The sequence below is a fragment of the Ursus arctos genome, unplaced genomic scaffold (genome assembly GCF_023065955.2).
Source record: "Ursus arctos isolate Adak ecotype North America unplaced genomic scaffold, UrsArc2.0 scaffold_23, whole genome shotgun sequence".
Classification (NCBI taxonomy): domain Eukaryota; kingdom Metazoa; phylum Chordata; class Mammalia; order Carnivora; family Ursidae; genus Ursus; species Ursus arctos.
Genome location: NW_026622908.1, coordinates 33056475 through 33107345, shown reverse-complemented (window position 1 = coordinate 33107345; position 50871 = coordinate 33056475). Strand labels below are relative to the sequence as shown.

General features: G+C 38.0%; 2 protein-coding genes and 1 pseudogene across 2 annotated transcripts; all 3 read left to right on the top strand.

Annotated features, from left to right (window-relative positions):
* The first annotated feature begins 16430 nt into the window (after window positions 1–16430).
* LOC113249258 (olfactory receptor 4C45-like) lies at window positions 16431–17354 on the top strand. Its single transcript, XM_026490769.3, has one exon. The coding sequence runs from the start codon at window positions 16434–16436 to the stop codon at window positions 17352–17354; it is 921 nt and encodes a 306-aa protein (XP_026346554.3). The 5' UTR covers window positions 16431–16433.
* A 12985-nt stretch (window positions 17355–30339) lies between these two features.
* LOC125282458 (olfactory receptor 4C45-like) lies at window positions 30340–31269 on the top strand. Its single transcript, XM_048217288.1, has one exon. The coding sequence runs from the start codon at window positions 30340–30342 to the stop codon at window positions 31267–31269; it is 930 nt and encodes a 309-aa protein (XP_048073245.1).
* A 5669-nt stretch (window positions 31270–36938) lies between these two features.
* LOC113249260 (olfactory receptor 4C5-like) lies at window positions 36939–44900 on the top strand (annotated as a pseudogene).
* Window positions 44901–50871: the final 5971 nt, after the last annotated feature.

Below are 50871 nucleotides of genomic sequence, written 5' to 3'. Positions count from 1 at the left end.
TTAAACCTAGGATGTCTGTCTCTAGCTCTTTATCACTAAGTGCCTCTCCAGTACAGATCTGGTTTACCTCTGGGAATCAGCCAATGCCAGAGTTTGGACAAGTGGGTTGGTACCTAAAGCCACCACCTGTGGCCATATAAAATCCATGGCAGTTCTTTCGCTAAGCTATGAAACATAGAGTCAGATGTTCATGAGTTCAAAGGTCCACTGAACACTAAAATTGTTGTACATTAAAAATGCTCTAGTTCCTTACATTTTAAACATATATGCTCTTTTAAGATGAGGACACTGAGGCCCAGAGAGATAAAGTCCAAGAAAACACAGCTAATTGTTCAGTATCAGACCAGAGGAAAAAGTCTTCTAATGCCCAAAGCAGTGATTTTTTCTTTCCACCATCACAGCTCTTCTTCCTTAAGATGAATGTTTACAAGGAAAATCACCCTAAGGTGACAAAGAGAATTAACTTTCATCTCTTATCTTTAGCAATACCTGTCTTGAACCTCTAAGAAAAAGGGCTAAGTATGAGTTAAGGATGCAAAAATCCCATCATATTCTTGGGACTACATCCATTATAGCAGAAATAAGGTCTTACCTAAGTTAGAATAAAGTCCAAGAAAGTTTAACAGAGTCAGAATAACAAGTGCCCCTCAGTCTGGAGTTTAGTATAGTTTCCCAACCAGCAGGAGGTACATTCTTTCTTCCAGATCTTATATATTAATGCATCCTTCTTATGGTTCTCAGTTTTAGGGCTTAAGATTTCCTTTAAGAAACAGAATCCAAACGTTGTCCTTCTCCTCTCTCCCATGCTGACCTATCTTGACCACAGTGAAAGTCACACAGCCTGTCTTGGCTTCACCTCAAATTTCCCTTTCTTTCTTTTCAGTTGCCTCTCATATCTGCTCCTATCACTAGAAGAGATTTTTCCCCCTCTTTCATCCCTAGAAATTATCAAATTCAGAGCACTCCTTCAAGGAAATGAGTGACCACACATAAGCCAATCTCTGGCTAGCCAAACTACCACCCTATATGCCCTAGCCCTGAAGTGAACCCTTCAGTGACCATCCAGCTCCAATCTGCTGCCCTACTGAACTGTCTCCACATACAAAAACCTAGCAATTGACTCAGGAATCCATAAAATGTAAAATCATTCCTGATATATTATGGTTATATCCATATAGAGTGAGGAGAACAAATATTTCTGCAAAATATCCTATAACATCTCAAAGTGGTCCCCCATAAAATATCACGGAAAAAAAAGAAAGCAATACTTCAGTGATTTTAGTTTTAAACCCCTTGATGGAAAAGGGAAATGTAAGAAACTGGATTAAAAATCAGCAATTGCAGTTAACTTACTGTGGTTGCCTCTGTTGTTAAGGAGAATGTCTAATGTATTCAGGAAAAAGAAATGATCATTATATGTAGCTGTTCAAACACCATGCCATGTACATGTATTTAGCAAGTCCCCACTGACTGGGTGATGGCATTTTCAAAGCTCCAATGTCTTGGAAATTCAAGTCAAAGGAAAAGAAAATGTTATCTTGAATGTGGAATTCAAAGTCCTTAAGTACAAGGAGACTCTTCTGATTTTCAGCACCTAGCTCTATGGCTATAGAAAAATAGACACCAATATTTCTATCACTTAATACCTCCCTCTTATTCTGCCCTTAAAAAAAGAAAGCAGCTTCTTCTTGAATCATATTTAGAGATGATACTGAGAACATCAAGGCTTTCTATCTAAGGCTTTGCTCTCTCAGGAATTAATTATCTCTGTTTTTTAAAGATTTTGCCTTAGAAATAAATATTTGAGAGAATTCATCTGTGAACACACATCTTCACCTTAATGGCTCTTTTCCTTGCACTTTAAGCCTATGTAGTAACAGACTACATTCTTGGTCTATAAATTATGTGGTAAAGCACTCCTCCTCCCAGCCCTTGGGTATCACAAAATGGAGCATGAAGGATGCTAAAGGCTGTGAAAACAACATAGGGTTTCACTGAGATTGCATATCCCTGAGGAAATACCCTCCCTGGCTGAGGGCACCATTCAAGGTTGAGATACTAAGTCAACCTCTTGACTGTACTATAAACAAACACATAAGAATGTTTGGACTTGATATATTTTCAGGCAGAGTGAGATCTAGAGTTGGAAACCAAATGGAGGTTAAAAATCCTTGTCCAACTTGTCTGTTGTATAAATCTAAAAAAATAGATTTGTATGCCTTTTCAATGACTTTTTTTAGAAGTCTAGGTGTTCCACTGGCCACCTGACAATAGAAGCGTTACCTAGGCAAACAGATTTCTTCAAATTTTCTTCACACAAAGTATTCTCAGGATAGTGGAGATCAGAACAGTGAAGTATGTTCCATGATCTAGCAAACACATACCGTAGCAAGTACACTGCAGCCTGAAGGAAAAGGTATTATTAAAATCACATATCATGAGAATTGAAGAGCTGCTATATTTAAATGTATGGCTAGGCAGTAGATGGAAGACTGGGAAAAATGCAATAGCAGCTATCCTTACTAAGTACTTTTCCTTCTTCCCTTACTTTGTGGTGTAGTACATTGATTGATTTTCATATATTGAACCAAACTTGCATTCCTGGGATAAATCCCACTTGCTCTTGGTATATAATTCTTTTTATAGACTACTGAATTCAGTTTAGTAGTATTTTATTGAGGATTTTTATGTCTTTACATAAGAGATATTGGTTATCGTTTTCTACTGATATCATTGTCTAGTTTTGAAATTAGGGCAATACTGGTCTTATAGAATGTGCTCGCTCCTCTCTTATTTTTTGGAAGAGTTTGTGAAGGACTGGTGTTGATTCTGCCCTAAACATTTGATAAAATTCACTTCAAAGTGAAGCCATCTTGGCCTGAGTTTTTCTTTGTGGCAAGTTTTTTTTTTTTATTACTAATCCAATCTCTTTACTTGTTATAAGTATATTCAGATTATCTATTTCACTTGAGTAAGTAGTTTAAGAGTTTACTCTTACTAAGAGTTTGTTCATTTCATCTAAATTTTATAAATTGTTGGCATACAACTGTTCATAGGATCCCCTTATAATATTCTTTATTTTTGTAAGGTTGATAATAAGGTCCCCACTTTTATTCCTGATTTTAGCTGTTTGAGTCTTCTCTCCTTTTTTAATTTTTTTTGGTCAATGTAGCTAAAGGTTTGTCATTTTGGTGATCTTTTCTAAGAACCCCCTTTTGGTTTAATTGTTTTTCTATTCTTTATTCTTTTCTCTACTTCATTTGTTTCTGATCTAATCTTTGTTATTTTCTTCCTTCTCTTTGCTTTGGGTTTAATTTGCCCTTCGTTTTTCAAGTGCCTCAAGGGGGAAGGTTAGATTATTTGAAGCCTTTCTTCTTTTTTTAAGATAGGTATATGCAGGTATAAATTTCCCACTAATCACTGATTTAGATGCATTCCACAGGCTGCAGTACGTAGTGTTTTCATTTTCATTCCTCTCAAAGTATTTTCTAATTTTCCTCATGATTTCCTCTTGGACCCACTGGTCATTTAGAAATATGTTGTTTAATTTCCACACATTGGTTAAGTTCCCAAATTTCTTCTTATTATGATTTTCAATTTCATTATACTGTGGTCAGAGAACATACTTTGTAGGACCAATACTTTTAAATTTATTGAGTCTTATTTTATGTCTTCATATATGGTCCAGCCTAAATAATGTTCCAAGTGAGGTTGAGAAGAATTTACAGTCTGCCATTGTTGAAGTGCTCTATTAGTAATCTGTTAGGTACAGTCAGTTTATAGTATTGTCTCCTGTTCTCTTGTTGAACTTCTGGTGAGCTGTCTATACATTATTGAAGTCTCCAACTATTATTGTTGAATTGTCTATGTATTCTTTCTATTGTGTCAGTATTACACATGTGTTCATGAATTCTGGGGCTCTATTAGCTGCATATAAATCTATAATTATTATATCTTGATTAATTGACTATTTCATCATTATAAAGTATCTTTTTGGTCTCTAGTAATAATTTACATCTCAAAGTCTATTCCATCTTATGTTAATATAAGATGAACTATAACCATTTCAGCTCTCATTTGATTACCATTTGCATGGCATACATTTTCCATACTTTCACTTCCTATTTATTTGTGTCGATGACTCTAAATTACGTCTCTTATAGACAAAATATACAGTTAACACTTGAAAAAAGTGGGGGTTTAGGGACCCTGACACCACACACAGTCAAATATCCATGTATAATTTTTGACTCCCCAAAATCTTAACTACCAATAGCCTATTGTTGACTGAAAGCCTCATCAACAACAGAGTCAATTAACACATATTTTTGTATGTTATATATTGTACTATTACCATAAGGTAAGCTAGAGAAAAGAAAAATGTTAATAAAATCATAAGGATGAGAAAAGTACTGTATTTATTGGGAAAAAAACCTGCCTGTACATAGTTTAAACCCATGCTGTTCAAGGGCACTAGGTGTTACATGTAAGTGATGAATCCCTAAATTCTACTCCTGACATCATTACACTATATGTTAACTAACTAGAATTTAAATAAAAACTTGAAACAAAAAAAAAAGAGAAGAAAAAGAACAACAAAAAAGGGTCAGCTGTATTTGGATCATAGTTTTGCATCCACTCTGTGAAACTCTGCCTTTTAAATGGAGTTCTAAAATGTATATTTTATGTAATTACTGATAAGACAGTTTTACATCTATTTTGCTATTTGTTTTCTACTGCCTTCTCTTTTTTATGTCTTTATTCCTCCCTACTGCCTTTTTTGAGGGGCTAAATAGATATTTCATAGTGTTCTATTTTAATTCTCTTATTGCTTCTTTTACTGCTTTTTTATTTTTTTAATTGAACTATTTTTATAACTAAGTTATTTTGGTTTTTCTGGGGAGTATAGTTAACATCTTAAGCAATACAACTCAGTTTAATACTAGAGTAATCACAATACTGCATAAGAACTTTACTTCTGTATAGCTCTAGTCCCTCTCTCCTCTTTTGTGTTGTTATTCCCATACAAAGTGAATCTTCATACATTGTAAGCCCAATGGCACAGATTTGTAATTGCTGCTTTATGCAGATCCCTTTTATATCAGATAGAAGGAAAACGGAGTTACAAACTAAAATACACAAATGTTGTCTTTTCTATTATCTACGTAGTTACCTTTACCAGAGCTCTTGATTTCTTCATGTGGATTCAAGTTACTACCTAATGTCAACCTCATTTCAGCCTGAAGGACTCCATTTAGTATTTCTTAGAAAGTCTGCTAGTCATGAAACCTTTCTGGTTTTGTTTATCTGGAAATTTCTTAATCTCTCCTTCATTTTAGAAGGATACTTATATTAAATATAGAATTCTTAGTTGACAACACTTTGCATATATCATCCCATCGCCTTCTGACCCCACCATTTCTGATGAGCAGTCAGCTGTTTGTCTCAGTGAGAATCCCTTGTACATGGTGAGTTGTCTCCCTCTTGCTGCTTTCAAGATTCTCTCATTATCTTTGGCCTTCTGGTCATTTGATTGTGATCTCGTATCTCTTATCTATTGAGTGAGTGAGTTTGTTGTTGGATTGTGGATTAATGTTCTTAGAAGATATAAGCCACTATCTCCTCAACTATTCCTTCTGCTTCTTTCTCTTCTCTCCTTCTGGAACTCCCATTATGTACCTGTTGGTACTCTTGCTGGTGTTCCACAGGTATCTGAGGCTCTGCTCATTTTTTTTCTTCATTCATTTTTTCTTTCTGCCCAAGTACTACCATTTGGAGGATTTATAATTTCTGGTACTAGGTATTTGCTGAGGATACTAATCTAAAATAATCATTAATTTTATCACATTTTTTCCACATCTATTGAGATGATTCTACAGATCTTCTCACTTATTCTACTAAGGTGATAAACTATATCGATTAAACTTTAAAACTAAAACAATTTTGCATTCTTGGAACAAACACAATTTGATCATGATGTATTACTCTTTTGTATGTTACTAGATTAAATTTACTAATATTTTGTTTAGGATTTTTACATCAAAATCATCCTGTAATTCTCTCTTGTAAAATCTTTGTCAGGTTTTAGCATCGTGGTTATGCATCCCTAACCTTTTCTTTTCTCTTGAAAAATTTTCCTTAAGTATTTTGTAAATTCACCAGGGAAGCCATCAAGCCTAAATTTTTTTGAGGTAAGGTTTTAATTACAGAATTAAGTTAATATAGAGAGAAATGTCCCAAATTTTTTTTCTTCCTTTATAGGTTTTGAAAAGATCTTTAATTTTTTATTTCACCTAAAATTGCACTTTTATTGTCATAAAGCTTTTATAAAAGCCTCTTATTTTACTTTCAATTTAAAAATTACAGTAATTTTCTCATTTCTCATTTAGGTCATTGTTTTTGCTCTCTCCTTCTCTCTCTTTCCCCTTTTTGGTTCTTGACTAGTCTTGTTCATAATTCTTCAATTTTTAAGTCTTTTCAAAGGATAAACATCTGGCTTTATTGATTGAGAAAACACTAAGACTGCAAGGTCAGATTTACAAAAATTAAAGATCTTATCTGGTATCAAGTTTCAATAATAATTGAAAAGATTCAAGTAATTGTGAGACACGGTAAAAACTGAAAAAGTCCAGGACTATCAGTACCACTCTCTAGGCCCTTTCTTACTGCATCCAAGTGCTCTCTGGTTGATGCATAACATATGATTTCTGTAAGTAATGCGTTCAGCCACCACTTACATAAAAGGAAATTATTTTGGTCATGACACTTTATATTCTAATAGCCACACAGCTTATGTAAGATTTTCCAGAAAGCAGGGCACCTGGGTGGCTCAGTGGCTTAAGTGTTTGCCTTCAGCTCAGGTCATAATCCCAGAGTCCTGGGATTGAGCCCTGCATCAAGCTCCCTAGGCAGGGAGCCTGCTTCTCCTTCTCCCTCTGCCGTTCCCCCCATTTGTGCTCTCTGGTTCTATCTCTCTGTCATATAAATAAATGAAATCTTTACACAAATAAAAATAAATTAAAAAAAAAAGATTTTCCAGAAAGCCATGGCCCATAAACCCACAGAATTCTAGGTTTGCTTTCCATTAGTGATCCTAGGCAGAAGAGATGCATCCTGCTTCAAGCATTCCATAGCATTCTGCTTCAAGGATTCTCCCCCTGGTAAATACCAACAGTGTGTTTCCCAAGAGTTCATTAACGTGTTTCTAAAGTTTTTAAACTTAATCAATTTACCCTCTTGCCTGAGGTATCCCTAGGTAAAGAGGGAAAATGTGTTCCTAACATGCTTCTAACTCTTTGCTTCCCAGTTCATCCTCTGAACTCAATCAATATCTCCTTTGTACATATTCTCAATCATCTTTTAAAAGTTAGCTCAAAACACTTTCAACAATAAGTTATATAGAAGAATAAGCCTATCAATACTTCAATGACCACCAGGAGTGGCCCCATTCAATAGGAAGTATGAATTCTGTAAGCAAAGCGTACCACTAGTGATCATATCCCTACAAAAATCTTTGAATATTTTTTTGCAGCTCAGTTAGGCTTTTCTTGCATTATCTAGTTATTTAAAATGTTTTTACTTATTAATGGAGCCATTTCACACAGTTTTAATCTCTCTAAAACCAAACTCACCTTTTTTTTTTTCTCAATCCAATTCCATAGGTATTATAACCATCGTGGGCATGAAATCAACATTCCAAAATATGTTTTCATCAATGAACTCACAAATCCTCTCTTCCACCAGAGCCCTGTTAGGAAGATTAGTGTTCCACATATCATAAAACTAATGAACTTACAGGATCATTCTCTTTTCCTTCCCAACAAATTTTCCCATGCACCACAAACACTATCCATCTGCCACTCGATCCCTAATAGGATCAACACAGTCTTTTTCCTTTATCCGTTCAATCCTAACCAGTTGAACCACAGGGAAGATAAAATTCACAGAAATATCTGTAGTATCAGGCCATCATAAAACAATAAAGGCCACATTGTGAAATAACATCCTGTCATAAATTAAGCTTACCATAATGTTCCTATAAAAACTTCTTCTTGGCCTTGGGCCTCTAGCACTCTGGGCCATTAGACTTTACAGACATTGGATTACATAATGATAAAAATAGCCAATATGCTTTCCTGCATAAGGGGCAGGTCTTCTCCCATCAACAGTGATAGATATGGTATTCCATTATAGCAATTACCCACTTTCTCCACTCACTATACCTTCCTTATTCCAAGTCAATTTCTAGCCACAATCTATCTCCTGCAAACAGAGATCCCTCTGGTGGCCCCGTTTTGGGGGGAGCAAATCTTTTTCATCATGATAAGCCTCTATGAACATCATTTTGGATAGATTCAGTACCCCCAAAACCAGTAACTAAAATCCTTGCAGAATACAAAGCAAGGTGGAAATTACATAATGGTGCTAATGAAATCACCAGGTCTTTTTTGCCATTGGACATTGATGGACTTGTGCAGTTTGGTGAAAAGGTTTTACCAAAAAATATTGCATGGCCCTATGAGATTATCAAATGGGTATGTTCTATGACAAATACTGCTCCATCTGGTGTGGAAGTGTGTAGCACTTCCTAGGAATGTCCTGTACATACCTCCAGAGGAAAAAAGTCAGAAACACTGGGCCATTAAAGCAAACCCAAGATGGCCTCCCTCAAGTCTTTCTGGGTTTTATTTCTGCTTGCCTTAAACAGTCATTCCACTTCCACATTTGGTATATTCATAGGAGCAAATGAAGCTCTGAAAGCTCTGGAAGTAAGTAAGAATCTACCATTCTATCAGTCAGATTAACAACTTATCATATCCACTTGTGGCCACATGGAATGTCTATTATGCAACATTCTATCTCCTGTATGATTTATTGGTAGTGTTCCTCAGGTCATCTGAAAAATGACCACACGGTAAATACATCCTATAAACCCCATGCCAAACTATAGCCGCAGTCATCTATCCATGAATGGAGTTGTCAATGTGTAACCTCATTTCTTTTCTCCAAATTATCCAGTTGGGAAATTTTAGGTACATCCTGAAAATCAATGCAGGGAAGTAATCTGAGATACAGACACAGTGCTATTCTAAGAGAAAGAACCCAAATAAAAGGAGATCCAGATTTGACCCAGGGCAAAAGTTCTGCAAAAGAAAGAGAGACAATGATAAACGCATATCAATGCCAAAAGACCAACAAAATACTAAAGAACACAGTGCAAAAGGAAAAGAAGGACGGAAGAGTTACAAGACACACAGAAAATAAAATGACAAGACTAAGGCCTTACCTACAAATATTTAATTTATATGTAAATGGGTTAAACTCCCCAATCAAAAGATATAGAATAACTAAATGGATTTTTTTTAAATCACACTATATGCTGTCTACAAGAGACTCTTTTAAGATTTAAGGATACATACTCTTTCAACTAAAGTGATGAGGAAAAGATATTCCATGCAAAAAGCAACTGAAAGAGGGCAGGAACTATACTTATGTCAGACAAAATAGACTCTAAAATAAAAACTGTCACTAATAAGGACTTTATATAATGATAAAAGGGTCAGTTTACCAGGAAGATATAACAATTATAAATATTTATGTACCCACCATCAGAAGACCTAAATATATCAAGCAATATTAACAGATATAAAGCCAGAAGTACACAACAACACAATAATAGTAACAGACTTCAGTGCTCCACTTTCAATGATGGATAGACATATAGACAGAAAATCAGTAAGAACACAATGGACTTGAACAAAACTGTTGCAAAATGGAACTTGTAGACATATGTAGCATAGTCCATCCAACAGCAGTGGGAAATACATTCTTCTCAAGTGCACATGGAAGATTATGAAAGATAGATCATATGTCACATCACAAAATAAATCTTAAAAAACTTAAGAACACTGAAATCATACAAAGTATCTTTCTGAACACAGTGAGGTGAAACAAAATCAACAGAAGGAAAACTAAAAAATTCACAAATACATGGAAATTAAATAAATTAAATAACACATTACTGTGCAACCTATTGGTCAAAGAAGAAATCGAAAGGGGAATTAGAAACATGTCAAAGCAAACAAAATTTAAAACTACACACCAAGGCCTGTGGGATACAGCAAAATCAATGCTACGAGGGAAATTTATAGCAATGAAAACCTACATTTAAAAAGATCAAGTAAACTAACAGTATACCTCAAGAAAAGGGAAAAAGAACTAAGTCCAAAGTTAGCAAGGAAGGAATAATTAAGATTACAGCAGAAATAAATGAAAAAGAGACCAGGAAAACTATAAAAAATATCTACGAAACTAAGAGTTGTTTTCTAAAGGAAAACAAAACTTATACATTTTAGCTAGACTGAGAGAAGATCACACATGAAAGAGGGGACATTAAAACTCATACCACAGAAATAAAAGGATTGTAAGAAACTACTACAAATACACACTAAAAAATTGGATAGCACGGAAGAAATAGATAAATTCCTAGGAACATACGATCTATCAAATCAGATGCATGAGGAAATAGATAATCTGGACAGAACAATAATGAGCAAGGAAATTAAATCCATAAGGAGAAACCTCCCAAGAAAGAAAAGCCCAAGACCAGAGGGCTTCACTGGTGAAATCTACAATACAGTGTTTAAAAAGGAATAAATGCCAATCCTTCTCAAACACTTCTAAAAATTTAAAAACTAAAAAACACATCTGAACTCACTTTATATGGCCAGAATTACTGTTACCAAAAAAAAGAATGAAATACTTAGACATTAACTGAACTAAAAAGTTTAAGGATTTGTAAACTGAAAAAGACAAAACATTTATGAATGAAAGTAAAAACAAAAACAGCAAATGAATGAAAGACATCCTGTGTTCATGGATTGTAAGATTCAACATTGTCAAAATGTCCATACTATCCAAAGTGATCTAGAGTCAGTACAATCCCTATCAAAATCCCAATGGAATTTTTCACAGAAATGAAAAAACAATCCTAGGGCACCTGGGTGGCTCAGTAGTTGAGCATCCAACTCTTGGTTTCAGCTCAGGTCATGATCTCAGGGTCATGAGATCAAGCCCCTAGTCAGGTTCCATCTCAGTGGGGAGTCTCCTTGGGATCTCTCCCTCTCCCTCTGCTGCTCCCCCCACTAGCTCACACTCACACTCTGTCTAAAATAAATAAATAAATCCTTAAAAAAAGAAAAACACAGTCCTAAAATTCATATGGAATCACAATAGAACCCAAATAGCCAGAACAATCTTAAGAAAGAAGAACAAAGCTGAAAACATCACACTTCCTGATTTTAAACTATGTTGCAAAGCTATAATAAGTAAAATAGAATGCTATCGGCATACAGACAGACATAGAGAACAATGCAACAGAATAGAGAACCCACAAATAAACCCATGCATATATATATGCTCAACTACGTTTGACAAGGGTGCCAAGAATATACACTGGAAAAAGAAAAATTTCTTCAGTAAATTGTGCTGGAAAAACTGGATATCCACATACAAAAGAATGAAATTGAACTCTTATCTTATACCTTCACAAAAATCAACTAAAAATGGGGGTGCCTGGGTGGCTCCGTCCTTAAGCGTCTGCCTTCAGCTCAGGGAGTGATCCTGGCATTATGGGATCGAGCCCCACATCAGCCTTCTCCGCTGGGAGCCTGCTTCTTCCTCTCCCACTCCCCCTGCTTGTGTTCCCGCTTTCTCTGGCTGTCTATCTCTGTCGAATAAATAAATAAATAAATAAATAAATAAATAAATAAATAAATAAATAAATCTTTTTAAAAAATCAACTAAAAATGGACTTAAAATGGAAGGCCTGAAACTGTAAAACTCTTGAAAGAAAACATAGCAGAAAATCTTCATCACATTGGAATGGGTTATGATTTCTTGGACATGACACCAAAAGAACAGACAACAAGAGCAAAAGTAATGGGAGTAAATCAGACTAAAAACTATCTGTACAAAAGAGGAACAATTAACAGTGAAAAGGAAACCTACGGAATGGGGAAAAAATATTTGCAAACCATGTATTTAGTAAGGGGTTAGTATCCAAAATAGACAAAGAACTCACACAACTCAGTAGCAAAGATAGCCCAATTTAAAAATAGGCAAAAGACTCAAATAGATATTACCACAAAGAAAATAAACAAATGGCCAACAAGTAAATGAAAAGGTGCTCAACTTTACTAGTGACAGGGAAGTACAAATCAAAACCTCAGTGATATATCATTTCACATCTGTTAAAATGGCCAGTAAAAAACAGAGAAGACGTAAGAAGTATTAGTAAGGATGTGGAGAAAGGGATCCCTTGTTCACTGAGGGTAAGAATATAAATTCATACAGTCACTACAGAAAACAGGATAGAGGTTCCTCAAAAATTTTAAATAGAATACTATATGGTCCAACAATCCCACATCTGGGTATTTATCCAAAACTACTGAAATCAGGATCTCAAGGAATTCTTGGCCCTCCTATGCTCATTTCAGCATTATTCCCAATAGCTAAGATGGGGCAACAGCCTCAACGTCCATCAACAGATGCTTATCTTTAAAATAAGAAATGCAGTATATAAAGACATAAAACCCTCTTAGCCTTAAAAAGGAAGGAAATCCTGTCATTTGTGACAACATGGATGAAACTTGAGAGCATTACTCTAAATAAAACAAGCAAATGTTAGAAGTAACACTGCATAATTCCACTTCCATGAAATATTGAAATAGTCCAACTCAAAGAAGCAGAAAGCAAACAGTGTTTTCCAGAAGCTGGGGGAAGGAGGAAATGGCAGGGGTTGCTTGAAGGATATGGATTTTATGTATGGAAAGATGAAAAAGTTCTGGAGATGGTTGGTGATGATGGTTGCACAGCAATGTGAATGTACCTAAAACCACTGAACTGTACATGTGGAAATGGTTAAAACGGCAAATTTTATATTATGTGTATTTTACCACAATTAAAAAAAAAAAACATGGGAAAGGGACAGAATGTGAGTGAGCAAAATTGTTAAAAGTTAAGGACAGGGCGAAGGTACTACTTCCATTTCTGGTTTGGGATTTCAGCAGTGTAGCAGTTTCCTTAAAGGTAAAGGTTGATTTTTCCAAGGTGATTCTGTGCAGGTTTTCAACCAGCTCCTCAACACCTCAGAGGCTGAGGGAGAAAAGATTGTAGTGGAGCCTCCTTTCTCTAGTGTTTCCATCCTCTACCTCTGAATGTCTTTACATATAATATTTGTTTCAGTGTGATTTTCTCAACGCCTACCATGTGCAAGCACTGCTCTCTACTCTAAATCTCCACAATTCCTTCTATGTGTGATAAAGAGAAAAGCTATATTCCCATAAACACATCACGATAATCTTTCGTCTAGATACACACACCAAAGGAACTTGATGGATCTATGACTCATAAATTATCCAATCTTTGGCAGCTGAGAATTCTGCCAACGGAGTCTCCTTTGTTACCCACTAATAAAAATGTCAGTCTCCCAGACTAACATGGCACATAACCTTGAAATCTGGCATTTCCATTCTCAGGACAACTATATACTTAGAACAATCACATTTGCAGAGAGAAATCCATTCTCTGAACTCTGACCTATGTGTAAAACCACCTCCTATCCTGTGCCAGGCTCAACAATGTCAAAATGGACAACACAGCTCTATGATGAAGCTTTCCAACTTAACTGATCAAAATCTCACCCTAAACTATACCCAAAGCTCAACTGCATTACTAAAACTGACCTCTAAAGATGGTTGTGGGTGCCAAGTGGGAGTAAGCAAGAGATGGTGGCTGAGGCTTCCAGCAAAGATTCCAACAGGACCAATTACTAATCCTCTGAGGACTTGAGAGGTCAATGCATTAGACAATTCTGCACTTTGTAAATGGCTATTTAAATATTTCTCTAGAGTCTATGAAGAAAGAATTACAGGACATTTAACTAAATGACAGAGGCAGAGCATATACCAACAAGCTTAAGATTCATACAGGAGACACTGCTCCCAAGTTCAGTGGGTTAAAAGCAGGAATGAAAGAATCTCTCCACACTGCTCATGGACTTCTTGGGAAACATAAATTTGGCAGAATCTGAAAAAAGATGTATCCAATCAAGTGGATTCGATGCACTTCTACATGCTATAGTTCCATATAATAACTTTTTCTGATTGAAGTTTTTTTCCCATTATTTTTACTTCAGATTAAATATAGTTCTGAGATTTGAATAATATATGTATTTTGAAGATGTGTCTATACTGTCATAGGAGGCCAAGAAAGTGAGGAGAAATTAAATCCTAGAGTATTGAAGTTTCCCAACTAAAACAACTCATTTTCTGGGTAAGTTCAGACTGATAATGGGAACAAAAATAAACTAAAATGACCAAAACTGGGAGAGCTGTCTGAGGAAGGACTGCAGTGTCCCACTTGTTAGCTTAGAGAGTGCATTTGCAGCTGTGGCGCCATGCTCCCAGGGGAAGAAAACAATGACTGGGTGCAATCTAGAAACAGTGGAATCCATAATCAACTAGATCCAGGTCAGTAATTACTAAATCTTTTTCCCCAAATTTTAAATAGATTGACTTAATTTACCTTGACTTAATTGACTTAATTCACTGAATAGTTTTTATAGCTAGATTCTGTGAATTCAAGGTAATCTTCTTCTTTAAATATGAATTTGAACAGGAGGACATGAAAAGACCAGTAGAAATCATGATCTATAAGGTTGCCACAGAAGATGCTGTTGAGAACTACTAAGGTCACTTTTAAAAAATTGTGGTTCACATTTCTATGTGATTATTTGAAATTACTCCCCCTTTTCATGACTTCCATATTGCCACACTGAAGTTAGAATTTGTGGATTAAATCTAAAGGATAGTGAAGCACATAGTTGCCACCTATAGCAGCCATGGATAGAGAAGAAACTAAAGAGACTGAGCTTTCTGGAAAACAAAAGATATCGTTCCTAACTTTCATTTAAGCTGAAAGGTCAAGATGCGGACTTCTGTGTCCAGAAAGTTTTGAGGAAAAGTGTGTTGTTATATTTTTTAGCAGGGATAGAGAAAGGAGAAAAAGAGGGGGAGAAGGAATAAGAAGTCCTATGATCACGTGGAACATGTACTCACTATTGAAAATCCATGTACAGGTCATTCAAAAAAAGAATATATTCTTGTATTTTTTCCATTTTTCCACCAATTAGCAATGAAAACTTGAAGTTCATCCTAAATGATTAAACTTAGTGTCAAAAGAAAAACTTGTATTATATTAGATAACATTTCTGTGTCAACAAAAGGAAATGCAGGAAAACTTAATAACTCATTTAATTCCATTGGTAAAATGTGCCTAGGATTTTTCATTTATTTCAGAGGTGGGATATGGGTGACATTCATACAGGAAAATCCCAACTGTCTTAATGTTAATGCCTTGCTAAAGGGAAAAACAATATTAACTTGAAAAAGGCAAGATTTCCAGCATCCTGTGAGTCTTTAACATACGAAAATCCTTTGAAATCTCCCTTTTCTTTACCTCCCCCAACTCCCAAGTATATAATTAGCCACCCCTCACAACTCAGGCGCACTAGCTCTTTCAGGACAGAGGTCATGTCTCAATTCTTTTATAAAACCACCTTTTTTGCACCTGACCATTATTTTATATGTGCTGAAAGAGCAATTGCACAGAAAATTCATTTAAGAAATATTGAGCACTTTTCAGGGAATTTTGTACCACTCCCATATCTGCATCCAAAGATGTGAGAAGAGTGTGTATTAGTCTTGTTGAGTCAGATACACCAGCCAGGGCTATTCAGAGAATGCGGCTCAAAGAGCTGTTATAAAGATAGTTCCTTGGCATTCTGAAGGGGAAAGATTCCACCTGTAGCTCAGTATATCAGTGTGCATGTGCATTCATTTGACAGAAAGGAATCCCAGCTCAAAGAGCACTGTTGGTATAGATACAGTAAGAATGGTACCTTCCTATCCAATATACACTTAACATTTTAAGCAATAATGTGTTCCTATACATATTATTCATGCCAATAGGCAAATATAACTTCAAAATAATTGTTATTGATGAAATTTGTCCCAAAAACAGTGAATGAAAGCCATCTGTAAGGTTTTAGAGCCAGGGTTTGGAAGTCAATCATAAGTCAACAGTCCTAATACCACCTTGCTTTTATTCTGATCTTTGTAGCATATTGTCACTATTCAACTTAGATGAATAAGAGAAATTTAACATCTTTCTATTCTTTTTTAAAACTGTCTCCAAAGTGGTTGAGGTGAGTAGAAGGTGTGGCTCCAACAATCCCAGAGGCCAGGACTAAAGAGGTGATGGAAGATTTCAGTGTTAAATTAAAAACACTACTCAGAAATCCTGTAGTCTTTCCAGATGGACCATGTGGTCTTTCCCTAAAGAACATAACCCAAGCTGACTCCAGGGAAAGGATGAGCAACGTCACAGAATTCATTCTGCTGGGCCTGACCCAGAATCCAGAACTGCAGAAATTCTTATCTGCTGTGTTTCTAATCACCTACTTGATCACACTGGCCGGTAACCTACTCATCTCTGTCACCGTCTTCATCAGCCCAGCCCTGGGTTCTCCCATGTACTTTTTTCTGTCCTACTTGTCCATTATAGATGCTTTCTACTCTTCTTCCATAGCACCCAAAATGATCTTTGACTTGATCTCTGACAAGAACACCATATCCTTCAATGGCTGCATGACTCAGCTCTTTGCTGAACATTTCTTTGCTGGAGCTGAGATCATCTTATTAATTGCCATGGCCTATGACCGCTATGTAGCCATCTGTAAGCCCTTGCATTACATGACCATCATGAGCAGACCTGTCTGTGCTTTCTTGGTGGGAATGGCTGTGATTTTAGGCTTTATTCACGGAGGGATCCAGGTTTTGTTCATGGTCCACTTGCCATTCTGTGGTCCCAACGTCATTGACCATTTTATGTGTGATTTAATACCTCTCCTGGAACTAGCCTGTACAGACACTCACACTTTGGGGCCCCTGATTGCTGCCAACAGCGGATCGCTTTGTTTGCTCATTTTTTCTATGCTGGTTGCTTCTTACATTGTCATCCTGTGCTCTCTGAGGACCCATAGCTCCGAAGGGCGTCGCAAAGCCCTGTCTACCTGTGCTTCTCATGTCACTGTTGTCATCTTATTCTTTGTACCTTGTTCATTCCTGTACCTGAGACCCCTGACTTCTTTCCCTGCTGACAAAGCTGTGACTGTGTTTTGTACCCTAGTAACTCCCATGTTGAACCCTTTAATCTACACCCTCAGAAATGCAGAAGTGAAAAATGTCATGAAGAAACTTTGGGGGAAAATAATGAAAACTGGTGATAAATGAATCTTGGGATTAGAGTATTTACACAAAAATATCTAGTGATACTCTAGAGAGATTTATTCCCCTTCTTAGTTGATTAAACTTGGGACAGTCAATTATCCTGTCTGGATCACTTTTCTTCAGCAGCATATATATTTTGGGCAGGTACAACATACCCATTAAGGGACAGTAGGCACAGTGCCTAGAGCCTGCAATAATACTAGGAGCCCTTGAAATGGGTAATTTATTTTAAAAAAAGAAGAAAAATGAATATAATATAAATCCAACTTGGAGTACAGTCATGATTATAACAATGCATTCATAAAATATAATCTTTAATATTTTTTATGGAGAAGGACTCATGAGAGCAAAGTAGCAATGGGCCACAAAAGTCACGCTGTTGCTCTGATTGTGGGTATGAAACAGATTAGCAGCAATATTTTCAACACACTTTACACCCTGCACTACAGCTAGAATGAAGTTTTATTTTAAAAGAAGAAAAGTATTAAATATGCAAAGAAGTACAGAAAACCAGGAAGTCATCAAGAAATACTTTCATCCAAATATACTTTTTATTATCTTCCCAAATTTGAGAGGTTAATATATGTTCCCACACCACAGGGAAAAAAAAAAAAAAAAAAAAAAAAAACGAAACAAAAAGCCTCTTTACTTGTCACAATCCCAAGAAGAGAACACTTGCACATTTGATGCTTGTTAAAAATGACATCACCATGATTCCCTGTAGTATAAAATTGTCTACAGAAAGAATTTGAGGCAGAATTGGCTGATACAAAAGAAATATAAGTGATCAAATCTGTAGAGTAAGGTAGAAAATATCTATATGTTAAAGTTGTATTTTAGATGTGGACAAAGGAAGAGTCTGAACAGCTGGGGCAGGAAATTACCAGTGATGTAGGAACAAGTCTGTGTCACAAAACTGAACAACATTGACCACAGATCTGGATTATAGAAAAGAATTCATAACATGTGCATAATGAAGTTGTGGGAGATTTTTATAGATAGTCAGATACTTTGAAGCCAGAGATTAAGACCTTTGGATCAAAGACACTTGATTTCTCATCTTGTGTCCTGCACTAATTAGCCTTGTCAATGTAAGCATTGCGCTTCATCTCTCTACTGATTTTTTTAAACTGTAAAATGGAAATAGCATTGCATACTCTCTTAAGTTGTAAGAATTAAATGATTTAGATTGAAAAAATTAATCAGCTAATAATTAGTAAAATTGCTCACACATGGTTACAGCCTTCAGAGATGTCACCAGCACAGAAAGTATGCCAGGAACAACAGTTATGGACAAGAGGAGCCCAAGAACGTCACTACGGACCATCATTCACTAACCATGACCACGGGAGGAAAAACATCTGTGCCAGCCTCACTTCACTTCAAAATAAGTGATAACTGGTATATGTTTATGAGTAGGGACGGCATAGTGGTGAGTTACTATTCAGAAAGGAAACTAATGGGACCTGTGAGCAGATTCTCTGGACACTAAAAGCTAGCCCACCACCAACTCTCTAGTCTGGGATACAAATGCCCTTCAGCATCTCTGCAGTAACACATGGGGGAGCCCATTGGAGCAACTGTGAGATGCCTGAGCAGAACTTATTTCAAAAGCTCTCACTAATGATGGATCCCATTCTGGTCCTCCAGAAGAAGGAGAAGGGAGAGCCCAGTGCCAGAGACCAATAGACCTATCTCTGTACAGAGCTTGGGATTCCTGAGGAAGAGCTCAGAAACTTGTCTTCAGAAGGTGCTTTCACAACCAGGGATTCAAATTTCCTGTGATGCTGACATTTCTCATGTTCTCAGGACTTTATATCAGGTTAGATCTCACTCTTTATGAAGATCTTTTAAAAATAAATCTTTTGCCAAAACAAACAAACAGACTCTTAACTAAGAGAACAAAGTGGTGGTTGCCAGAGGTAGTTGTGGGGAAAAGAGTAAAACAGGTAAAGGGGATTAAAGGTACAAACTTCGTTATAAAATGAGTCCAGGGGTTAAAAAAGTATAGCATAAGGAATATAATCGATAATATTGTAATACCGTTGTATGGTGACAGAGGGGTGGCTACACTTAACTTGGTGAGCAATAAATAATGTATACAACTGTTGAATCACTATGTTGTACACCTGAAACTAACATGAAATTGTATGTCAATTGCACTTCAATAAATTCTAAAAATAGATGTTTTCCTATAATTTCCTGAGTGACCATCTTCTAAATCTATACAAGCAATAGTATGTGTAAAATATCAAGCTTTCCTTTAAAGATCTAGCTATGGTTCCCAAGAAAGTTGGGATGAAATATGATACTGTAAAAATAAGGATGAAGATGCTCATGATGGTGATGATGACAGGAAATGTTTCTCGAGCACCTTTTGTGAAAAATGTCCTGACCTACTCACTCATTTGTACGTTTTGGAGGCAGTACATTTCCGTCCATATTACTTTCATTCATGTAAGTTCAAACCTGGGGAACTTACCTCGGTTTAAAACATTTTGGTATTTGGACATTATGGGAAAACTCCCAGTGGGATAGTGTGATAATCAATAAAAACAATGCTAGTATAAATAATTGTGACAGCTTTCTTTGAGTGTTTACAGGTGCAAAGTACTTTGTAGTCACAATTTTTTGTTATTCAATTCTTATTACAGCCCAATAACTCCAAGGATACTGATTTCCCCATTTCATGAATTAGGAAACAATGGGTTGGAGAGGTTAATTATATAACTCAAGATCAATTAGCTAAAATTTGCCTGAACGGAATTCAAATCTAAGCCTGTCTGACCCAAAGCCTTTGAGCATTAACAAACCCACTTTGTAGCTGCTTACTATAACCAGACAACAAACAAAAATTTTTACATTTCTCTCTAATCTTTGGAATTTTCTTCTTGAAACCCTTTCACCTTCATGGTTGTTGTTGTTTTTTTTTAATATTTTACTTATTTATTTGACAGAGAGAGAGGCAGAGAGAGAGGGAACACAAAAGGGGGAGTGAGAGAGGGAGAAGCAGGCTTCCTGCCAAACGGGGAGCCCAATGCGGGGCTCAATCCCAGAACACTGAGATCATGACCTGAGCCAAAGGCAGCTGCATAACGACTGAGCCACCCAGGCACCCCTCACCTTCATGGTTTGAACAAATGTGTAGCTAGACTTGCTTTCATAGAATGGCCAGGCTGAAAATGCACAAGTCTGCAAAGAAGCAGCAAGTGACTAGTCAGTAATTTGTAACTCCATGAATATTTTGATTCCCACATAACAGGAAATTTCTTTGAAATTATTTTCTCCTCCATTGGCAATAGTTTGGAAATAAAGTAAAGACCTGTGGCTTATATAAGAGTACTTTCTCCTGATAAATAAATAACAAATATTTTTGATATGATTATGTGCTCATCCTACGGTCGTCCATTAAAAAAGAAAAAAAACACTTCACTGGGGGAAGAAAGTTCAAGAGAGGTGAAAAACTATAAGTAACTTGCTAGTAGCCATGTCACAATAAGCTGTGGAATAAAATTCTCTAGTGCACTTCTGTTTTTACTACACAGCATGTTTTCAACAGTGCTTAAAATTTGGAAGCTTATACTATTTCCAGCCTTTCTTCTTCTGTTGCCTACTGGCAGGGAAGGGCACCAACATTCATCAGATGCCAACAACCTGTTAGAGGCTGTGCAATAGGCACAGGTCTGTCATAACTTCTGCTTCTCAGAACCAGGACTGATGTAGAAAATATGAACACTTAGCAAATCAATAAGATAAAAACAACCACATGAGATTGGAACAGCACTTCAGCAAAGAAGATACCCAATGGCCAGTAAATGTCTAAAGGAGTAGGGCTCCCCTGTTTTATCATCTGAAAATTGGATATAGAACCACAACAAAATACTACTGCAATGCTTCCCCTAAATTAAAAGGATGGACGATACCAAGTGTTTATTGTCGATTCTGAGGAATGGTATCTCTCATATGCTGCTGGTGCAAATGTATAAAGGTTTTCCAAATATACATTGGATATAAATAAATGTACCTATAACCTATAACCCAGAAACCCTATTCCTAGGTATAAACCCAAGGGAAATGTATGCAGCTGTGCATGGGAAGATACATCACCAAGACTCTTAACAGAGCTATATGTAATACCATAAAACTGATAATTTTAATGTCAATAATTAATAGAATGGGTAAAAAATGTTGGTATATTTATACAACAGACTAACAGAATGAAAATAAGTGAATGACAGATAGCACAAATAAGAATGAATCTCACAAATACAGTGGTGAGCCAAAGAACCCAGACACAATGACTGCATATATGACTGCATTATTTAAAATTTAAAAGAGGCCACCCTAGGGATGTGTACATAGGCGGTAAATGTATAAAAGTACAAAGAAAAGCAAAGATGTTTTACCACAAAAGTCACCTTAGGTTTCACCTACAAGGGAAGAGAAACAGGTATGATTGGAAAGAGATATAAGGCAGGGCTAGAAGAGATCCTGGGGGCCTAGAAATGTTCTACTTCTTGAACTGCTTTCTGGTTTTATAGATGTCCCACTTTATCAATCGAAGATTTCCTTTATCTTGCCTTTCTAATTTTCTGATTATGATGTGTCTCAGGTGGATTTAAGTTCATCCAGTTTGAGATTTGCTGAGCTTACTGAACATGTAAGTTTATATATTTCACCAAATTTGGGAAGTTTTCATCCATTAGGTTTTTAAAATTCCTTTCTGAGCTATATTCCTTCTCCTCTTTTTTCTGAGACTCTAATAACATGAATGTTAGATATTTTGACATTGTCCCACAAGTCCCTGAGACTCTGTCCAGTTTTTGTAAATCATTTTTTTCTCTATGGTTCAGACTGGATAAATTCTACTGATATATCTTCAATTTTATCTTTCTTTTATATTCCTACTGTACCACTGAGCTCAGCCAGTGAATTCTTTCTTTTGGCCACTGAAACTTTCAGTTCACAATTTTCAATTGCATTCTTTTCTATAATTTTTATTTCTTGGCTGACACTTTCTAACTTTCCATTTGTTTCGAGTGTGCTCGCTTTACTGATAGGATCATGATTATAATGGTTCCTTTATAGTCTTTGTCTGAAAATTCCAATATCTGTGTCATTGCATCTGCTCATCATTGTTTTTTCCTTCCAGGTTGAGATTTCCTGCTGCTCTGTATATTGAGTAATGTTGGATTGTATCCTGGATATTTTGAATATTAGGTAAGGATACCTGATATTTTTTAAATTGAGAATGTTGCACTTTTAATTTTAGTAGACAAGTAACCTTGCTAGTTTCAGGTTGCAATTTCCAACCCATCTTCTGTGGGCTGTGATTCCAGAGTCAGTTCATTTAGCACATCCTTTGCAGTGCTCTTCACCTCTTGCCCATGTGTATGCCACCCAGTGGCCAGTCTAGGACTTCAGTGGTGGTCTATCTTATAATCCCATTCTCAAAGACCTTGGTTGCTGTTTGAGCTCAGATTCACACATTCATAGCTCTGAGGCAGGGAGCCCTGGAATTCATACACAACTTAATGGGATGACTCTCTTGAGTGCCCTCCTCTCTTTGATCTCCCTGGTTCTTTTTGGGTCTGGAAACATGGCTTTAGTTTTCTTATTGTGCTGCACACTTCCCACAACTGAGTCTGTGTCACTGGCCAAGATTCAGGAGAACAAAGAATAAAAAGATTTGTCCCAGGCTCAGGAGATCACAGCTCTAATAGTCAAGATAAAAAAATCTCCCTCCCTGAAAGTTTAAGGTACCTGTCCCACCACCATTGTTGTCCTTGTCACTGCTTCTCTGTGACAAGACTGACTGGGGTCTAGGACAGGAGAAAGAAGAAAAAGAGGGAGGAAGGGTAGGGGGAAGGAGAGAGAGGAGGGGGAGGAGGAAGGGCAGGAGGAGGACAACTACGAGAAAGGAAGAAGAAGAAGACGATGACGATGGAGGAGGAGGGGAATGATAGGAAGAAGAAGAAGGAGGAGGAGGAGGAGGGGGGAGAAGAAAGGAGAAGAAGAAAGAAGGAGGAGGAGAAGGAAGAGGAGGGAGAGGAGGAGAAAAGGAAAAATGAAAGGCAGAGATTCACCCCTTCATTCTCTGGCCTACTTGTCAGACCAACACAAGAAATGTTCTCTTGGAGATCTTCCTCCATTACACAATACACATTTCCAGGTCTGGATGGCTTTTAAGTCCAGAACAAGTGATACAGAGGAGGAGGAGGAGGAGGAGGAGGAGGAGGAGGAGGAGGAGGAGGAGGAGAAGGAGAAGAAGGAGGAGGAGGAGGAGGAGGAGGAGGAGGAGGAGGAGGAGGAGGAGGAGAAGAAAAAGCTAAACCTTCAAATCTGAACTCCTTCCCAATTGCCTACTATCATTCACTCTTCAAAGTGTTCAGATGGCTTCTGTGTGCATTCTCTCTAGAGATCATAGCTGCATCTCTGTGGGAGGAAGACGATAGACTGTACTTACTCCATCATGTCTGCAACTGGAGCACTTCCCAATGTGGCATGTTTTGAAGTTGAGCTAAGAAGATTTGCCATGGATCAGCTATGAAATGAGGGGGGAGGAAGGAGGAGAGATAGAGAAGAGTCAACATGACTCCAAGGTTTGGGGCTGAGCCAAAAGGAAGGTGAATGAAAGCCTGGGCTGGACAATCCTTGCTGGGAAAGGAATAGACATAAAGTTACCTCTCATCAACTAATTCATACTATCGCATATAATGAGGCTGAGTTGGTGCCTCCTGTCTCTCATTCACAATTTTCAGTGGAACACTGTACGTGGTTTATACTGAGGGATAGATGAGATGAGTTTCATCTACAGCAAAGAACTAGAACATAACCAAAGTGAGACAAGGAAAAGGTGGGCCTACCCATCAGCTCAGGAGGCAGGATACTTAAGCCTTGAGGAGTTACCTTTTGGGTAAAAGGATGCCACACCCAGGAGAAAGTGTTTCCATCCTGGATAGAACAGTTTTAAAACTGAAGTCAGAAGATAAGATTAGAAAAACAGACTTGACTAAATTAAGTTCTCTGCTCTTGGGTGAAAATGAGAGTTCATAGAAGCACAGTCCATTTTTGCAGAGCTATTTTCATGCCCATTATAAACATACATACACACGGTTTTACATCCTTTCAAACTTCTAAATACATGTATATTCTTATGTAGTTGAGTATAACACTTCTCCAATAACTACTATTTTTCAACCTTAAGATATACAGATTGAAGTGCCAGACACAGGCCACTTGATGGAACCCTGAGAAAACCAGTTTTCCAATGTGCAGACCTCTAGGGATTGTGTGTCTAAAAACTATGAGCACCATGGACCACTCTACCGACTCCATGTGATGATGGAAAGATGCTGAAAATAGGGGAAACTTGGAAGAGGCTGAAGAAATTCAGTGATAAGAACCTTAGCAAAGGCACTCTGTGTTGGGGTGTGTTGGATTGGGACACCACCCCACTCTCATTGGGTGAGGGATGAAATAGCTACTAAAAGTTCCTAAATATGGCTTGCCAGAGCCTTATTATTTTAAATCATCTCCAGGACCCTAAAAGCTCACCATATTATTTTTCCACAGGGCTGACTATAAGAGGAGCTGTGTTAACACATCTTTGGGCATGATAGGAAAAGAAACAAAGGACTGATCTTGTGCCTTGGCAACTGGGCTACATTTGTACTTATCCCTAAATTGGCTACATGAGATGCAGTTTTGATCCACCCTAAAAAATCATACGAATACATATTTTCAAATGTAATCCCAAAGATATTGTGTCTTGGGCACCAATAGTAGCTTCCCTCCATACACATATGTTTAAACACATAATGATGTTCATTGGGTCAGGCAACACAAAAGAAAAGTGTTATGAAATGTTGAAGATATAAAATTCTGGAATCGCATCATTGTTCATCTCATTTTATCCTACTAACCCTATAATTACTTCTAGTGGAGTCATCAACTGCAAAGATTTCACAGGTTTGCATATTTGAAAGGATTTACAAGAACCCACAAAGCAAAGGAGAGAGGCAAGATAGCAGAAGAGTAGGGGACCTGATTTCATCTGGTCCCTCGAATTTAGCTGGATAGCTATCAATCCATTCTGAACATACAGGAATTCAGCCTGAGATGTAAGAAAATATATCTGGAAATCTACAAGCAGAAAAATGACTGCTTTTTGCAAGGTAGGAGATGTAGAGTTGGGAATCTGTGGGGAAATATCAGTAGATAAATATAGGGGGGAGGGAGCCTCCATAAGCTGGCTACCAGAAAGTGATAGAGCACCCGAGCACAAAATCAGAACCCTTAGAAATCTGCTCCAGTGAGAAAAATCCCTTTCTGATAGGGGTTCAGGGGATGAAAAGGTCAGAATTCTTGGTGGATCATTATGGTCTCAGGATCCCAGGAGACAGAAAGAACTGGGGTGCCTGAATTGATACAGTGCTCAAACGGTGGAGTGGGGAAACTGGTGATGTTCAGCAAGCCCAGGAGGGACTCTCAGCTCCAGTCACCATATACCCTGAGCTGGGCCTGTAGAGAGACTGCTATTTGCCTGAGCACCCTGAAGAGGACTGGAACTGCAGGCTGTTTACCATCCCATGGGAGAGAGAAAACAGCCGTGCCCCAGAACTGGGCAATAGCACTCAAGGCAGTGAAAGCCCCAGAAAAGACAGTAGGGTGGCATGCAGCCATGACCTGGCAGCAGCAGAGCAGGGTACGTGTGCAAGCCCACAACTGCTGGCAGCCTCAAAGATACAAAGCAGAGTGACACTCGCAGGTCCCTGGGACTCCCACAGGAGGACTGGAGTGGGCGTGAACCGCAGGAGCTTGGGTAGTTTGGTCCACACAGAAGTGGAGACTGTTTGACCAGAAGGGTTTATTGAAGAAGGGGGACCTCGATCTTCCAGCTCTGGGCCAGAGATCCAGGTAGGGTCATTTTTGCTCTGACCCTCTGAAGAGGCACAGAAATCCACCAGGGAAAAAAAGCCATGTAGACAACCAGATTACATTGAGCCCCTCCTCCTGATAAGGGGTGGGGCAACTCCGCCCAGGCAAAGACACCTGAGAAGAAGCACAGCAGGCCCCCTCGCCCAGAAGATAGACTGGAAGAACAGATGAATGACAAGTTTATGGATCCCATGAGACTGTGAAACTCCAATACCAGAATAAAATAGTACACTGAGCTCTAGGTGTTTCTTCAGTCTAAAATTTTCTTTTTCTTTCTTTCTTTTTCTTTCTTTCTTTCTTTCTTTCTTACCTTTTTCCCCATTTCAACTAGATTCTTATTTTACCAACTTATGTTCTTAGGTCACTTTTTAACCTTTATTTTTTCATATATATATATATGAATGTTTTGTTTTCTTTGCAATTTTGGGTGTAGTGTCTTCTAACATACAGACCAAAATCCTTACCTTTTTCCCCATTTCAACTAGATTCTTATTTTACCAACTTATGTTCTTAGGTCACTTTTTAACCTTTATTTTTTCATATATATATATGTATATATATATATATACATATATATATATATGAATGTTTTGTTTTCTTTGCAATTTTGGGTGTAGTGTCTTCTAACATACAGACCAAAATTCAATCAGCAACAAGGGGGCCAACCTGCCTTGTTCACCTGCGAGATTATAGTCTCTTCCCCCCCCACCCCATTTTTATTGTTTGGTTTCATTTTGGCTTTTTTACGATATGGTTATAAGTAAGATGTCAGAGACGGAATTCAGGATAGCAAATATAAAGTTAATAGCTAGGCTTGAAAAAAGCATACATGATAGTACTGAATATCTAAGGGCAGAAATGAGATCTAATCAGGCCAAACTAAAAAATGGTATGAATGAGATGCAGTCTAAATTGGATGGTCTAACAGCTAGGGTAAATGAGGCAGAAGAAAGAATAAGAAATCCAGAGGACAAGCTGTTGGAAAGGAAGGAAGGTGAGGAAAAGAGAGAAAGACAACAGTCCATGAAGAAAGGCTTTGAGAATTTAATGATGCCTTGAAACAAACCAATGTCAGAATTATTGAGATCCCTGAGGGGCTGGAGAGACAGAGATAAAGCTAGAAGGTATATTTGAGCAAATCATAGCTGAGAACTTCCCTAATCTGGGAAAGGAAAAAAGCATTCATGCCCAAGAGGGAGAGAGGACCCCTTCCAAAATCAATTAAAAAAGATCAACACCCCAACATATAGTACTGAAGCTTGCAAATCTTCCAGAAAAAGAAGCTATCCTGAGACAGCGAGGAAGAGGAGTTTCATTATGTATGGAGGGAGGAACATCAGAATAACATCAGACCTATCCACAGACACCTGGCAGGCAGAAAGGGCTGCCAAGATAGATTCAGGATACTAAATAAGAACATGCAGCCAAGAATACTTTATCCAGCAAGGCTGTTTCAGAATGGAAGGGGAGATAACAACAGGGAAGGGGAGACAACAAAGCCCTATCATGAACCTTTCCGATTCATCTTAACAAACTCTCACCATAAACTATAGCCAGACACACGTGTTTAACCAAAGCTCAACTGCATTTCTAAAACTGACCTCTAATGATGGCTGTGGGTACCAAGTGAAAGTAAGCAAAAGACTGTGGCTGAGGCTTCCAGCAAAGATTCCAACAGGACCAATTACTAATCCTCTGAGGACTTAAGAGGTCAATGCATTAGCAAATCCTGCACTTCGTGAAAGTCTACTTAAATATTTCTCTACAATCTATGAAGAAAGAATTACAGGACATTTAACTAAATGACAGAGGCAGAGCATATACCAACAAGCTTAAGATTCATATGGGAGATACTGCTCTCAAGCTTAGCGGATTAAAAGGAGGAATAAAAAGAATTCTCTTCACGGCATTCTTGGACTTGTTGGGAAATATAAATTTGGCAGGATTTGAAAAAAAAAATCCAAGTGGATGTACTTCTACATGTTACAGTTCCATGTACTAACTTTCTGATGAAATTTTTTCTTTGTTCCTATTATTTTTACTTTAGATTAAATATGCTTTGGATCTCTGAAAAATGTATCTATTTTGAAGATGTGTTTATACTTTCATAGGAGGCCAAGAAAGTGAGTAGAAATTAAATCCTACAGTATTGAAGTTTCCTAACTAAAACAGCTCATTTTCTGGGTAAGTTCAGACTGATCATGGGAACCAAAATAAATTAAAATGACCAAGGCTGGGAGAGCTGTCTGAGGGAGAATTGCAGTATCCCACTTGTTAGTTCACAAACTATATTTGTAGCTGTAGGGCTATGCTCTTAGTGGGAAAAAAAAAAAAATGACTGGGTGCAATCTAAAAACAGTGGAATCCACAACCAACTAGATCCAGGTCAGTAATAACTAAATCTTTTCCCACAAATTTTAAACAGATTAACTTAATTTTCCAAAGTTATTTTCACAGAGTAGTTTTTATAGCTAGATTCTGTGAACTGAAGGTAAACTTTTTCTCTAAAAATGAATTTGAACACAATGACATAAAAATATCAGTAGAAAATGTCATCTGTAATGCTGCCACAGATGATACTGTTGAAAATTACTAAAGTCACTTTTTAAAAATTATGGTTAACATGTATGCAGAAATAGATTGCTTCGGTAGGTTTCTATACGTGATTATTACAAATTTGTTCCCGTTCTCATGACTTCCATGTTGCCACACTGAGGTTAGAATTTGTGTATTAAATCTATTAAAGATAATGAAGCACATAGTTGTCACCTATATCAGCCATGGATAAAAAAGAAACAACTGAAGAGACTGAGCTTTCTGGAAAACAAAAGATACTTTCCTAAACTTAACTGAAGATGAAAGGTCATGATGCTGAAATCTGCGTTTAGAAACTTTCGAGGAAAATTATGTCATTATGTTTTTTAGCAGGGATAGGGAAAGGAGAAAGTGAGAGGGAGAAGGAATAAAATATCCTATCATCATGTGTAACATGTACTCACTATTGAAAATCCATGTACGGATCATTCAAAAAAGTATATATTCTTGTATGTATTCATTTTTTCCACCAAATAGCAGTGAAAACTCCAAGCAATGAAAACTGGGTAGCCATTTGCATGTCAATGAAAACTTACTTGATGAAACTTAGTTTCAAAAGAAAAACTTATATTATCTTAGATAACATTTCTGTCTCAACAATTAGATATTCAGGGAAACTCCATGTCTCATTTAATTCCATTTACAAAATGTGACTAGGATTATAAATCTATTTCCGAGCATCACTCTGTATGTGATAAAGACTAATTGCACAGAAAATTCATTTAAGAAATATTGAGGAGTTTTCAGGGGATTTTGGACCACTTACTTATCTGCATCCAAAGATGTAAGAAGAGTGAGTGTGTATTAGTCGTGTTGAGTCAGACACAACATCCAGGGCTGTTCAGTGAATGTGCCTCAGAGAACTGCTATAAATAGAGTTCCTTGGCATTCTAAAGGGGAATCACTCCATCTGCAGCTCTGTCTGTGTTATGTGCATTCATTTGACAGAAAGGAATTCTAGCTCAGAGAACACTGCTGGTATAGATATATTAAGGATGACACTTTCCTATCTTATACACATTTGACATTTTAAAGAATATAGTGTTCATATACTTATAAATGTTCATGCCAGTGGGCAAATATAACTTCAAAATAATTGTTACTGATGAAATTTGTCCTAAAAAGAGTGAATGAAAGCCATCTGTAAGGTTTTAGAGCCAGAGTTTGGAAATCAATCATAAGTCAACAGTCATAATATCACCTTGCTTTTCTTCTGGTGTTTGTAGCATACTGTCAATATTCAATTTAGATGAATAAGAGAAATTTAACCTCTATCTATTCTTTTTTATAACTGTCTCCAAAGTGGTAGAGTTCAGTAGAACGTGTGGTTCCATCAAACCCAGATGCAGGACTAAAGTGGTAATGGAAGATTTCAGTGTTGAATTAAAAAGACTACTCAGAATTTCTGTGACCTCTCCAGATGGAACATGTGCTCATAACCCAAGCTGACTCCATGGAAAGGATGAACAACGTAACAGAATTCATTCTGCTGGGCCTGACCCAGAATCCAGAACTGCAGAAATTCTTATCTGCTGTGTTTCTAATCACCTACTTGACCACACTGGCCGGTAACCTGCTCATCTCAGTCACCGTCTTCATCAGCCCAGCCCTGGGTTCTCCCATGTACTTTTTTCTGTCCTACTTGTCCATTATAGATGGTTTCTACTCTTCTTCCATAGCACCCAAAATGATCGTTGACTTGATCTCTGACAAGAACACCATATCCTTCAATGGCTGCATGACACAGCTCTTTGCTGAACATTTCTTTGCTGGAGCTGAGATCATCTTATTAATTGCCATGGCCTATGACCGCTATGTAGCCATCTGTAAGCCCTTGCATTACATGACCATCATGAGCAGACCTGTCTGTGCTTTCTTGGTGGGAATGGCTGTGACTTTAGGCTTTATTCATGGAGGGATCCAGGTTTTGTTCATGGTCCAGTTACCATTCTGTGGCCCCAACGTCATTGACCATTTTATGTGTGACTTAATCTCTCTCCTGGAACTAGCCTGTACAGACACTCACACTTTGGGGCCCCTGATTGCTGCCAACAGTGGGTCACTATGTCTGCTCATTTTTTCTATGCTGCTTGCCTCCTACATTGTTATTCTGCGCTCTCTGAGGGACCGTAGTTCTGAAGGGCGTCGCAAAGCCCTGTCTACCTGTGCTTCTCATATCACTGTTGTCATCTTATTCTTTGTACCTTGTTCATTCCTGTACCTGAGACCCATGACCTCCTTTCCTGCTGACAAAGCTGTGACTGTGTTTTGTACCCTAGTAACTCCTATGTTGAACCCTTTAATCTACACCCTCAGAAATGCAGAAGTGAAAAATGTCATGAAGAAACTCTGGGGGAAAATAATGAAAACTGGTGATAAATGAATCTTGGGATTAGAATATTTACACAAAAATATCTAATGATATTTTAGAGAGATTTATTCCCCCTCTTAGTTGATTAAACTTGGGACAGTCAATTATCCTGTCTGGATCACTTTTCTTCAGCAGCATATATACTGTGGGAAGGGTTAATGTACCCCTTACGGCACAGTAGGCACGGTGCCCAGAGCCCACAATAACTTTAGGATCCTTCAAAATGGTTAATTTCTTTTAAAATAAGAAGAGAAAATGAATATAATCCTAATCCAAATCCAACTTGGAGTATAGTCATCATTATACCAATTCATTCATAAAATATAATCTTTAACTTTTTTTTATGGAGGAGAAGGACTCATGAGGACAAAGCAGGAAGGTGCCACAAAAGTCATGATGTTGCCCTGATTGTGTGTATGAAACAGTTCAGCAGCAATATTTTCAACACTCTACACCTGCACTACAGCTAGAATGAAATTTTATTTTTAAAGAGGAAGAATACTATATATGCAAAAAAATATAGAAATCCAGTGAGTATACTAGAAGTACTTCCACCCAAATAAGTTTTTCTTATTTTCCTAAATTTGAGAGGTTAATAGATATTCCCCCTCCACAGAAATAAAAATATCTTTACTTGTCCACAATCTCAAGAAGAGAACACTTGCACACAAAGGTACAATTTAAAAATTACATCACCACTATTCCCTGTAGTATAAAATTGTCTACAGAAAGAGTTAGAGGCAGAATTGGCTGATGCAAAACAAAAATAATTGATCAAGTCTGTAGAGTTAAGGCAGAAAACATCTGTATGTTAAAGTTGTATTTTAGAGGTGGACAAAGGAAGAGTCTGAACAGCTGGGGCAGGAAATTACCAGTGCCGTAAGAACAAGTCTATGTCACAAAATTGAACAACATTGACCACAGATCTGGATTACAGAAAATAAATCATAACATGTATATAATGAAATTCTAGAAAATTTAGAAATAGATGCTTTGAAGCCAGAGATTAAGAGCTTTGGATCAAATAGGCTTGATTTTTCATCTTGTGTCCTGAACTAATCAGCCTTGTCAATGTAACTATTGAGCTTCATACTATACTGATTTTTTTTTAATCTGTAAAATGGAAATAGCATTGCATACTCTCTTAAATTGTAAGAATTAAATTATTTAGATTGAAAAAAATGAATCAGCTAAAAATTAGTGAAATTGCTCAGACATGGTTACAGCCTTCAGAGATGTCACCAGCACAGAAAGTATACAAGGGACAACAGTTGCTGATAAGAGGAGCCCAAGAATACCACTACTAACCATCATTCACTAACCATGATCTAGGAGGACCAAAAATCTGTGCCAGCCTCACTTTACTTCAAAATAAGTGATAATTGGCATCTGCTTATGAGTAGGGGCAGCATAGTGGTGAGTTACTACTATCTTGGCAAGAATCTAATGGAACTTATGAGCAGATCTATGGACACTAAAAGCTAGCCCACCACCTACTCCCCAGTCTGAGATACAAGTGCCCATAAACATCTCTGTAGTAAGAAATGGGGGAGCTGGTTGGAGCAACAGTGAGATGTCTGAGCAGAACTTATTTCAAAAGCTCTCACTAATGATGGATCCCATTCTGGTCCTCTTGAAGGAGGAGAAGAGAAACTCCAGTGCCAGACACCAACAGGCCTATTTCTGTACAGGGCTTGGGATTCCTGAGGAAGAGCTCAGAAACTTGTCTTCAGAAGGTGATTTCACAACCAGGGATTTGAATATCATGTGATGCTGACATTTCTCATGTTCTCAGGACTTTATATCAGGTTAGATCTCACTCTACCTGAAGGCCTTTTAAAAATAAACATTTTGCCAAAACAAACAAACAGACTCTTAAGTAAGGTAACAGAGTGGTGGTTGCCAGAGGTGCTTGTGGGGAAAAGAGTGAAATAGGTAAAGGGGATTAAAAGGTACAAACTTCATTATAAAATAAATAAGTCAAGAGATTAAAAAGTGTAGCATAAGGAATATAATCAATAATATTGTAATACTGTTTTATGGTGACAGGTGGGTGATTACACTTATCTTGGTGAGCACTGAATAATGAATAGAACTGTTGAATCACTATGTTGTACACCTAAAACTTCACAAATTTTATGTCAATTACACTTCAATAATAATTTCTTTCTTTCTTTCTTTCTTTCTTTCTTTCTTTCTTGGTGGTTGTTTTTTTGCATAATTTTTTAAACTTTATTTTATTATTATGTTATGTTAGTCCCCATACAGTACTTCCTTAGTTTTTGAGGTAGTGTTCCATGATCCATTGTTTGCGTATAACACTCTATGCTTATTGCAATACCAATACATGCTCTCCTTAATACCCATCACCAGGCTAACCCTCCCCCCATCCCTCTCCCCTCTGAAACCCTCAGTTTGTTTCCCAGAATCCATAGCCTCTCATGGTTTGTCTCCCCCTCTGATTTCCCCCCTTCATTTGTTTTGCCATAATTTCCTGAGTGACCAGCTTCTATATATATGCAAGCAACAGTATGTCTAAAATATCAAACTTTCTTTTAAAGATCTAGCTGTAGTTCCCAAGAAAGTTGGGATGAAATAGGATAATGTAAAAATAAGGATGATGCTGATGTTGACAGCCAGTGTTGCTTGAGCACCTTCTCTGAACAATGTCCTGATCTACTCGCTCATTTATATGTTCTTGAGGCAGGAATTTAGGTCCTTATTTCTTTAAGACTCAATCAGTGGAACTTACCTCTGTTTAAAATGTCATTTACATACCACCAGAGGAGAAAAGTCAGAAATACTGGGCCATTAAAGGAAACCCAATTTGGCCTTCCTGAAGTCTGTCTAGGTTTTATATCTGTTTTCCTTAAGCATATTCATTCCACTTCCACATTTGGTATAGTCAAAGGAACAAATCAGGCTCTGCCAGCTCTAGAAGTCAGCAAGAATCTACCTCCCATCATATCAGTCCGATTAGCAACTTATCTTACCCATTTGTGGCCACACAGAAGGTCTATTATTCAACATTCTATCTCCTGTATGATTCATTGGTAGTGTTTCTCAGGTCATCTGAAAAATGACCACATGGTAAATATAGCCACAAATAACCTAAGCCAAACTATACCTGTAGTCATCTATCCATGAATGGAGTCATCAATGTGTAACCTCACTTTTTTTCTCCAAATTATCCAGTTGGGAGTTTTTTGGCAAAGCCTAAAAATCAGCAGGAGGACAAATTCCCTACTATGGAGAAAACAAGTCCACAGGATTTTTCTAGAGTCAGTCTTTCATCAGTGACATATGAAAGAGATGGTAATAGTACTAACTCTTGTTCCAAAGTGGTCCCTTGAAAATAGCATGATTTTCTTCTGCTCTGGAATCATGATCCACTTATATGTGCCTCTACCAGTTTCTATTTATTACTACTTTTGTCCCAGAATCTTTCTGTATCATCAGATTTTCCAGCTGAGCCATACTATTTCTCCATTTTTCCACAGGACTGACTATAACAGAAGCTGTGTTAACACATCTTTGGGCACACACCCAGGCAGATATCCTAAACTCTGATAGGAAAAGAATCAAAGGACTGACCTTGGCACTTGGTACTGGGGCTACACTTGCAGTTGGGATGAAGTTATGATCCACCCTAAAATATATTAGAAATACATATTTTCAGTTTAATTCTGAAGATACTGTGTCTTGGGCATCAATATTAGCTTCCCTCAGTACATATAAGTTTAAACAAATAATGATGATCTGTGTCAGGCAACACAAGGGAAAATTTTTGTGAAATGGTAAAGATTAAAATTGTGGAATTGCATCACTGTTCACCTAATTTGATTCAAACTAGTCCTAAAAATAGTTCTAGTGGAGACATCAACTATAAAGATTTACAAGTTTACATGCTGGAAAGAACTCACAAAAAATCACAAAGCTTAATCACATAATGCTTTTGTTTGAAGACCAATGATACTGTGAAATGAGAAACAGAGTACAGGTAAGCACTGAAGATACAAGAGATGTCCAAACAATATCCCAAGAGTCCTTGTTCACATAGACAAGCAAGCTTCATCTCCAGTTGAACCACCAAGACCAGCAAGAGATAAGTCTTGCTATGGACTATGAGAAACAAACTGAGGGCTTCAGAGGGGAGGGGGGTGGGGGAATGGGATAGACTGGTAATGGGTAGTAAGGAGGGCACTTATAGCATGGTGCACTGGGTGTTATACACAACTAATGAATCATCGAACTTTACATCAGAAACCAGGGATGTACTGTATGGTGACTAACATAATATAATAAAAAAACATTTTAAAAAAGTATAAAAAAAAGAGATAAGTCTTGGTTTCAGGGGAGATCAAGGAAGAAGTTTTCTATGAGTTGTTTGTGTCCCTCCGGTCAAGTCAATTATGTGAAGTAAAGACCATCAGTAAAAAAATGATTTTGGGGGCATCAAGGGAGTTTAGGACTTTAAAAAATACACCAAAAATCCCACTGGTATTATCCTAGCCAATGATCAAAGCCCTGCATAACCAGAGATAAGACTTTCCTATTGAGTAGCAAAATAACTCTTTCCTAAACAGTCCACCCTCTCACTCTTGGTCAAGACTAAACACTCATAATCATTCCTTCTCCTGCATGTTTTGCACGATTTATAGAACAGGTAAAACAATAGATCAAGTGCAAAGTGCTAATATCTTTTAGCATCAAATAAGAGATGTATATTGTTTAAAGAAGCATTTTAGTCATGGAACACTACATCAAAAACTAAAGATGTACTGTATGGTGACTAACATAACATAATAAAAATTATTATAAAAAAATAAAGAAAGAAGCATTTCAGTTAACCAAATATTCCACCACAGCCTTATTCACAATCAAGCACCAGTTAGAGAACTATTTAATCTCCTCTAACTACTGAAATTAAATTTGTATGCAAAGTATGAATACGTAGACTTAGTGTATCAATTAACTAATTGTTAACTAATTCTAGTTCCTCCTCTAACCAATCAGATTTCCTTGGATGAACATCATGGGAAATGTTGATTCAATTTCCTAATACATGTGATCGTCAATATCAGTATTACAGATTTTGCTGAAATCAAATTAATCCTACCAATTAAACCAATATTAAACCAAATAAGAGTTACATTATTATTGACAGAATGGCTCCCTTTCTAGCAGCAACTACTTCTTGCTATTGAATTAATTTTCACTCAGACCCTTTATTTGATATAACCCTAGGTTTCCCACATCTTCCAGTCATCCAAGTCCCTGCTGCAGACTGCGCTGCCAGTCCATTGACTATTGCCCAAACCTAAGAAAAGCCATACTGTATCACTATAGCTATAATCCAGTTCTTATGGTACCACAAGAAACAACACTCTTGGGACACCTGGGTGGCTCAGTTGTTAAGTTTCTGCCTTCAGCTCAGGGCGTGATCCCAGAGTCCTGGGATTGAGCCCCACATTGGGCTCCTCCCCTGGGAGCCTGCTTCTTCCTCTCCCACTCCCCCTGCTTGCGTTCCCTCTCTCGCTGGCTGTCTCTCTCTCTGTCAAATAAATAAATAAAATCTTTAAATTAAAAAAAAAAACAACAGGACTCTTAACACACTGAGTGGATTTATATTTTCCTCTTCAATCAATCAGCCTCTATACAGCTACTTTTCAGACTGAGTGATGGCTCTCCACACTGGAGCCACCATCGATAGACCGAACTGCTTGGTAGACATGCTCCAAAAACTGATCACAGGGAAGGACCCATTCACCAATGAGGTTAGATAACTTCTCAGGAGGATCTAATGAGGGCTCAACAGCAAGGCAGCCACTTGTTCATGTGTGCAATAGGATCCCTCTTCCACAAATCCTGTATTTATATTTCTATTTCATAAGAGAAATGGTTCAGTTTCATTCTTCTGCATGTGGCTGTCCCATTTTCTGAACACCGTTTGTGGAAGAGACTGTCTTTTTTCCTTTGGCTATTCCTTCTTGCTTTGTCAAAGATTAGCAGAGCATAGAGTTAAGGGTCCATTTCTGGGTTCTCTATCTGATCTATGTGTCTGTTTTTGAGCCAGTACCATACTGTCTTGATGACTGTAGCTTTATAATAGAGCTTGAAGTCCGGAATTGTGACACCACCAGCTGTGGCTTTCTTTTTCAACATTCCTTTGACTATTCAGGGTCTTTTCTGGTGCCATTCAAATTTTAGGATTACTTGTTCCAGCTCTGTGAAAAAAGTTGATGGTATTTTGACAGGGATTGCATTGAATGTGTAGAATGCTCTAGGCAGCATAGACATTTTAACTCTGATCCGTGAGCATGGAATGTTTTTCCATTTCATTCTGTCTTCCTCAATTTCTTTCATGATGTTCTATAGTATTCTGAAAACAGATCCTTTACCTCTTTGGTTAGGTTTGTTCCTAGGTATCTTATGGTTTTGGGTGCAGTTGTAAATGGGATTGAATGAGTAATTTCTCCTTCTTCTGTCTCTTTGTTAGTGTATTGAGATACAACTGATTTCTGTGCATTGATTTTATATCCCATCACTTTGCTGAATTCCTGCATGAGTTCTAGCAATTTGGTGATGAAGTCTTTTAGGTTTTTGACACAGAATATGATATCATCTGCAAAGAGTGACACTTTGACTCCTTCTTTGCCAACTTGGATGCCTTTTTATTGTCTGCTGAGGCTAGGACTTCTACTACTATGTTGAATAGCAGTGGTGATAGTAGACATTCCAGCCATATTCCTGACCTTAGTGGAAAAGCTCTAGTTTTTCACCATTGAGAATAACATTCACTGTGGGCTTTTCATTGATGGTTTTTATGATATTTAGTCATGTTCCCTCTATCCCTACACTGTGAAAAGTTTTAATCAAAAAAGGATGTACTTTGTCAACTGCTTTTTTCTGCATCTATTGAGAGGATCATATGGTTCTTGTCCTTTCCTTTGTTTTTGTAGTGTATTACATTAATTGACTTGGAGATGCTGAACCAGACTTGCAGTACAAGAATAAACCCCACCTTGTCGTGGTGAACAATCCTTTTGATGTACTTTTGGATCCTATTGGCTAGAATCTTGGTGAGTATTTTGGCAACCATGTTCATCAGAGGTACCAGTCTGTAATTCTCCTTTTTGGTGGGGTCTTTCTCTGATTTTTATACCAAGGTAATGTTGGCCTCATAGACAGACTTTGGAAGTTTTCCTTCCATTTCTATTTTTTTAAACAGTTTCAGAAGAATAGCTATTAATTCTTCTTTCAATGTATGGAAGCATTCCCCCGGGAAGCCATCCAGCCCTGGCTCTTGTTTGTTGGGAGATTTTTTTTTTTAAAGATTTTATTTATTTATTTGACAGAGATAGAGACAGCCAGTGAGAGAGGGAACACAAGCAGGGGGAGTGGGAAAGGAAGAAGCAGGCTCATAGCAGAGGAGCCTGATGTGGGGCTCGATCCCATAATGCCAGGATCACGCCCTGAGCCAAAGGCAGACGCTTAACCACTGTGCCACCCAGGCGCCCCTGTTGGGAGATTTTTGATTGCTCATTCAATTTCTTTGCTGGCTATGGGTCTGTTCAGGTTTTCTATTTCTTCCTGTTTCAGTATTGGTAGTTTATATGTCTCTAGGAATACATCCATTTCTTCCAGGTTGCCTAATTTGTTGCCATATAATTGCTCATAATACATTCTTATAATTCTATTTCTTTGGCGTTGGTTGTGATTTCTGCTTTTTCATTCAAGATTTTATTTATTTGGGTCCTCTCCCTTTTCTTTTTGATGAGTACAGCTGGGGGTTATCAATCTTATTAATTCTTTCAAAGAACCAGCTCCTAATTTCATTGATTTGTTCTATTGTTCTTTTGGTTTCCATTTCATTGATTTCTACTCTATTCTTTCTTATTTCTCTTCTCCTGCTTGGTGTAGGCTTTTTTTCTGTTCTTTCTCCAGCTCATCTAGGTGTAAGATTAGATTGTGTATTTGAGACCTTTCTTGTTTCTTGAGAAAGGCTTGTAGTACTATATAGTTCCCTCTTGGGACCGCCTTTGCTGCATCCCAAAGGATTTGAACAGTTGTCTTTTCAATTTCATTTGTTTCCATGAATTTTTTAAACTCTTCTTTAATTTCCTGGTTGACTCATTCATTCTTTAGTAGGATGCTCTTTAGCTTCCATGTATTTAAGTTCTTTCCAAATTTCCTCTTGTAATTGACTTCCAGTCTCAAAGCATTGTGGTCCAAAAATATGCAGGGAATGATCCCAATCATCTCGTACCATTTGAGACCTGATCTTTGACCTGGTATGTAATCTATTCCAGGAAATGGTCCAGGAGAACTTGAGAAGAATGTGTATTCTGTTGCTTTAGGAAGGAATGTTGTGACTATATCTGTGAAGTCCATCTGGTCCAGGATGTCATTCAAAGCCCTTGCTTCCTTGTTGATCTTCTGCTTAGATTATCTGTCTATTGCAGTGAGTGAGATGCTAAAGTGCTCTAGTATTATTATGTTATTATCGTTGTGTTTCTATATATTGTTATTAATTGTCTTATACAATTGCTCCCTTGTTAGAGGCATAAATATTTACAATTGTTAGATCTTCTTGTTGGATAGATCCTTTCATATGATAGTGTCCTTCCTTGCCTCTTATTACACTCACTGCTTTAAAATCTAACTTGTCTGACAGAAGGATTGCCACCACAGCTTTTTGTGATGTCCATTAGCATGGCAAATGGTTTTCCATACCCTCACTTTAAATCTGGAGGTGTCTTTGGCTCTAAAATGAGTCTCTTGCAGACAGCATATTGATGGATCTTGCTTTCTTTATCCAATCTCATACCCTGTGTCTTTTGATTGGGGCATTTAGCCCATTTGCATTCAGGGTAACTGTTGAAAAATATGAATTTACTGCCATCATATTACCTATATAGTGGCTGTTTCTGCACATTGTCTCTGTTTCTTTCTGGTCTATGTTACTTTGGGGCTCTGTCTTTCAATATTTCCTGTAGGTCTGATTTGGTGATCATAAATTCTTTTAGTTTCTGTTTACCCTGGAAGATTTTTATCACTCCTATTTTGAATGACATCCTAGCTGGATAAAGTATTCTTGGCTACATAGTTTTCTCATTTAGCACCCTGAATAAATCATGCCAGTCCTTTCTGGCCTGCTGGGTCTCTGTGGATAGGTCTTCGGTCCATCTAATATTTCTACCCTGGTAGGTTACAGACCTCTTATCCCAAGCTGCTTTCCGCATTTTCTCTTTGTCTCTGAGATTTGCAAGTTTCACTATTAGATGTTAGGGTATTGACCTATTTTTATTGATTTTGAGGGGGGTTCTCTGTGCCTTCTGGACTTGGATGCCTGTTTCCTTTCCCAGACTAGGGAAGTTCTCTGCTATAATTTGCTCCAATATACCTTCTGCCCCTCTGTCTCTTTCCTCTTCTAATATTGTCTTGCTTTATGTTATCACTTATCTCTCAGATTCTCCCCCTTGTGATCCAGTGATTGTTTCTCTTTTTCTCAGTTTATTTATTTTCCATCATTTCGTCTTCTGTATAACTAATTCTCTCTTCTGCCTCATTTGTTGTAGCAGTTAGAGCCTCTATTGTTTACTGCATCTCATTAATACCCTTTTTGATTTAGACTTGCTTAGATTTTAGTTCTTTTATTTCTCCAGAAAGGGATTTTCTAGTGTCTTCTATGCTTTTTCAAACCCAGGTAGTATCTTTATCATTGTTATTCTGAACTCTAGTTCAACATCTTACTTATGTCCATACTGATTAGGTTCCTGCCAGTCAGTACTGCCTCTTGTATCTTTTTTGTGATGAGTTTTTTCATCTTATCATTCTTGCAGAATGTGGCTGCTTTTCTATTTGTAGAGTTGCAGCTATTCCTTTCTGAGATCTCCAGTTGAGTTTACAGATGTTCAGAATGATTTGATAGCTATCTAGCAGAATTCCTGGGACCAGATGAAACTACGGTCTCCTACTCCTCAGCCATCGTGGACATGAGGTGTGTTATATTTAAATATGTGTATCTACTGACACAGATTTTTATGAGGAATGACAATATGAAATCTATTAAGAAAAGCAGTCACTCAAGATATTATGAATGCAGACCAGACATAAGAAAATAATATTTCTTTTACTAACTTATTTCACTGATTATAAAGGTAACCTATTCTCTTTGAAGAAAAATTAGATAAAATATTTAGGAAAATAAAATTTGCCCTTATTCGTAATTCCAATAAGCACTATTAATCTTTATGGTGTACTTTTTTTCAGATACTTTTCTGTGTATATATGTCATTTTTACAATTTAGATCATAATATATAAACTGTTTTATATCTTGTGGTTTCCACTCAATATTACATTGGAAGAATATTCCCACACTATGAACTCTTCTTGTAATTAACTTCAATGTCCACCTGATATTTCATAACTATAATTCACCTAATTAGTCATCTTTATACAGAATTTGGATTTTGTCCACTTATTCATTACCAAAAATAATTATGAAATACAATCTGTATGCATAATTTTTGTCCATATTTTTCATCTAGAATAGATTCCCAAGCCTAAGGAATACTGGACATGACAAGTTATAAAGCCCTTATTACATGGAGTCAAATTTCTTTCCAGAAGATTTCAGAGCAACACACAAACACCAGCACTGGGTAGTATAACTGTCGTAAATCTTTGCCAATTTGTCAGTTGAAATTATTTCACTGTGTTTAAATGCTACTTCTTTGATGACTTGTGAAATCGAGGATTATTTGAGATGTCCACTGCTTTATCCTTAGAACAATATAGTTATTAGTTTTGCCCTTATGATCACAATGGTATGAATGGATATTTGTGCAAAATCATTTACATAATAATGGTAACTTGTTATACTTGTTGCAAGTATTTTTCCAGGGCACTCCAGATCTTTATGTCTGTAAATGCATCCATTAGGTTTGTCCTGTATCTCATACCATTGCCTTTTGCTTAACATGCTTTTCCCCATTCAGAGACTGTATATTTATTTCCTTGTTTTCTGTTTCTGAACAAATCTATATTTAATTTGAAGAATTCAATACACTCTACTGCTTTCTTCTCTTTTCCTTTCTTTCTTTCTTTTTTTTTTTTTTTTTGATGATGCGATGAAGAAAAATTTACTTTATTTTGGAAAATACCTATCCACTTGTTGAAAAATGTTTTATGAACTACTCAGAATATCTTTTAAATATCCTTTAACAATAATCTAATTCTGTAATCTGAACATATATGCATCTTATTAAGCTCATCCCATCATCAGCTATATTTGCATTTTTGAAATATTAGAAAACTTTTTAATATATGTATCAAATCTAGTATTTTTTATTGCCTTATATATTGATTTCTGCATTCAACCTTTCTTCTGAATATAAACGATTGTTTCTCTAACGTCTTGAATACTTCATTTATTTTCTCTTCATTTATGTATTTTCTTAATATTATAACAATCAAATATTTCAAGGATAAGAATAATGACATCTGGGTTTTCTCATTTTTCTTCTTCTCTCAAGAATTTGGAGTGTTTAGAAAGCTATGTTTTAACTTTGGGATAAAACTTTGATCCATTTAATAATGATATTCTTATATTCCCCTATGCTATATGTTATTTTTTCGATTTTATATATGAGAACATTTAGACTCAGTAATACTAAAGTCTGAGCACATCCTTACATGGGTGATAAGCAGTGAGAACAGAATGAAGAAACAGCCCATCTGACTGTAAAGAACATACACAGTCCAACAAATTAGGATGATTTTTCTTCATCACCTTCAAAGAATGTGTTTTCCAAACACATCCAAAGAGTTTCATCTAGTTTTCCTTAAACTGAGTTTTTAAATGCAAAATAACCTTGAAAATTACACAGAACAAATTGTCCAAACAGTGAATTCTAACGTTTCAGATAAATCTGCAGGATTTTACATTGTGCATCAACCTGTTTTCTCCTCTTCAGTATACTCTGCTTTTTTCCTGTTTGATGTTATTTTCAGACAATTCTGTTTAAATCTGGTGTAAGCTTACAAACCTAAAGTGCCTGCTATATCTTACCAGAACTTCAAACATTCACTCAATTTTTTCTGCAATGTGACAAGATCATACTTAATTTCAAACTGAATTTCCCTGATGTCTTATAGTCACTTGAAACAAGCTACATACTACAAGAACAACAAACTGCAGGTTAGCCTCAGAAGCACAGGTGACTAGAAGAGACACAGGGCAGTAGCCTCTCATGAATTCAACTCACTGCTCCTCCTCTGGTCCTACTCTCATTCCAGATTTTCTAGGGATGAAAATACTATGGCAATTGTTCAGAGAATATCCACCCATGTACAATTACAGGAAGGGACCTACATTCCTAAAACTGTATTTGTGGATATGCTTGAGTGTATGTGTGAATGTGTGTGTGCATGTGTCTGTGGGTCTGTGTATCTCAGAGAGTAAAGAGACTATGTGTTCCTTATATAACTAGTAATAAGGCCCATCTTTAAGACTGAGTTTATATGCTAGGGGTTTCCATCAGTCTCACAGAAAGCAATCCTGACAGAAATGATTTGCTTCATCAAAATTTATCTGCCACAGTTGCAATCCCTGTGCTATTCAGAGACAAATCAATTATCCAGATGCCAAAGCGGATTCACATAACAAATGAAAAATGTGACTGAATTCATCCTGCTTGGCCTCACATAGAACCCAGATGTGCAGAAACTCTTGTTCCTTGTGCTTTCGGTCATCTACTTTCTCACTGTACCTGGCAACCTACTCATTATCATGACAATCAACAACCACAGAGCCCTGAGCTTTCCCTTGTATTTCTTTCTGTCTTTCTTGTCCTTCATACACAGCTGCTGCTCTTCTACCATGGCTCCCAAAATGATATCTGACTTACTCACTGAAAAGAAAACTATCTCCTTCAGTGGGTGCATGACTCAGCTCTTTGCAGAGCATTTCTTTGGAGGAGTTCAGATCATCCTGCTCATGGTGATGGCCTATGACCGCTCCCTGGCCATCTGCAAGCCCTACGCTACAGGCTCACAATGAACAGGCAAATGTGTGGCCACCTGGTGGCCATGGCCTGGCTGGGGGATTTCTTCATGCTCTGATTCAAATCCTTTTTACTGTCTGCTTGCCCTTCTGTGGTCCCAATGTCATTGACCATTTCCTCTGTGACCTTTTCCCTCTGCTAAAACTTTCTTGCACTAACACTCACATCTTTGGACTTTTTGTTGCTGCCAACAGTGGACTGATGTGTCTGCTCATTTTTTCTATTCTTATCACCTCCTATGTCTTCATCCTTTACTCCCTAAGAACTCAAAGTACTGAAGGACAGCATAAGGCTCTGTCCACCTGTGCCTCCCATGTTACTGTAGTTGTCCTATTCTTTGTACCCTGTATATTCGTGTACCTTCAGCCTATGGTCACCTTCCCCATTGATGAAGCAGTGGCTGTGTTTTATACTATGATAACACCCATGTTAACCCTTTAATCTACACCCTTAGAAACTCACAGGTGAAAAATACCATGAGAAAGCTCTGGAGCCACAGAGTAATCTTGAGTAACTGTTCATGTGACTACAGAAGAAAAAAAAAAAAAACTTTATTCATCTTTGAAGAATAAGTACGACTAATATAAAGGATGATAACCCTGAAGTCAAAATATGTAAGTTTATTTGCTCCTGATGCTTTGTGTATTCTTTAATCATTCCTCTTTCATACAAATATTTGATTAAATGATGACTAAATTCTCTTCCAATTAGCAATCTCTCTGCACTTTCAAATTGTTGACCCAAGGGACACTGCAAATCAGAATACTATTGTCACAACCTATAGAAAATCTCTGAGTTTATTTATTCAGCAGAAAAATTCACCGTAAAGCTCCAGGTATACATTATATGAATATTACAATTAAAATACATAAATGAAAGGCAATATGGCTAAGACTTTTGCTGAAAATTCATAGTTTCAGTCCCAAGCATGTAGTCAAAGTACATTTACTACACTGAGAAATGAAGATCAACCAGAAATGAATGAGTTTTGAAGATGAGAGAGTACTTATCCCAAAATTAATGGGGTATAGTGTTGATTGTCATGATAATTGTGCCTTGTTGCACAATTTTAAGGGCACCATTTACAGTGTAATCTGGGCTCTTCTTAGAGTAAATTATTTTCTTTGCCTAAAGCCAAAAAGGGATATAAAATTCCTCTAGATACAGCCATTGAGCAATCTCACACATGATTCCTGAGGCAGAAGAACTAGTGGACCATTTTTTCTGTCAAAACATATTAACACCACTTCATCTCTAGTAGCAATTACTATATGGGTTTCTTCTTAGCTAATGGGAACACAACTATCTGGTACAAAAGACAGAGTTAATGACAACTGAGTAAAAAAGACAAAAAGTCCATGGATTCAAATTTGAATGGCAACGTTTAGACCAATTGCAGACCAATGCAATGGGAAGTAATCTGAGATATAGACACGGGGTCGTTCAAAGAGAGAGAACTCAAAGAAAGGGAGATCCAGATTTGACTTAGGACGAAAGTTCTGCAAAAGAAAGAGAAAATGATGAAAGCATAGAAATACCAAAACTTCAACAAAATACAAGGGAAGGCAGTAAGAAAGGAAAATAGGGACCGAAGAACAAGACACACAGAAAATAAAAACTGCGTTTTACATTTTTCTATTCTTTTGAGTAAGACTTGGATGGCTATGTATTTCCCCCTTAGGACCACCTTTGCAGTGTCCCATAGGATTTGGACCAACGTGTTTTCATTTTCGTTGGTCTCCAAAAATTATTTGATCTCCTTCTTAATTCCCTGCTTTACTCAATCATTTTTTAGCAGGATGGTTCTTTGTTTTGAAGTGTTTGAATTTCTCCCAAATTTTTCTTTGTGATTGTGTTCCAGTTTCAAAGCATTATGATCTGAGAATAAGCAGGGAATAATCTCAGTCTTTTGGTATTGGTTGAGACCTGTTATGCGACCCAGTATATGGTCTATTCTGGAGAAAGTTCCATGTGCATTCTAAAAGAATGAGTATTCTGTTGTTCTGGGGTATAGTGTTCTGTATATATCTATGAAGTCCATCTGGTCCAGTATGTCATTCAAAGCTCCTGTTTCTTTGTTGATTTTCTGCTTAGGTGATCTGTCTATTGCTGAGAGCAGAGTGTTGAGGTCCCCTACTATTTATGTATTATTATCTATATGTCTCTTTATTCTGGTGAAGAGTTGGCTTGTGTATCTTGCTGCTCCCTGTTGGGGGCATATATATTTATAATTGTCATATCCACTTGTTGGATACATCCTTTAAGAATAATATAGTTCTCTTCTGTATCTCTAACTACAGTCTTTAGTTTACCATCTAATCTGTCTGATATGAGAATTGCTACCCCAGCTTTCTTTGAGGTCCATTGGCATGAAAAATGGTTCTCCATCCCTTCACTTTCAGTCTGGATGTATCTTTAGGTTCAAGATGAGTCTCTTGTAGACAGCAAATGGATGGGTCATGCCTTTTTATCCAATCTGCAACCCAGTGGCACTTTATGGGAGCACTTAGGCCATTTACATTGAGACTGATTATTGAGAGATATGATATTAATGATGCCATGTTGCCTGTAAAGTATTTGTTTCTATAGATTGTGACTTTCTGTTCTGTATCACTCTTGGGGCCTTTTTACTTTTATAGAGCCCCCCCCCCTTAATATCTCCTGTACGGCTGGTTTCATGGTTACAAAATTGGTCAATGACTGGCGATTCTGGAAGGTCCTTATCTCTCCATCAATTCTGAATGACAGCCTTGCTTGATAAAGGATCCTTGGCTGCATGTTCTTCTCAGATAGAGTTTTGAAAATACCCTGCCAGCCCTTCCTAGCCTGCCAGGTCTCTGTAGACAGGTCTGACATTATTCTGATATTTTTACCTCTGTACGTAAGGATTTTCCTCCCCCTGGCCTCTTTCAATACTGTATCCTTGGATCTAATATTTGCGAATTGCACTACGATGTGATGTGGTGTAGGTCTGTTGTCATTGACCTTGGGAGGGTTCCTCTCTGCCTCTTGGACATGAATGTTTGTTTCCTTTGCCAGATTAGGGAAGTCCTCAGCTACAATTTGTTCAAATATCTCTTCTAGACATCTCTCTTTCTCCACCCCCTTGGGGATACCGATGATTCTGACATTGGAACATTTCACTGAGTCAGTAATCTCCTGTAATCTACATTCTTGAGATTGGATTTTTTTGAGCCAAGTTTCTAACTTTCTCTTCTACCATCCCATCCTCCAATTCAGTAATTCGTTCTGCCTCATTTACCCTGGCTGTCAGAGAGTCTAGTTTAGACTGTGTTTGATTCATAGCATTTTTAATTTCTGCCAGATTCGCTCTCATTTCTGTCCTTAGAGATTCTATATTGTTAATATTTTTGTTAATATTTTTTTCAAGTCTACACATCATCTTGACCATTGTCACTCTGAACTCCGTTTCTGACAATTTGGTTATATCCATATCCATGAGTTCTGTGGCAGAGGCCACAGACTCATTATCTTTTCTTTGCTGGGGGTGGATTTCTCCTTCTTGTCATTCTGATGAGGAGAGGTTACGGGGATGCCCAGAGCCCAAATTATTGACCAGGACCCAGGCAGTGTGCACTTGTTTTATAGGGACCTTAGGGATGTGGGATTCTTCAATTTTTAGCCTGCCTTCTCAGGGAGGGGCCTGCTGCACTGATACTCGGGTGACCCTGTTTGGGTAGAGTCTCCCTGTCCCCTGTGAGGGGGAATGGGGATGGGCACAATGTGAGCTGGTATTTCTGGGCTTTTGTTCTCTGGCAGCTTTCCCTGGCAGTTTTCTGTGACTCTTCTGAAAGTCAGAGAAGCAGTGACCCTATCCTAGCCTCTGTCTCAGAACAGAGAGATCACAGTCCACTCTCCACTGAGCTCTCTTGGCCACTTTAACTCTGTTTCTGTCGGTGCTGCCAAAAACCCTGCAGTGTGCCACGTTGTGCACCCCAAAGTTGCTCTCCCAGCCCTCACTATCAGGGCCTGCACATCTCTGTCCTTTGTGTTTCTAACACCACCAGCCACCCTCGGTTCCTGCACGTGCTCCCAAGCTCCCTATTTCAGTGTGGTTTGCGTGCGCTCCTGAGCTCAGGTTTTCAGTCTGGTTGCAAACGCATTCCCAGGCTCACGGTCTCAGTCTGCTTTCTCATGGGTGCCGATCCAGGAGTCTGGCCCACTCCCCAGTGCAGGTGGCTACCGCTTCCCAGCCCCGAGCACATTGGCTCCCTCCCTCTTCCATTTATCTTCCAATATCTGTGCTCGGATTCACAGTTTCCCACTTCCTACCTCAATACTCAGTGCTGGAGATGTTTGTTTGTAGAGATCCAGATGTGTCTTCCTGCGTGTCAGGATGATTTTGTGGGTGTTAAGGATGGTCTGGTAGATATCCAGCTTGACTCAGGGGAACAGCTGAAAAAGGGGTCCCCTACTCCTCTGCCATCTTTTTTCATTTCCCCAATACCTAAAGTATTAGAATGTTCCTCCTCAGAGTCTATGATACATCAAATATTCCTAAAATAAGCTGGGGCTTATTTGCATTACATAGTGACAGTGATGACTCATGAGCAGCAGAATCATCTCCTCTCGATGACTCCTCAGTGGCCTGGGGAGTCTGTCACAGTGTCCTCGGAGGAGTTGGCAGTGCCCGGTGCAGCCCCAGAAGTGCATCAAGCCACGACCACTTGGGGTGGGCTACATGGATTTTTTTTTTTAAATCCCACTCTATGCTGTCTGCAAGAGACTCACTTAAGCTTTAAGAACACACACTGTCTCAAAGTGAAGTGATGAAAAAAAGATATTCCATGTGAATGGCAACTGAAGTATGGCAGGGACTATACTTATGTCACACAAAATAGACTCTAAAACAAAAACTGTCACAAATAAGGATTTTATATAATGATAAAAGGGTTAGTTTCCCAGGAAGATATAACAATTATAAATATTTATGCATCCAACATGAGCATACCAAAATATATCAAGCAAATATTAACAGATATAAAGGCAGAAAGAGATAACAACACAATAATACTGAGACTTCAATACTCCACTTTCAATGACAGATAGAACATATAGACAAAAATCAGTAAGAACACAATGGTTGTGAACAACACTATTAACCAAATCGACCCGACAGACATATATAAAACATTCCATCTAATAAAAGGGGAATATACATTCTTCCCAAGTGCATGTGGAAAACTTGGCAGGACAGATCATATGTTAGGTCACAAAAAAGTCTTGAAAAACTTAGGAAGATAAAAATCATACAAGGTATCTTTTCTAAACACAATGAAGTCAAACTAGAAAGCAATAGCAGAAGGAAAACTGGAAAATTCACAAATACGTGGAAATTAAACAACACATTATTGTACAATCTATGGGAAAAGAAGAAATCAAAAGGGGACTTAGTGGGGAGAGTTAAGATGGCGGAGGAGTAGGAGACCCCTTTTTCAGCCAGTCCCCCGAGTCGAGCTGGATAGGTACCAGACCAGCCTAAACAACCATGGAACCAGCCTGAGACAGCAGGAAGATACATCTGGATCTCTACAAATGAACATCTCCAGCGCTGAGTATTGAGGTACGAAGCGGGGAGCCATGAAACCGTGCACAGATATCGGAAGATAAACGGAAGGGGGAGGGAGCCGCCGCGTTCGGGCGCCGGGAAGCGGCAGCGACCTGCACGGGGGAGCGGGCGGACTCAAGGAGGGCACAGCGAGAGAGCGGACTGAGACCGGTGAGCCGTGAACGCGCGCGCCACCAGGCATCTCCCGGTACTCCGGAATCACGGTGTGCTCACGGGATCCATACTGAGACCGGGAGCTTCCGGAGCGCGCGGGGGCAGCTGGTGGTTGGCGGCATTAGAAACACAAAGGACAGAGACGCGCCGGCCCTGGAAGTGAGGGCTGGGACGCTGGGTGTGGGGCGCACATCCCTGGACGCTGCAGGGTTGAGCAGCACCAATAGAAACAGAGTTACAGTGGCCAGAACATTAGTAGAGAACCGGCCGCGATCCTTCTGTTCCGTGACAGAGGCTGAAATTCGGCCGCTGCTGCTCTGACGCTCAGAAGAGGCACAACAAACCGCCAGGGAAAGCCGCCAGAGAACAAAAGCCTGGAATTACCGGCTCAGGGAGTGCCCGTCCCCATCCCCCATTGCAGGGGACACGGAGACTCTACCCAAACAGGGCTGCCTGAGTATCGGCGCGGCAGGCCCCTCCCCCAGAAGGCAGGCTGAAAAATCAAGAAGCCCACAACCCCGACGCCTGGGTGGCCAGTCATTGAGCGCCTGTCTTCGGCTTAGGGCGTGATCCCAGTTCGGCTTAGGGCGTGATCCCAGCGTTCCGGAAAGGAGTCCGTCATCGGGCTCCTCCGCTGGGAGCCTCCTTCTTCCTCTCCCACTCCGCTGCTTCTGTTCCCTCTCTCGCTGGTTGGCTGCCACATAAATAAATAAATAAAATCTTTAAAGAAGAAGCCCACATCCCTAAGATCCCTATAAAACAAGGGGCACGGCCTGGGACCCAGTCAATAATTTGGGCTC

Bases quoted from the DNA above. Each gene is read 5' to 3' on its own strand.
- LOC113249258 (XM_026490769.3), top strand. From the start codon at position 16,434: ATGAGCAACGTCACAGAATTCATTCTGCTGGGCCTGACCCAGAATCCA.
- LOC125282458 (XM_048217288.1), top strand. From the start codon at position 30,340: ATGGAAAGGATGAACAACGTAACAGAATTCATTCTGCTGGGCCTGACC.